The 72,089-nt window shown below is 43.2% G+C and overlaps 1 protein-coding gene across 1 annotated transcript; it reads left to right on the top strand.

The window, feature by feature from the left end:
* Window positions 1-19,949: 19,949 nt before the first annotated feature.
* Window positions 19,950-52,726, top strand: LOC310870378 (BMP/retinoic acid-inducible neural-specific protein 3-like). The gene is made up of 8 exons (XM_083781568.1): window positions 19,950-20,157; window positions 20,418-20,742; window positions 34,427-34,629; window positions 38,139-38,359; window positions 43,060-43,165; window positions 45,430-45,666; window positions 49,232-49,454; window positions 51,382-52,726. The coding sequence occupies exons 2-8, from the start codon at window positions 20,465-20,467 to the stop codon at window positions 52,544-52,546; spliced, it is 2,433 nt and encodes an 810-aa protein (XP_083637694.1). The 5' UTR covers window positions 19,950-20,157; window positions 20,418-20,464; the 3' UTR covers window positions 52,547-52,726.
* The last annotated feature ends 19,363 nt before the right edge of the window (window positions 52,727-72,089 follow it).

Raw genomic sequence — 72,089 nt, forward strand, 5'->3', positions numbered from 1 at the left:
TCACGTGTACACAGGCGGGGCCTACAGTGATGTGAAGAGCGATCGTCTGGATTACGTGTGATCGAGATCTATTCAAACCAAACGTCATACAGACCTAGGAGTAAGGGTGACGGGTTGAAACTGAACAAAGACCTCTTTTTGGAATGGCATGTTTTCAATATCCGTATACCGGGTCAGCCTGTGTGGAACCTGCTGCTGAATGCTCATGAATTTGAGTGACTAGTCTCCCATTGTTCCACTCAGTAGCTGTTCACGTCCACCTACTCCCCAAGGGTATCACTGCTCTCACTGCCTGGGCTGCTACCACCAGAGCACACATTCAAAGAAAGCATGGCAAGCTGGACAATGAACGGATGAGCGAGGACCGATTGGAACAGACTCCTGAACGAGAGAGAGAGAGAGAGAGAGAGAGAGAGAGCAGCAAGCTATACACTCACTGGACGAGAATAAAACTGAACCTCTCTGTTGAACTACAAGACAGGACTACTGCCTCTCAAAAAGAATACTTTATGACAGTGCATAATGTATGTGTGTACAGTAGTGCGTACAGTAGTTGCCTACATAAAAAAAACATACACATTTTGCATTTTCAGAATATCTTTATAAAGCCTGGGAGGAGAAGGGTGACTTATAGATAAACTTTTTTTATATGTATATAAAAAAAGTTTTATCTATAAGTCACCCTTGTGTGTGTGTGTGTGTGTGTGTGTGTGTGTGTGTGTATGTACAGTAGCATATATATATATATATATATATATGTGTGTGTGTGTGTGTGTGTGTAGCAGTGGCTCAGAGCCACTGACTGACTGGCCTCAAAAGTCTAATATCTCCCCTGGTCCACAGGGATATCCCTTTGGTCTAGTGGTTACAATGTTGGACTTTCACGCGGGAGGCCCGAGTTCAAATCCTGGGCGTTACATATATATATATATATATTCTAGTGCTGGTCTATATGAATGTACTGCATTGTGTGTTATAACACAATAAAATATTAATTATTTCATTCATACATACTAGAAGGATGATCAGTATACAATATTAATGTGAGCATTTTAATATTGATTAATGTAGCTTATACAAGAATTGGATGCTAATGCACTGGAGAGATGAAAGGCTGGTACTACAACGCATCGTCACAGAGAAAGTAAATAAACTTAATTCATGCATCTAGACGAGGACTTTGCTCATTGCTCGGGTTGCTTTTTTAAGTGGCAATGCACTGCTGAGCGACGAGTAATTACGTATGCAACAGCTATATACAGTACACTCTGCGATGCCTGAGCTGAATGGAAGGCTTTTAATGCTCACAAAGACTATTATAGGCAATTATGAAACACGGCGAATTGCCTGGCTTGCAATTCCAGCACCTGAATATTTATCATATACCCGGTATATGGTCAGTTTGATGTTGACTACTTTACCCAAATGGCCTTGGTTGATCCAATATGGTCTCAACGCCAAAGACAAACGTCATCGTGTCATGTTCCAAGCTTGTGGATCTGCTATTCTTGGTTCTCACTACTTCTTACATGTTTTAAAAAAAATATATATTTATGGAAATTATTTTATTTTCTATTTTTTATCCCACGATTTTGTAAGCATTGTTTTCGCACAGTGTTATCTAATGTAATCATGGGCGCTACACTCCGGCCAACCTGGGGAGAGCAACGGACTGACCTCATGCTTCCGTCACTGCATGAGGAGTCCAAGCCGCTTCACCTGACCGGGGGGGAGGTTCCCCGGTTGGACGTACATGGTTATTCCAACCAGTTCCTTTCCCCTCCAGGCACAGCTGGCCAGGGGTAGCAGTTTAGAGACCAGTATTACTGCAAGTTTTTTGTGAGGGTACCTACCCTAGGGCACACAGGAAAAACATGCACACTCCACACAGAAAGGCCCTTTCGCCCTGAGGGTAGAATAGACTAAATACAAAAAAAAATACAATAATAAACAAGCCAAAAACCACAGAGAGAGTATAAAAGAAATGAACAAGTTTTGGGCAGGAGTAAAAAGTGTGTGTATGGTCTGCAGGTGAGTGAAGACACCTGGTACAGGAGTCATTAGTGTTTGGAAACATTCTGCTCAACTTGGCCTTAGTATAGTGTGTCCTATATGGACCACTTTGAATTGGATTAGAAACATACGGGCACATAAACAAGACGAGTTTATCCTAGATAGTGCTTCCTTCCACCAATCCTCATGTAACTCCGTCCCAAGTTCCCTTTCCATAGGGAGAAAGTTGTTGTTGTTTGTTTAAACTTTTTTTAAATATATAGATTTTGTTTTATCCAACAATTTTGTAACCCATTTCTAAGATGTAATCCTGGGCGCTATACTCGTCCCAACGGAAATTGAACCCGGGATCTTCTATAGCGCCCTTGATCTGAAGCACTTCACAGTGTTTACGTCAAACATTCACACACCAGCTGCGAAGGAAACCATGCACAACACCAACCTGCTCATCAGGAGCAGTTAGGGGTGCAGTGTCTTAGTCAAGGACACCTTGACACTAACTCAGGGCTGGTTCCATCTGTTCACTCTCTGAGTTACAGACCCTACAGTATACACTTCCAATTAGAACCCTGGTGGTCCCTGGACCTACATTGAGAAACAGTGCCTTAGATCTTGTCCCCCCATGTCCTTTCCTGGCATCATGCATGTCTTTCTCCCAGCTTGAGTATCTGTGTGTTGACCTTGCTTGTGACCTTGGAACCAAACCGCATTTTATGGAGTCCAAGCCCAAGTCTCACCAGTGGTGTTACTCCAAATTCTGTACTTGAGTACAAGTTTGAGATACTTTTACTTTACTAGAGTGTTTCCATTTTGAAAACAGGTAACAAGTAACACTTTTACTTGTTACCACTACAGTGTTGGGAAATATTCTCTTCTGGGGGTCCCTGGCACAGGACATTTTCCAATGGGGGTTCGCGGCCAAATACTGTACATAATCAAAGTTTGAAGACAAATGTAATAGATGGCATTTGTAGAATCAGCCTCAGGTCTTAATGGTTTAACCCATTCTGAACGGGCACCCATTTTGGTGTCAGCATCATGTCATGCTTTAGCTATTTAAAAATAGCAGATCTACAAGCTCATATCGCGCCACCGAGTGGCGCGATACGAGCTTGTAGGTCTGCTATTTTTGAAAAAAATCGAAGAACAACTGACATTTTTAGAATCTGATCTCAGGTCAGAATGGGTTAATCAGACCAGTGTGTGTCCAGTGGAAACCTCGTGTGAATCTGATCTCAGGTCAGAATGGTTTAAGTTTAACTGAAGCGCATTGAACGGATGCACTGGTGATTTACGAGTGCATCCGTTTTGATGCCCAAGGTCTCACAGATGGTTCTGCCCGCATGCTAAAAGTTTGCCGACCCGGTCTCCATGGACGTACTCCACTGGGTGCCCTGAGCAATTCTCACAAAAGTTAACATTATTTACAACTTTTAACGCTAGGAACGCAGGAAAAAAAGTCCAGGTTGAAGAGCACCTAGGGGCATTCTGTTCCACAGGGATTCAAGACAAAAAAATGTTTTAGGCCAAGTCCCAATCTACAAACACGCACGTGCGTGTGACGTGTGACTGTGCGCATGCACACACGCACGCATGCAGGCACACATGCACACACACATGCACGCATGCAAACAACAATTGGCACATTTTTTTAAATGATTATGTTTTGGGAATTATCGTTCGAAAGACACTTCTTCTAGAAAGAAAGAAAGAAAGAACAGGCCTACATACTAGAGACATTCTTTGCCACCATGCCAGTCATGAACCAATACACCCCGTCACAACAACTCACAACAAGCCTCACCAACCACAACACAACACAACACAACACAACACAACACAACACAACACACACAACGTACTCTTTATCAATTATTGACAATTAACATTTGGAATTGATGGCTCAAATAGCATATTCACCCATAGGATTATTGAGTGATTAAAAAAAAGCCACATACACATACTGTTCCCGGTCACAACTCACACCTTCAACGGCACAACAGAAGCACAACATACAAACTGTAGATTCACATCAGCATTCAATTCCAGAGCCACAAACAGTCACAGAACATGTTTCATTGCCACCCGGTCATTCATTGTGTCCCAAAATGACAGTAACAGTACACAAGCTTGAATCACACTAGTAGCATACAACACAAGTAAGACGCGCAAACGCGGGAAGCGAACGCAGCTCGTAAATGGCAACAACAACAATTAGAATAAATCACATACTTTTTTAAGGTTTTATTTTTAAAGTTCTCTTTTGTGTTTTAAGATTTTATTTTGAAGTTAAGTGTTTTTAAAGTTTTTTTTTAAAGTTAAGTTTTTTTGTGTTTTATTAAAGGTATATTCAGTGATTTCACTTAATTCAAATATCACTTATTTTTTTGTTTTGTTGTGATAATCCTCCCTACTATAGAGTGTGCTGACCATATAAGGAGTTCCTCCCTGTCCCCAGTTAACCCCTGGGGGTCAAAAAACCTTAGGTTTCGTTTTTGACTCTCTATCCTGATTGGACGAAAGGCTGGGTCCCACAGCCAAAAACGAAACCTAAGGTTTTTTGAGTGAAATCACTGAATATACCTTTAAGTTTTTAAGTTAAGTTTTTTTGTTTTTTAAGCTTTTTTTTTAAGTTAAGTTTTTGTTTTTTTAAGTTTTTTTTTAAGTTAAGTTTTTTTAAGTTAAGTGTTTTTAAAGGTTTTTTTTAAGTTAAGTTTTTTCTTTCATTTTAAGTTAAGTTTTTTCTTTTTCATTTTAAGTTAAGTTTTTTTTAAGTTAAGTTTTTTTTTAAAGTTAAGTTGTCTGTGTGCGCACGTGTGTGTGTTTTGTGTGATACAGCTGTGCCCTCTGGTGGCGGGCGGGTGGTGTAACAGCGGGACAGACACACACACAGACACACAGACATGATCTGCAGGGTCTCATAGTAAGTGCTCACTGCATTCGCAACAAGCAGCATGCAGCACAAAGAAGCAAAAGATAAGTTCCTATACCTTGAGCCGTCTTCTACTGCGGAACCCATGGATAGAGATAGAGCCTCCGGCTCTCTCTTTAATTCATGATGAGCCCTCCAGCGACATCTCCACCAGTCCTCTCCATCCTCCATACATCTGGCTAGCAGGCCAGTACTTTCCTCCCAGTATTAATGGCACTGCAGACTGACCAGCCTCATTCTCCTGGCTGACATCTTCTCAGGCTAGGGTCCAGCATTTAGAGCATGTCACAGGGGAATGGAGAAGAAGCTGAGCTTGGGGGTCTGGGGTCATCACCCTGGCTTGTGTACCTGTGGAGCAGGGTGAGAGAGACCAACCTATGTAAGTAAGGTAGAAAGAAAGAGTGTGCTGACCAAGAGCAACAAACTGTACACAGCAGACAAACATACACAGCCTGTATATACAGTACGTTGTACTATACCACATCCTTCTGGTTACAAACATACAGGCAGACTAGTAGTATACAGTACAACTACAATACCGAGGCCGGAAGCCATTATACACCATGGTGTCACGGTGAGTCAAAGGGTAGGACCCAAATGCAGGACAAGAGCAGGAATGTTCAAATGAAATGATTTATTAAAGCAGAATGCCGTCAAGCTACAAACAAAACAAATGTCAAATGCCAAAAATGCAAAGGTTCTTCAAAGCAAAAAAGCAGTAAACCGAAAGTTCAAACATGCAAACCTTTCGAAGCAGTAAAGTCCAAAAATGCAGCCTTTCAGAATTGCAAAAGAACAGAGAACCAGGAACTCAGGTACAACACAGGGGACATTGGGACAAGGAAGTATGTTCTGACAGAGGGGGTGTGGAAAGAGTCCAGTCTTATAGGGAGCAGGGTAATTGCCGAAGTGTTCACAGGTGTGGAAGGGCATATGGCACTGTTGGGCTGAAGAGGGAGTGGGAACAGGTGTGTGACGAATGGAGAGTGGGAGTGGCTGACGTGGAAATGCAGACAGGGGAAGAGTCAAACCATGACACATGGTCCCCTGTCTGTCCTCCAGGTATAAATGTCCCCATTCTTCCGTGACTATATTCCTCCTGTCCTCCAGGTTTAAATCTCCCTGTCCTCCGGGATTAGCTCCATGGCCTGAGTTTGAATACAAATTGTCTGAGGAGTATATTTGTCTTAGTTATTTTGTTTATGCAGTCACTAGGGTTAGACCAATAAAGCAGGCTCTCTCGGACGCAAATTACGAAGCCTGCTTTGCTTGTCATTTAACCTTGCAGTGCACACTTAAACCTATCCATCAAGCACATTGAGTGTTTGATTTAAAACAAAATCCACAGTAGCATATTTTTGAGGAAGACGACCAGCTCAGAAATGCATAAAAATAAGCTGCCTATCCAGAAATTTACCAAATAAACAAACAACCATGGTTGTTTTGCTGACACTGTATGTACTTGAACTAATGTACATAGATAAGTGTACTTGATGTTTAGAATCAATGTGGGTACCGTTCCTCACCGCAAAATTATATAAATAGAATTGCACATCCCCTATTGCTGGCAAGAGTTTAAGTAAAGCTAGAGTTTGTATCTTACGTTACCTGTAATGTTTAACCGTTATCTTCTTTTCCATTTAATTACAATCCAATATTATTATCTTTTGTATATTGTATACAAAAGCCTCATCACATCCTCTATAATAAATCCTCAGGTACTCAGGTTCAACAGTTTGTGATAAGTGGGATTCCTGTCCATCTCAGAAGAATAATCTGAACTGATTAACCTCTCATTAAATGAATCACCTGTTGTTGATTCTTCACTCTCTAAGACAAGTTATTTTAACAGTCTTTGCCTGTTACAGTATGTCTGCAGAGTTGGGGTTTTTTAGACTGTGAAGCCTTTTGAAGGTCATGGTGCTCGTACAACTTGACCTTCTCAAAAATCGGTTTAACCTTTCTTTGCCTATACCGCAGTCAAGTATTACATGGAATTATATTAGAAACTGGTGAGTGATGTGGTTGAGTGATTGCTTTGTACAGTACAGTGATGTGAACCTGACAAACGATTAAAAAAAAAGAAATAAAAAGGCCACATTGTCAAATAATATACAATAAGAAAGGAAAATTTGTGAAAATAAAAAGATCTACAAGTAAGCTTCTGCTATTTTCACTATCTATGTAACCGAGTCAAACAAAATGTAGCCTGACCCAGAGCGAGACATTTCTCGTCTAGAGGGGCGGGTCGCGCCTCAGAAATGCGCGCACCCTGATTGGATCTCATCGATCTGTCCGTCACCCCCGGCCCCTCCTCTCCCCCCTAGTGCAGCGCTACGTCACATCATTTAGAGCGACGCCCACCCGGAAGGGTTGACTCCCACTTTTAGACTTGTTCAGCCCACGGCTTTTTCCAGGCTTTCATCTTTCGCGCAGACGAAATGAAAGCCTGGCTATCGAGGCTAAAAAAAATGTAATGCCTCAACTCCTATATTCCAAGAACTTGTCAGGGTGGTGGGGCTGGGGGGGTTCCCAGTTCAAATATGATTATGGGAGCAGTGCTGTAGTCTATATATGTTTTGTCGGACGGTATGCCATGATTATTCCCTGCATGCATGACATGTATAGGCTGGACGCTCGCGCGTGGTGGACGAAATTGTTAGCAGACGCAATACGCCTATTCAGAAATGTCAGCACGGCACAGCATGTTATATAACATAACGGTAGAACACATCACTGTTTCACGGGTCACGGCCTAAAAAGGTTGAGAATCACTGAGCTACAGTAGGCATTTGACATCCAGCACTACTGTATAATGTGTATTATAAACGTTCCCCAGGAATAGACTCCATCACAGTTGTCATTTTCCTTGTTCTTTGTATTTATACAGAGGAATGTTTTATCAAATATGCTGTTATGGTGAAACATTGAAAGATAAGAAAGAAACCAGCAGTGTTGTCCCATATAACAGTGTCCAATCTCCTAGCACAAATAGCAATTATAAATAACAAATTTCATCACTTGAATTTAGGTGAATTAATGCATCTACTTCAAAAGAAGAATACTAATTTGCATAAATTAATAAGCCTCATTTGCATTTGTCCTTGAAAAAGAAAGAAATAATAGGTTATATTACTTTATAGGATTTCTCATTGCTTTCCCAAGTCTTTCCCTTTTTGTCTTTCTTTTTTTTAAACTTTGTAACATAGTACAAAGACAGACTTCATAGACATACAATACAACATACTGTATAAAATAAAATAAACTAAATAAACAAATCATATAAATGAAATGATAAAATAAGATATATACCTTTACGTGAGGACACCTTTAACTTTTTCATATTGTTTTACAGTTCACCTCTTCCCTTTTAGGCTTTCAGTGAAATGTACATTTTATTTATATCTTAACAAAACAACCAGATTAAAACCTTTAATTATACATACATAAAGCAGTACGGTTTATTGAAGTTGTGAAAAACAATCACCGATAATCAACATGCTTTCCACAGCTTCCTTGTATGCCGACAGCAGTATGTATTCCAGAAAGCAGGAATAGCGAGTTCACTCTAGCGAGTTTTCAGCGGTGACCTAAAAGATATACCCCCCGGACCCAAACTTACATTAAGAATCACCATTTTGTAGTGAAAATAGCCACTATACAAGCTATGCAGCTCGTTGTGAGTGTGTAGAGATCTGCTATTTTCACCAACTTATAAGAGAAGCATTATGTGTTTTTGATATATTTTGAAGCTTGCATAGGAGATAGTTTCTCAGGAGGTACAGTGGTCATCCCTGGTTCACTCATCCAGGCTTTGTGACACCTGGTTATGTTCCCCTGAGGCCTGAGCAAGACACTGACCTGAGATCAGATTCATACGAGGTTTCCGCCGGACACACACTGGTCTGATGAACCCATTCTGACCTGAGATCAGATTCTAAAAATGTCAGTCGCTCTTCGATTTTTAAAAAATAGCAGACCTACAAGCTCGTATCGCGCCACTCGGTGGCGCGATATGAGCTTGTAGATCTGCTATTTTTGCCCGGTCAGAATGGTCAGAATGGGTTAATGAGTCCTTGATGGGGTTCCCCAGCAAAATCAGTTTAGATAGATTAGATACTGTAGATACAGCACTTTATTTATCCTTTGCGGAAATTCATGTTATGCCAAGCAGTCATCAGGATACAAAAAACAACACATCACAATACAGACAGATCACACAAATACTTCACAGCTCCTCTCTTGCAGAGATAGGGAAAAAGAAAGAAAAAGCCAAGTACCAAGAGGCATCACATTGCATTACATTATATTCACAGATGTCATAATCTCAAGTTGTACTCCAGCTATTTTGCTGGATACATATAGTTTGACCACTTTAACCCTATATAATAATGTAGATCGGTTATTATTTACCAATGCGTTGAAATGCGACACGTTGCAGATTAGTATATTAATGTGGAGGCCATTGACATGAAATAGTCTGGGAACCTCACTGCCCTATACAGTATATTATGTGCTCCCTCTGAAGAAAGTGAAACTCCACTGCTCCCCTTGCATTTATTTATTCACTCTGAGCAGAAAGACACTGCTCGATCGATGCAGAGAAGTAATTTGAAATTTCCCCTCGAGAGCACTACAAATCCTTATTTAAATTAACTCAGCAGTTACAAGGATCAAACCTTCACACTTTGGTGGTAGCTAGGCCACCTTTCATCTTAGCAACGTGATTTAGTTCTAATGACGGTGCGCAAAGCGACCTTTTTATGATGACATGCTTGGGGTCTCAGTAAATACATAAATGGGAAATAACAGCACAGTTAAGGTCAAATGCACGGATACTCCATCCTATTCATAATTCATTTCACTACAAATACTAATGATTATACACACCAAATTATTCATGCTTCAATTATTACCTGCAGAACCGGTTTTGGGAATATGATTTATTTATGCAATTGTGAGGAGTTCAAACTGTAGGGCAATTGCTTGTATGGGCTCGCAAGAAGTTTGGGCAAATAATTTACCTTAATTGAGCTTCACAGAAAATACAGTAAAAATATAGCCTCATCGTAATGGTCCTCATAAACAATAAGTTGAGCTTTTGTATTGAACAATTGTTAGAACAATGAACAATGAACAATGAACAAAAGAATGTAAATACTCTATCCTCTACTTCATTATCACAGCAGAGGACAATTAGGTAGACTTTTATCCAGTGGTAAAAAGTATGCATACTGTATGTTTTACTTAAGTAAAAGTATCAATACTGCAATGTAGAAATACTTACGAGTAAAAGTACGGAATTCAAAATGTACTTAATGAGTAAAAGTAGGCCTACAATATTTGCCTCTGAAACTTAGTAGAAGTAAAAGTATAAAACATTGGAAATACTCCAGTAAAGTAAATTATACTTAACACTTAACCGCCGCCATTCATTAATAGTGTATTGCCAAGGTTTTATTGCGCGTAACACTTACTTTGAAGAGCCAAATATCCGTAATTGCATGTTACAGACAGTGACAAACTGCTGTGACCGGTTGTTGTTCTCTCGGTCGGTGGTAGAAAAACCCGAACGCAAGTATCACAGCGCCTGCTACAGGCCGTTGAAAACGCTTGTCTGGGCAAGAGAAACTGCCCCTCAATGTCGTTTCTGAGATGCAGGGCTTTGAATACAGGGCTCAGAATGGAAGTGGATGTGCGTGCATTTTCAAAATGGCCGCGGCCACTGTCCTACTTGGTGTTGTTGTGTTAGCGATCGGTGGCTAACGATACGAATCGGATCAAAACATGGATTAAAGAATGCAAACCCTGGAACACGAGAAAGCCGCGTTTGGCAGGCTAGTGTACTAATTTAACCCTCCGTGTTCGCCGGTTTTGGCGTAGTTGAAATTCAACTAAGCTCTGCAGCTGATGGCTGCTCAGATGGTCGCGATGGGGGACGAGCTAAGGGGCTAAGTCATATTAAAGTTACAATCTGTAACATTCTAACAATCCCCTGCACGAGAGACTAAATATCTACAGTACCACTCAGTCAAAATGGTGCTCATGAGCTTCATGTCACCCAAGCATTCTGTGTCCCCCTCTACATTCCTCAACGGAAGTAGGGAGACCACCTCCAACCACTGCAGAGGTAGGGGTCCTTGCAGGGGTTCCAAGGGGTCCCCAGCTAAATGACTGATAGTCCAAATTAACCCTTACTCTGGTTTGTAAGAGTGTGCTAATGGTTTAAACTTTAATGGTTTAAAACGTTAAACCACTCTCACTACACATTTGTACACAAATCAGACGTGGTAGAAGACCTCAAGAGGCAGCACTGTTCATAGCTATACAGTGGAGTCAATACTGTTGTATGGGCCGGGGCTGAGACATGGACCCTCACAGTACAACAGGAAACGGTCCTGGATGGAATCTACACAAGAATGCTACGAATGGCACTATATGTGTCACATGGACGGAAGGAACACATCAGAAATGTGGTCCTCTATCACAAAGTCAGAGAGAGAAGGATGAGGCTGGCAGGGCACTGCACCAGGCACCCGAAACTATAGTGGCAAGCAAACGGACACTATGGGAGCCAAAAAAAGGGAAAGAATGTAGAAGTATATTCACTGCAGCACGACAGCTTAGCTAACAACACTGTATATATGGAGTCCCGAGTTGGTGTTGGCTAGAGTGCACTCTTGCATCGCATTGTACACTCTCAGAGTTATGGGGGTCCCCGTGGCCCTATTTTTGTATGCAAACTAGGGGTCATTGAAATTAAAGGTTTTAGAACCACTGCTGTACCATATAGATTCGTTGAAATAACATTTGTATCTATTACAGTAAGTATTTCGTATTGCATCTTTATATACCTTTATATACATTTATCTGAACGGATATGTCAGATTTACAGTAAACAGATTTACAATAAACACTGCGGCAAAGATGGCGGCAAAGCAAGAAGAAGCTCTGTGGCACCTGCTCAAAGAGGAGGAGAAGAATAAGCAAGTATAGACTAGAGGTTATTTTTTTGGCCCCAGACTTGTTTTCATGTCCAGCTATGTGACAGTCTCTCAGCATTCTAGGTCAACACTCCGCTCCGCCGTGGCTCAAGAATGAAAGGCCATACACAGGGAGGGATGTAGCAGAAAATAGCAGATGCGGCGCAGCAACCTGAGCCATGACAAAGCCTTTTGGATGTATACACACCCTGACCTGAATAACCAAAAAAACTGATTTGCACAAGTCAGCGGCACAATAATAATAAACTTGAATGAAAACCCCCCGTTAAATGACTGCACACTGTGTGAATTTTTTCATTACCAATGCACTGTATTGTATTGATCAGTTTAAAAATGAATAGGCCTAGATAATTGCAATGTTCCCCCTCAGTGGGCTGTTAATGCATTATTTACATCATCTAAGCATCACAACTGGTTTCAGATGGCTTAATGCTTGTGTCAAACATCATCCTGCTTCTACCCTCTATCAATTTTCTCTCTGTCTCTCTACAGTGTACAGGTGAACTATATAAAGCCGTAAAACCCATTACAATAACATTGGTGTACGCTGTACACTTTTTGTCCTGCACACTGTACAGGACAAAACGAGTCACAGAGTTTTTTCTATCCATCCATCCATCTTCAACCGCTTTTCTGTAGTCGGGTCGCGGGGGCAACAGCTCCACCAGAGAGCTCCAGACTTCTCTCTCCAGAGCAACATTAGTGACGGGGGATCCTGAGACGTTCCAAGGCCAGTGAGTCGATGTGTTTCCTACAACTGCGCCTTGGTCTGCCCCCGGGGGTCTCCTCCCAGTGGGACATGCCTCGAGGAACTCCCATGGAGACACCCGAGAGGCATCCTAACCAGATGCCCGAACCAGGCAAAGGAGCAGCGGTTCTACTCCGAGTCTCTCTCGTGTGACTGAACTTCTCACCCTATCTCTAAGGGAGATGCCAGTCACCAGTCGAAGAAAACTCATTTCGGCGGTGGAAAAATGCACGTTTTCATAGTAAAGGGGCGTAACAGACCAACAGGAAATGCACATTTTCATAGTAAATGTGACCTGTGGTCGCAATAAACTAGACAGACAGACAAATAGGCAAGCATACACAGTAGAGCACAATGCAGGATGCACATCAATAACATTGATGAAAAGGCAATGGAATAATGAGAGATTTCTTTTTACTGTATTCCGTACAGTATTGGCTGAACCGGCCACGCAGTGGGAGGCTATTGCTGCACAGCCTTGGAGCCACAACAGTAAAAACACCATCGACTCTCGATTTCCATTTAGAACCATGAAGCACGACCAGGAGTCCTTGATCTGAAGACATGACAATTTATAGTTTTGTGAAGGGGTCAACATTTCAACCGTATTGTGGTGCCAGGCCATCATACCTTATGAATACTTAGGACGCTGTGTCCTGAGGACAAAAGCAAATGTGATCAAGGAAAAGAGACCTTTGTTAACCCATTCTGACCTGAGATCAGATTCATACGAGGTTTCCGCTGGACACACACTGGTCTGATGAACCCATTCTGACCTGAGATCAGATTCTAAAAATGTCAGTCGCTCTTCGATTTTTCAAAAATGGCAGACCTACAAGCTCGTATCGCGCCACTCGGTGGCGCGATATGAGCTTGTAGATCTGCTATTTTTAAATAGCTAAAGCACGACACGATGCTAACACCAAAATGGGTGCCCGGTCAGAATGGGATAATGATGGTGGGATGAAACAAAGGCATGGATTGATATCATGGGTATTAAATTATTAGCATAATGATGCTTGACTGTATATCTTTATTGCCTTGACGTGATTGGTAATGTTTTACAACATCCTCCCACTCAGACTGAAAGAGGCATTCTGTTTCATTTCCAAACATACTTCCTGCAAAGCACTAGCTGCCAATTATTCGCTACTGGAGAGGTTTTGGCACAATCTTTGTCTGCGCTCCAGGTTTAATGGAATTACCACAGCCAAGACCCAGCGGTTACTTTCCATTTTAACCTCCATTTTCATATTCTCCCACCTGCCAAGTTGTGCTGCTTTCCCGATCGCAGATACTCTCGTAGAACAATGGCTGTGCAAACATGAGCGTTGGCAATGATCTGTTTCGTGCTTGATTCATCAACTGCAATTCACTCTGCAAACAATGAGCAAAGTGAATTAGTAATTACCAAGTTGAACACATTTGTATTCATGGAGAGACACACAATATTGTTATCAGTTGAAACAGAAGAGCAGTGCACAACTCTGGGAGGTATAGCTGAGCACAATGGAGATACATTTTTTCATGCAGAATCTTAAAAACTTGAGCCCTGATGTACTTTGTCGTAGGAAAAATGGCATTGTGATTTTAATTCATTAATTTACCGTATCTACATTTTCTTTGTTTTTTAAGTTTATTTTATTTTATTTTATTTTGAAGGGGTTTTTTGCCTCTAATTGACATGCCCAAAATAGGGACTCCAGGTTCAAAATGATTAAGACTCAAACACCACATGTTTATTAACGCATTCTGACCTGAGATCAGATTCATACAAGGTTTTCCACTGGACACACACTGGTCTGATGAACCCATTCTGACCTGAGATCAGATTCTAAAAATGTCAGTCGCTCTTTGATTTTTCAAAAATAGCAGACCTACAAGCTCGTATCGCGCCACTCGGTGGCGCGATATGAGCTTGTAGATCTGCTATTTTTCAATAGCTAAAGCATAACATGATGCCAACACCAAAATGGGTGCCCGATCAGAATGGGTTAATCTGTGCCAACATCTTCACATGAAAAAAATATGCCAATGTCAGTTCAGTTGCAGTTCAGCGTTCTCGCAACACGAACATGGCGAGGACTCTCACGTCACCCTCGAGGACGGTGCCCAGAGATTCTATTTTCTCCACGCATCACTGCCGCCCAAAGTAGGAAATCCATGGGATAATATTACTGTACAAATAAACAAACTCAGATCAGTGCCAACGCTCAGCAGGCGGGCAGGAAGAGGGGGAAGAATACTGGCGAGTATATGAGCCAAAATGAGCGAGCTAGGGAGGAGACAGAGGAAGGTAGCCTACAGTAGCAGGGAAATGAGGGAACTTGGAACTTTTCAATTACTATGTGGCACACACACACACGCACGACCACACGCACGCACTCGCACACATACACACTCACACACACACACAAACACACGCACACACGCATGCACGCACGCACACACACACACACACACGTGCGCGCACGCGTGCACACACACACACACACACACACGTGTGCACATATATACACACAACAAAGACCTAGATTCAAGAGACTGCAACAACCCAGAGGGAGAAGGCTTATTTAGCCTCCTTCATTTCTGCTATTCTTTCCTCATACAAATTGCAGACTTCCATATCATTAACGATCACAACATCGGGCCGCCGAGGGGTTGCAAATCCTCTCCGCCTGAAGATTAGACTGAGAAAATAGCGTCCTGCATTTGAGAGGAGTTCAAAGGGAGCTTTTTCCAATCTGATTGGGAGTGTCCAGAGTACAGACATCTGAAAGCGGTGATGACTACAGCAATTAAAGCCTTAAAGAAGTGACCTCCTGGTTATTGAATCGACTGTGCCAATTGGAGTTTGAATAAGGATTTTCTTAAGACTCACAGAACACTTGCCAAATAACATGAAAGCAAAAGGACAATCAATGTACGTATAGGTTATTGATTCCGAATTGGAGCATATAGCCTCTCGCTGGAGTTTAAATGACAACCTAATGACAAGATTACCGTACTGTATGCTGTAGTTCAAAAGTACAGTTTCATTTCATTTTGATCGTTTTAAGCATTTCTGCAGATGCTTCTCGTGTTTAAGGTTTTAAATGGGCTTGCACCTCCTCCACTGCATTTATAGGGAGGAAGGACAGTACTGGCAAGGCATCAAGGCAACTACCAAAGGGGACTGCATGTACAACACAGAATATAGCACGTTTGGGCAAACAGTCTTTTCTGTTAGAGCCTCCATACTGCAACAGTGTTCCAGAGCACACCATTTTCATTGTTGCCATTTTTCCCTACATTATGGCTTACTGTAACTTTTTTGTGTTTAGAACCTATGTCTTGTTGTTGTATTGTTTTGTATTGATGCTTTAATAGACCATTTTAACAGCCTGCCCAGATGAAAGATATAGCTCTTAGCTAACTCTGGCACATTTACATTGATGTGAAAACTGAAAATGTGATTGATGTGAGTTGTCCCTGGTAAGAATAAATGAATGAATAAGCGAGTATGCACGCACACACGCACGCACCCTCACACACACGCACACGCACACGCACACGCACACACACACACACACACACACACACACACACACACACACACACACACACACACACACACACACACACATGCCATGGTAGCATTTCACTTTCTCCCTCCTCAGCGGACACGAGATCTATTGATAGATCCTGTTGTGTTGCACCTGTCACCACTCACCAGGCCTGACCTGACCTCAACACTGTAATCCACAGGGTCATGAGCACTGCGCTTTATTCTGGCGCTCAGGGTTCATGTAAGATTGTCGGCTGCGTGTCCGCTGAGAACGATGCTGCTGCATGGAAGATAGGGGAAAACTCACTATACAAAATATGCCTCCTCCAACCTGCTGCAGTTTACCTCCATGCCTGTCCAGACTCATAAAATATACAATAAACATCCAACAAAAAGTTCAGGGAAATGTGTGTTTTTATACTCCTGGAAGGCCTATGTGTGCCCCTACCCCACTTGTCATTGATAGACCTCAATTGTCCAATTTAAAGAAAATACAATAAAATAAAAGAAAGTAACTAGCAACAGCAGCTGTTGGGCATTGGCATTGAAGATTTGGCACATATTTTCATGGCCACAAAACCAGTTACTCAGCTGTGCCGCTCATCCCACAAAGGCATGTTCCTTACAAATGGGGCACCATTTAAAAGGGAAATAAACAGGCTTTCCAAACGGTAAACATTATTGCCCAGAAGCATGGTTAATACAACAGGGACATGATCTATCAAACACAAATTTCAGGACTTTGTGTTCGACGTTGTATATTATTAATATGTGGTGAAGACTGAAGGTTAAATTAACGTGGAGGGAATTTTATGGTCACATGCATGCTGTGACCATAAAATTCCCTCCAGAAATACCTGACATATTCACGAGAATTGGACTGTATACGTATATTATACACGTATACTTGGAGGAACTCAAACTCCAACGGATCCTGAATACAGGCGCTTGCTTTCCAGCCAATGGTTAAATGCCCCTGCAACTACATATAGTTAGAGTATACAAACTCTCATTTAAAGGACAACTTTAGTTTTTTTCAACCAAGGTTCATGTTTTAGTTTGTTATTAGATAAAGTAAAAGATGAGTGTTAATCTTTTTTCATTTGCTGCTTTCTTTCGTTTTAGGGATTTTAGCTGTTTTTGACAGGGGGGCGGGGGCATTCGAGCATGGGGCTAAATATGATTTTTTTAACACAATTTTACGGTGATTTCTTTTTTTATGGTTTACTATAGTCCTAATAAACGCCAGGAAATTACATCTGGCCACAGAAGATCACAGGATCTACTGAATGTAAAGGAGGCCTACTGGGGGAAGGCTTATACTGTGTGTATAGGCTCAATATGTCAGTTTGTCACATTCAATAGATCCCGTGATCTTTTGTGGCCAGATGTAATTTCCTGGCGTTTATTAGGACTATAGTAAACCATAAAAAAATAAATCACCATAAAATTGTGTTAAAAAAATACATATTTAGCCCCATGCTCGAATGCCCCCGCCCCCCTGTCAAAAACTGCTAAAATCCCTAAAACGAAAGAAAGCAGCAAATGAAAGAAAATGAACACTCACCTTTTAGTTTCTCTAATAACAACCTAAAACATGAACCTTGGTTGAAAAAAACTAAAGTTGTCCTTTAAGGGGGCACGGTGGCACAGTTGGTAGTGCTGTCGCCTCACAGCTAGAAGGTCCTGGGTTCGATTCCCGCTGGGGACGCTGTGGGCACTGGCGGCGTGTTCCCTCCTCCGCGTCATCAGTGCCCATACCCGAGGCGGGGGTTGGCGAAAGGGCCTTTCTGTGTGGAGTTTGCATGTTCTCCCCGTGTCCCCTAGGGTAGATACCCTCACAAAAACATGCCGTAATCCTGGTCTCTAAAACTACCTCCCCCTGGCCAGCCGGGGCACCTGATGGAGGGGAATGGAACTGGTCGGAATAACGTGTCCCTTCCTACGTCTACGGCTACGTCCGGCCGGGGAAATTCCCCTCTGTCAGGTGAAAAGAAGCAGCTTGGACTCCTCATGCATAGAAGGAGGCATGAGGTCAGTCCGCTGCCCCCCCAGGTTGGCAGAGGAAGTGTAGCGCCCAGGATTACATTAGATAATTGGCACTGGGTGAAAAGAAAACTGGGTTACAAAAATCGTGGGATAAAAATTAAAATAAAAAAACTCTCATTTATACCTATTACCTATAGACCGATTCACAGAGGGTTTCCTGGGTGCGGCCATTACTGAGGTGTACCATTGAGTGCAGCAGCACTGATTAGCTACACCTGGCCTACGGAGCACCTGCTCCATGGATTACCCCTCAGTAATGGCCGCGCCCAGGGCACCCCTCTGTGAATCGGTCTATACATCCATGCATGCCATTAATGATGGAAGCAGAAAGCGGTATAGCTGTTGTTCAGTTGTGGGGACAGTTGAACAAGCCCATTACCATCTTGGGAGGATGGTAATGATGAGCGGATGTTTTTCTTTTAACACCTCTGGACACAGCTGTCACCAACAGGGGCATAACAATAAGAATACACTTTTGTCCATGGCCCTCTCACACATCTTCACTGTTAAAAATCACAATTTATTATCTGTCGTAGGACTGCGTCACGCCATGTTAAGCCTATAAATCAGGTTTAAGAAAGACCGTTATGGATCACATCACTGATGAAACTTCATGCCATGCTGGGTTTGACTGTTTCTGAAGTCATTGTATAATGTAATGTGACTAGAGTTGGATTGTATTTGTAGTGAAGTATTAAGGTGAATCATACAACGATAGACTATAGTTTTTAGGAAGTATTGCAGTTTTTTTCTCCTTGTTTTGCATAATTTGCCTTTGAGTTTGGGAAAGTTTTAATAATGAATCATGTATCACTTGAATCTAGAGCATGTGAAAACTAATGCAAGGTGAATCCGTTTCAAAGGAACACACTTTTGTTTTGGCATTTGATGAATCCAGTCAGAACAACTTATGACAGGCAAGGCTGATATGGGGCATGGAAAAGAACAAGAATGAAGCTTGGCATTTAGCAGTGAAAGGAGGAATGTTGGCACATAATTAGACTATTATTAGTCTACTTATTAACACATGTAATGTGATATCTGCTTAGAGCAGCATGGGACCATCTGCTGATGATGGCAAATAAAGAGGACAGACAGACAGACAGACTGCTTTTGTGGATAGATTGGTGAATTATCTTCTTCCTCTTTATCGCCATCTCCTTCACTGTGATTTTCATCATCATCATCTTTCATCATAAAGTTGCTGTCCTCGAAATTTGAATGAATCCTGCCTCTTGATTCTTGCCCTCTTTTGCTCTCTGCCTGCCTGTGCACGCACGCACGCACGCACGCACTCACTCACTCTCCTGAAAACCGGAGAAAGTCCCCCCTCCAACCATTCGCTCACCGACTCTCGCAGAAAGAGGATCAGCCCGCAACGGCAGACACCGCAATAAAGCGGTAACGTGCAACACAAGAGAAGACATTTGACAAAAAGAAAACACAGCTCACTCAGATACTGACTGACTAGGTTGGATGTTTTTCGTTTTGCTTCGTTTTTTCTAGCTGATTCTTTTTTTGGAATCCGCAGATTCTGACCGACACGCGGACATATACAATTTATCTATTATCCTTCGTGGTGGCTTCAACTTATTGTCGCTGTCGCACCTGCCGTTCGCCGCCTCGCACAGACAGACGCTTAAGTTGGCAGCGACAGATCAACTTATGGGAGAGTAAATCCATTCTTTCGATTGAGCCTGGAGGAGCCTGCTAAATCAAAGGCACTGATGTGTTATGCGACTTTTCCCGGAACCATGAAGAGCCAAGCTTTTGTCATTGAGCAACTCGCACGACCACGGGGGAGTTAACTTCTTTTTTTAAATACGTACACAGTACACTCTTTGGGTTCGTGTTAAAACATTTGGTAAGTGGCCTGAGTGCCTATATAACATTTTAATTCAGATATCGGTTGTGAAATGCATTAAGGTAAATCAGAATAAAATCAGGATGAAATATAATGAGTGAAATATATAATTTCACTTACGATATATTTCATCGAGAATTTATCCTGATTATAAGGATAATTTTTTGTCCCGCAGCAGTCTGAAGGACGCTGCATACATGTGCACGTCCTTAATGCAATGTCTCACACATCCCTCCTCACCATGCTGTTGTCCTCTATAGGACACGGGTCACGTTTGGGAGGAGGATGAGGTGTCGCTGGGTGAAGGATGAGCAGCCAGGGAGTCGGTCTTAGAAGGCTGTGTCTGGCGCTGTTATGGGAGGGGGTGGTCCTCCTGGTCCTCAGCCTCTGGCTGGCTGCTGCTGCTGGTGGTGTGGCGGTCGGATCGGACGGCTCGGCGGCACCGAGCGGCGGCGGCGGCGCCCCGCCGGGGTCCTCCCTGAGCTGGCTGCTGTCCGATAAGGGGCCCTTCCACCATTCCCTGGAGTTCACCGAGTCCGTGGAGAGGTACCAGCAGGGCTTCAGCACCAGGTACAAGATCTACAGGTGAGACATGAACACACCCCGAGGGACTGTTTTCCCGTGGTAGGCCTATCGTGTGCGTGTGTGTGTGTGTGTGTGTGTGTGTGTGTGTGTGTGTGTGTGTGTGTGTGTGTGTGTGTGTGTGCGCCGCGCACATGCGTAAAGGGCTGGATTCTTCATCCGATCTATTTTGGCAGAGCCCAAAGCTCAGGAGCAAAATAAATGTTTCCAATTTGTGTTAAAGCAATAGGCTTTATATAATATCACTACTATACACATACTATACTATCAGCGATTGGCTGCTGTGCACTGTCTATCCTAAAACTAAATAAATGTGGTCCTGTTTTAATGGCAGAAGACTATAGGGCCTCAGAGGTCAAACAGTAGGCCTAAAGTTGATTTGGAGATATGATATCCTACCAAGCACTTTCATGCCATTTACAAGCCCCCCCCCCCCCCCCCCTGATGCAACCAGGTGTGGGCTTGCCTATATTTTCGGTGTGCGAGAGTATGCCATAGCCTACTCCACAGGCCCGGCGCCACAGGGGGGCAAAGGGGGTGTTTACCCCCCCTAAATCAACCTCTTTGCCCCCTTAGATCAAATAGTTACAGACAAAACAATGGTACATTTCCAGGCATTCAATTAAATTCCATTGCTTGAAAGCCCTCTATAGATATGCAAATGTGGCGTATTGTCTTCATGTCCAATACCTGCCCCCGATTGCTCCCTCTGTCATTTCATCCTGGCGCCGGGCCTGCTACTCCATGTGACATGTCATGTGACACATGTCCTGTCCTGTCCTGACATGACATGACATGACATGACATTACATCATTCTTCTCAATTGGATCAATATCCATCCTTCACGGGACTGGGATTGCTGGCTGACGACGTCTATGCTTGAACACTTATCAGCGATTCTCAATACCTTTGGTTTGGGACCCACTGGTGGACCATGAGGATATTGCAAGTGGGCCTCCACATAACTGGCAAAACATTAACATTTGAATGATAATATAACATTAACCCATTCTGACCTGAGATCAGATTCATACGAGGTTTCCGCCGGACACACACTGGTCTGATGAACCCATTCTGACCTGAGATCAGATTCTAAAAATGTCAGTCGCTCTTCGATTTTTCAAAAATAGCAGACCTACAAGCTCGTATCGCGCCACTCGGTGGCGCGATATGAGCTTGTAGATCTGCTATTTTTAAATAGCTAAAGCATAACATGATGCCAACACCAAAATGGGTGCCCGGTCAGAATGGGTTAATAAAATAAAAGAGAAACTCATGGTATTAATTTCTTTAGAAGCTTTCATTGTGATAATTAGATAATTAGAAACTTAACCCATTTTGGGCGAGAACCCCTTTTGGTATACTTTAGCTATTGAAAAATAGAAGATGCGCCACCGAGTGGCGGGCTACGAGCTTGCTATTGCTATTTTTTAAAAATCGAATAACGCCTGACATAGAAACAGCTTTTTCAGAAAACTGTCATTTTCAAACAGACATTTTTAGAATCTGATCTCAGATCAAAATGGCTTAACCCATTCTGACCGGGCACCCATTTTGGTGTCAGCATCATGTTATGCTTTAGCTATTTAAAAATAGCAGATCTACAAGCTCATATCGCGCCACCGAGTGGCGCGATACGAGCTTGTAGGTCTGCTATTTTTTGAAAAATCGAAGAACGACTGACATTTTTATAGAATCTGATCTCAGGTCAGAATGGGTTTAATCAGACCAGTGTGTGTCCGGCGGAAACCTCGTATGAATCTGATCTCAGGTCAGAATGGGTTAAAGTACAGGAGGTATTGAATGTTTTTCTTATTTTGCATACGTTTGCATATACAGTAGTTCCATTGATCCAAGCCAGAAAATAGACATGCTCTGAAAATGTACATGGCTCATGTGACTGACCACCCTTGGGTCATTTCAAGTGGGCCCTGATCCAGGAGAAAAGGTTGTGAACCAATGCTCAATTGTATACAATTACTAGGGGTGTAAAAACTAAAAATACATTTTAACCCATTCTGACCGGGCACCCATTTTGGTGTCGGCATCATGTTATGCTTTAGCTATTGAAAAATAGCAGATCTACAAGCTCATATCGCGCCACCGAGTGGCGCGATACGAGCTTGTAGGTCTGCTATTTTTTGAAAAATCGAAGAACGACTGACATTTTTAGAATCTGATCTCAGGTCAGAATGGGTTGATCAGACCAGTGTGTGTCCAGTGGAAACCTCGTATGAATCTGATCTCAGGTCAGAATGGGTTAACAGTGATACGATACACGTAACAAAGGTTGACGATACCGTACATGGACGATATTGGTTCATTATGGCGTTACGATATGATTACCGGTATTTAACCCATTCTGACCTGAGATCAGATTCATACGAGGTTTCCGCCGGACACACACTGGTCCTGATGAACCCATTCTGACCTGAGATCAGATTCTAAAAATGTCAGTCGTTCTTCGATTTTTCAAAAAATAGCAGACCTACAAGCTCGTATCGCGCCACTCGGTGGCGCGATATGAGCTTGTAGATCTGCTATTTTTAAATAGCTAAAGCACAACATGATGCTGACACCAAAATGGGTGCCCGGTCAGAATGGGTTCAAATCGGTACAGCAATTATTTAGCAAATACATGAAATATGTGTGATACATGTGGATAGTCCAAGGGACAAAAATATTATTTATATAAATAAGTAAACACAGTGAATCTCTGGCAAATACATGGACATTGTATTTGAACACATAATGGACAAACCTGAACATGAACACAGAGAATACACACATTTATCGATAGACCAAGTGTAGCGAAATTGAATGGAAAAATTATTTATGTCCTCATTTTCCTTTTTCTTTTGCTAAATACAACACACAAGTACTTAGCATCGAGGCAATCGATTGCAATTCAAAAGAATTCAATACTGACTATTTGCATTGCAAAACGACCACAATATAGGATAAAATGTCGATACGATATGATGCTATTTACTACATCGATATCATTTGATTGTATCATTACACCCCTATACTATAATTATCCCATTCTGAACGGGCACCCATTTTGGTGTCAGCATCATGTTATGCTTTAGCTATTGAAAAATAGCAGATCTACAAGCTCATATCGCGCCACCGAGTGGCGCGATACGAGCTTGTAGGTCTGCTATTTTTGAAAAATCGAAGAACGACTGACATTTTTAGAATCTGATCTCAGGTCAGAATGGGTTAATCAGACCAGTGTGTGTCCAGTGGAAACCTCGTATGAATCTGATCTCAGGTCAGAATGGGTTATACTGTACATCTCAGATGGTGTTCCAAGGGCTTCAGAGCCAGTCCCCTCTTTCATGACTCAATGAGGCGAACTTGGCTTACTAAGTTCTCATGTCTCGTTCCAGTGACAGAACGTGCAGAATGCCTGGAAGTGTTTGGGCGCTGGCAGAAGGACTATATGTTGAAGCCTCTCAGAACCTACAGTATGTGTCCTGGAGCCTTTCCCATGAGCCCTCATATCATTTGAGTCCAGCTTCACACTGGCTACGTTTACATGAGCAGTTAAATCCCCTTTTCATTCCGAATAGAATTTCAATCCTATTAAACGTTGTTATGTAAACACCTACAAAAACTTACATCCGAATGAAAACGCTCGATGCGATCTAAAAACCATTCCGATGTCACTGGCCGGATTACTCCGATGTTCAATGCGATTGAAAGAAAATTGGACTCATGTATACACTAATTCGGATGTAAGTTCATTCTGGTCTTTCTGAGCATGCTCCAAGGCGCTCATATCCAAGGCGCGCCGAGGAGTTTGCACATAGAGCGCGTTATTTCGTTCCTTTTTTCAGATCCGAAATCCACAAAAAAACGTGGAGCAGCAGCAGATGACGATAACCCTGATCTGTGTGTATGTGTGTGTGTGTGTGTGTGTGTGTGTTCAACGGTCTCTCTCTCTCTTTGTGTGCTCTTCTATCACTTCTCCATATAAACACTCATTCGGAATGACCATTTCCCATGTAAACTCGCGGCAAAAAACATTACATCGGATGTATTTTATTCTGAAGTATTTATTCGGAATGATCACCCTTCATGTAAACGTAGCCAGTGTCAGGTGTGGCAGTGAAGGCTGGAGACATCATGATCTTTCAATACACATTCACACACGTCCTTGTGAGTGGACACCATGACAATGTTCAATATGTTAAGTCGATTGTTTTAAGTATAGAACATGTGCAATCTTTGTGTTAAGTTTCTCATCTCCTCTTTTGAGGAACCAGATATGGTTCCTCAAATAAGCATTTTTGATGGCTCTTTCAAAATAACAGATCTACGTGCTTGTGAGCTTGTAGATCTGATATTTCCGTCGAGCTTGTAGATGTGCTATTTTGGACAAAGAGAGTGTAGATGGAAAAAGGGAGTGGACCAAATAAACGGAATATAAACCCCCTGGGAGAAATATAGGGTGTGGTTAAGTGCTCTTTGTGGAATTATTCCACATCTACAGTTTCGGTCTTTAATGTTCTGTATCTGGGTAGGAATGTTTTGCTTCAGTAAGCCTATAAGTGAAGGCAGCATTTGTCTGCACAGCTGTTAACACGTCAGCTCCATGGAGACATGAGTTGACGTCATTGTTATTTCCTTTTTCATAGTGCTCATGGGAAGGAGAAAGAAAGTGCAAAGGGACTGCTCTCGACAGTTTTTTTTCCCTTTCATGTTGTGTTGCACACCAGGGGTCTTCAATGTTGTTCAGGCCAAGGGCCCCAAAGAGCCCCAAAAATCATATTGCAGATTACGTTTCTATATAGGCTATCACAAAGATTTGGGGTCCTGGATCCCCTGGTTGAAGACCCACGGTGTAGACAGTTGAATGACTGGCCAAATCTACAACAACATTAAAGGAGAATTCCATACTAAAAGGCTTTCTTACCTTTCTTTGTAGTTGTTACGTCCCCACCAAAGAGGTCCAGGTGTTAGTTTGTGCAAAAGCTCCTTATTGGCTATTTCCCAAACCATAAGCCCTACATGAATTGCATTGAATTGAATGGGATGTATGGGGTGTTGTGCTAATTCGCTTATTTCCATCGAAATAAGTAGTAAAGTGTGCCGCTTGGGTTATTATTTACATTATGAAGAGAGGATATATACAAAACAATTATAATTTTGAGCGATGGAAATAAGCGAATTAGCACAACACCCCATACATCCCATTCAATTCAATGCGATTCATTTAGGGCTTATGGTAGGGGAAATAGCCAATAAGGAGCTTTTGCACAAAATAACACCTGGACCTCTTTGGTGGGGACGTAACAACTACAAAGAAAGGTAAGAAAGCCTTTTAGTATATGGAATTCTCCTTTAACATTAAAGATGGAGTGCCATTATTTTTTTTACACCCTACAACATGATCATCAGGTAAAATTATTATATAAGGAGGAAGAATATTTTCAATAATGTGTACAGTATTTGTTAAAATGTTGTTTTTATGTGGACATACCCACCAGTTCATTAAGTGGTGCCTGGTTTGCCTGGTGGGTGGTGAATGGTGATCCACCTGAACTGAAGCTGCACCCACAGTTGTTGTATGATAAAGGGGGAGGGGATAGGGGAGGTGATAATAGTGTGATCACTACAGTATATCACAGTTTTTTTAATTTATTGGCACGTTTGACTGTCAAGGTTTCAGCCTCCAGGAAGAATTGCCACACTGAGGAAGTAAAATCATGAACACATGAAAAACTGGAAAAATGTAAAAATCACGGCACTCCATCTTTAAAGAAAAAGGTGGGGGCCGAGACCCTGCGGGACCCCGGTCAACAAAGTATAAAATATAGGGTTTAAGTAAGTTGTTTACAGCAAAATGTGATATCTACCATTTGAAGAGAAAGATCCCTATAAGTCATTGTTGCCATGAAAGCAAAAGCTGAGGTGCAATTGAAAGTTCTGATTGTTTGATATTGATTCAATTTATTTGCACAAAATAAAACAAAACAAACAATACAGATAATCACCAGGCATCTGTCATTTTCACTTGATTTTTGTTTGTTTACATTTGATACCCCTCTTGTTGCTGGTTTGAGTAGAAACGCGAATAGTATTTTAATTCACGTTTAGTAAGAGGCAGAGGCAGAGAGACCTTTCAGGAATACAATGCTAGCTGTATTTCACTCAGCCCCTTCAATGCGGCGTTGAGTGTGTCTTTTCATATCCATTATTACTAACCCATTCTTAACGGGCACCCATTTTGGTGTCAGCATCATGTTATGCTTTAGCTATTTAAAAATAGCAGATCTACAAGCTCATATCGCGCCACCGAGTGGCGCGATACGAGCTTGTAGGTCTGCTATTTTTGAAAAATCGAAGAGCGACTGACATTTTTAGAATCTGATCTCAGGTCAGAATGGGTTCGTCAGACCAGTGTGTGTCCGGCGGAAACCTCGTATCAATCTGATCTCAGGTCAGAATGGGCTAAGAGCGTGGGGGCTTACGGTACATTATCACAGAGTACATCTAAGATGTCCACAGAGGCGTCGATCAGCTCCAGTCTCGAGCATCCTGCGTGGCCTACAGGGCTTCAGCAGCGAGTAATTAAACTGTCAGCGTGCTCCTTGCCTTTGCTCCCACCGCACTTGTTTCCCGACGGAGGCATTTTCATTCATCTCATGTTGATTTACAAGTGCCTTCAGGTTAAATAACTATGCATGGCAGAAGTGTTATCAAACCACGGCGAGAGGCTCCCCCCCCCACACACACACACACACACACACAAACACACCACACACACTCACACACACATACACATACACATGTGATCATGCTGGTTGAAATGGCTGCGGGCTAAATCGCGGGCCCCCATCGCGCCCCATCAAGCCCGCCCGGCACCGCCGGCGAGGACCGAGAGAGGAAGAGCTCGCTCGCTCTTCGCTCTGGCCCACTCGCTCGTTATGATGATTGGACATAATGACACATTCTGCACTGTCCTGATGCCCCAATTATTTCCCTGACGATCGTTTTCTTGTAGCAGTAGATTTGATTGCCTCCCATGAGGGCAGAAGAGGGGTGGAGAGAGACAGGGGCACCCGCAGAGCCAGGGAGAAATGACAGAGAGAGAGAGAGAGAGAGAGAGAGAGAGAGAGAGAAATAGGGAAAGGGCTAGATGGAGAGATGGAGGAGTCAGACAGACACACAACACATTTTGTTCCAGTATTGGTATTCTATAGTGTTCTACTGTAGCTCCTGCCTGGGCCAGGAGGAGTATAGTCTAATTTGACAGAACGTGATTAAGGACCACATGGGGGTGTGTTTGATCAACTGGCTGATGACAAAGTGTCAAAGGTTAAGGAAGTTAAATGAGACCTTTGGGGCGCCGGGGCGGTTTTGGGGGTTTGCTGAAGTTTCTTATTGCTGTTTTAATACGTAATATATTTATCGTTGTTGTCGGGCAGAAGCCTCTTATCTCCGTATTTTAATTTGCGCGGCAAAAATAGCTTATCTATTAAAAAAAAAAGATTCAAACATGTCACAATAATGGTAGTATGGTCACAATATCAATATTACAGTTATTTGGTCCAGAATACTGTAATATTAGATTTTGACTTTCTCATGCAGTTCCATGCCCCTGGCTATAGTGGCTATATGGGTTGTGTTTTAGGCATATCAAGTGGTATCAAACCGGGTCTTTTTTAGTTAGGGGACCTCTCTTAGTGTGGCCTTTAACCACAGCTAATGGTGTGGAACCGTTCAACAACAACATCCATTATACATGAAGAACCTTACCCGCGGGTACCTTCCTAGAACAAATAACAGTAAAACGTGCTTTCTGCAGTGGTTTTTAGCGGATAAAGTAAACAGCCCCGGTAAGATTTAGTTGTTTATGAAGCACACACTCCCGCTTACTCATTTACCCCCCACCCATGGAATGCAGGACCACCCATTTAACTTCACTTCTTTCCTCTAAGGCAGTATAGTTTTCTCAAACCTTTTCATGTCAACAACCCCCCCAAATGAATATCCATTTTTGGACCACCCATCTGAAAACATGCTGTGCCGCATGCAGGTGCCCATACAAGATTTGTGTTGCAAAAAAACGTTTTAGAAATATTCTACATTCGTCTCATTTTGTCACGATTTGTTGTGAGCTTGTAGATCGTCTATTTTTCATTTAGAGGGGCAGATACTCAAGTGAAAAAAGGGCACTTTGTGCAGCGCGTGGAACCGGCCGGTTGCCTTAATAGTGTTAGATTGACACAAAAAACTAAAAGGGCACATTGCCAAAAGAGCAAGGGGTGCTCTAGCACCCACTAGTGTCTATCTGTGCCCGGACCCCACTTTGAGAACACTGCTCTGGCAGGCATTGGTTCTCAATGTGGGGTCTGGGGTCCCCCAGGTGCACTTGAGTGGTTTCCCGGGGGGGTCCCCAGCCAATGATCGATCGACATGCAGAAACAAAAGTGGACACTTATGGATCCATAACTGCGTGTGTACTGCGAATGGAACCAAAACGAGCATTTTTGTACTCTCCCTCAGAGTTAACCCATTCTGACCTGAGATCAGATTCACACGAGGTTTCCACTGGACACACGCTGGTCTGACGAACCCATTCTGACCTGAGATCAGATTCTAAAAATGTCAGTCGTTCTTCGATTTTTCAAAAAATAGCAGACCTACAAGCTCGTATCGCGCCACTCGGTGGCGCGATATGAGCTTGTAGATCTGCTATTTTTCAATAGCTAAAGCATAACATGATGCCGACACCAAAATGGGAGCCCGGTCAGAATGGGTTAAATAACATTTTAGCCATGCAGATTAGTGTATATAGGCGAGGTAACCATCATATCAAAGGGGGGGTCCGTGCTCGACAGCATATAAAAACTGTGGGTCCATGAAATTAAAAAGGTCGAGCATCACTTCTCCGAGCGGTTCTGCTGGCGTGTCACTTGATAAGAAGGTGACGCCAAAAGCCATTGGATTATAATCTCTTATAGCTATAGAGAGACATTCTGGGAGCGTCTTTGGAACATGTGGGGCATAATAAGAACGCTTGTGTCGGGCTGGTTGTTGTGCTATTCTGTTGTGTTGAAAGTCAGTGAGGAAATGCCAGAGTGGATATAACAGTCATTTCAAATAACACAGGCCTCAGATTTATACTTGGTCGGGTGCCGGTGTTTGAAAATATCTGATCCACAAGCTCACAGCTTGTGGAGATCAGTGATCAAGCATCCTCCCTCCAGTGTCCTTGTGGGGATTCAACTGGTGCCTCGATCGCAGCCTCGTCTGGTTGTGTGGTAATGGCAATGGTTTGCGCGCTCACACACACACACACACACACGTGTCCGTGACGTGTGTGTTTGTGTGTGTGTGTGTGTGTGTGTGTGCTTGTATTACTACTATACTTGCAAAATGTCCCCGCAGCTTTAGTAGAATGTTAGAAAATGGACATTGTATGGACTATTTTCCTGGTTCAAACTATTTGCGGAGTTGGGTTTACTATAGTGAAATGATTCAGGTTGGATTTAGGATGATTTATTCTATACTTAGTTGCATGCCGGTGTTCCACACGGGAAAATAGCAGGTCAAGTTAACGCCCAGCGCTCAGGACGGAGATTAATAAAAGGACGGAGATTTATCGATATCAAAACTGATCGCATCACTCCACAGGCTGGGAGCAGCCTGTTGCGCAACATTCAATGTTATTTCCCCGGTTCGACGTCATCGAAATCTTTTGCCGATGAGACCGAAAATCTTAAAACGTGAATAACTCTTGATCTAAATCATTCCGTCCAATTCTAAGCACAGATTATGTGTTATAGTCGCGTTAGAATTAATCATACCTCCCGTTGATCGCCCGTTGATCGCCTCAGGAGTGTTTTGGCTACATCTATAGCTACTTCAGCTACATCCGGGATAGCACCTGGTGCATCGCTAAATGTGCTCCGCTGTTAACCCATTCTGACCTGAGATCAGATTCATACGAGGTTTCCCACTGGACACACACTGGTCTGATTAACCCATTCTGACCTGAGATCAGATTCTAAAAATGTCAGTCGTTCTTCGATTTTTCAAAAAATAGCAGACCTACAAGCTCGTATCGCGCCACTCGGTGGCGCGATATGAGCTTGTAGATCTGCTATTTTTCAATAGCTAAAGCATAACATGACACCATAACACCAAAATGGGTGCCCGTTCAGAATGGGTTAAAATCCGCTGGCCGCTGTGATTTAATGGATTAAATAACCCCAGGCGAGCTTGTGAGGTAGTAGATCTTACATTTCTCGGCTATTTTCGATGCCGTCCTAAAATGTTGATGTCTTCACAAGAATACAAGAGTACTACAAACGTGTGTGTGTGTGTGTGTGTGTGTGTGTGTGTGTGTGTGTGTGTGTGTGTGTAATGTATGCAGTATAAAATCCTCAGTGTTAAATGAAGGTTCAATTACAGTAACAATGAGGGCTTTAGCATTGTTGTGTGTTTATGACAGTCAACTAATCCAACACCGTCAACGTGGCTTAGGAAACAACAATGCTGGATGTTACTCTTAAATCGGTGTTTTCCACCGTGTCAGCTATTTTCCAGCTTTACTCTATGGGATTTAGTATAAGTGTGTGTGTGTGTGTGTGTGTGTGTGTGTGTGTGTGTGTGTGTGTGTGTGTGTGTGTGTGTCGTGCGTGCGTGTGTGCATGTGTGTGTGCGCGCGCGCGAGCGTGTGTGTGTGTCAGAAACAGAATGAGATTCAACGTTATTGTCACAGGTTTACTGTGAAGTGGCTGAAATTCTTCTTCTTTGTGTGCACACTCCATCATTTTGCTGTTTTCATGAGATGAGAGAGGATAGAGGTAGAATAAGGCACGGAGAGAAAAGGAAGGTGTGTGTGTGCGTGCGTGTTTTTGCAAATTCTATTTTCACACACATGGAGAAGCAGACGTGTCCATTTTGGTTTCTATCTACATATACTTTAGCTGGGGACCATCCTCAACGACCCCATACCCCACATTGAGAACCAGTGCCTTAAGACTTAGAGCAGTTGTTCTCAAGGTGGGGATCGGGGGACCCCCAAGGGTCCTTGAAGGGGGTTTGAGGGGGTCCCCAGTCAGTGTTGGAAAGGTTACTCAAAAAAAACGTAATATTTTACCCATTACTAGTTAATTAAAAAGGTTATATTATACTTTACATAAGACTCCCTGCCACTAGTAATAAGTGTTACTTATTACTTTACTTTCCTTTTTTTTTCTCCTTTCCTTTTTCTTCTGCATATTTTGTCCCCAAAAGGTTTATTCCGGATGGTTTAAGCCCCGCCCTTCCGCATCCAATAATTTGCGCGCGTCGACTCAAAGTGCACATTGTTTCCGTATCCGCTCTGCAGTCTAGATCTAAACTATAAGCTACCTGCAAAGCAACTCCATCCCAACCCAGTCTATACCAAGACTACCAATCATACCATAATTAACCAAATGTCTGAATGTGTGTGTGTGTCTGTCACTGTCACTGCCGTAGCTCCTCACTGCCTGCACCAATCACTCCCACTTTTCACACAGGCATTGACCATAATACTTATTATAAGTATTTCACAACGGGTAAGGGCTAGTATAAATAAAGTACCAGTACCACCAAGGCTCTTGGAAAAAAATATTAACTATAATTACTGTAATGTAATATTATTACTCAAAATGTGAAAGTGAGTAGTTATATCACACTGGAAAAAGGTAATAATATTCAGGGCTGCACACAACTTTTTTGGTCTAGTACTCAGAGGAGCACCTGGAGGAGTTTCTTGGTGCTCCTAAAATGCGGCGACCCGTCTCGCCGGATGGATAAAAGAGGGATGAATAACTTATAGCAAAACAATATTTATTTGATGAGTGGGGAGTCAATGGAGGGTATTGCAACTCTAGATTTAGCCCTAGAATGGCTCTTGTTGTAGATTCATCCCATTATTAAAAATATATAAATTTGCTAAAATTAAGTTAACAACTTAATACTTCCTAAGGATAATATGAGCATCAAAGCAATATTTAGATTTTTTATTATTTTGTATTTAAATAACCTACCTAATCTACTAGCTCACAACGTGTTGCGACACGTTGTGAGCTTGCAGATCAGCTATTTTTTTAACATGCGACACATCGTACGGCGAAGCATACATCAGGCTTCCCTAGTTCCCTTTTGTTTTTAGCTGAGGCGACGTACGTAGTCAGACAGTCAGACACACATGGCTCCTCGGTGCAAAAATAAACAGTGTACACTACCTGACTTTACGATAATAATAAGGCACAGTATGTCGAGACACGGTGTTCATGTTGGGCAGCAGCAGTGCCAGTCCGCAATGCTTTAAACTCTTCCCACTCCACTATGTCGGAACTAAAACCTTAGTACCCGTAAAAAGTCGGTGGCCGGTGCCTAGGCTGTGAGAGACGCTAATATGGTTTCTGCCTCGGATTCGGTTTCTGAGACGGCATCGCACACGAGCAACCATGCTGCTCCAACAGCCGGAAAACAAACACAAGCACAGCGGCAAATGGGAAGAGTGCAAAGCATCCAAAGCATGCCCTTCTACACCGGGGACTACAGTAGTTTGCTATCTGAAACGGAGAAGACGAAACTATTTGTGTCAGGTTTTCCTGTCAACCGCCCTCCGTCTCCTCCCAGGCTCCCAGCAGAAAGCAGCATGGAATCCTCCCTTAGAGTATATCCTCCCCCTTTTGAGTAAGGACGCGCTGTGATTGGCCAGTAGCCACTTTGAGTGGCAGTCGGTGGAAAATGCTCTCGCCACAGAATGTACTAGTATTCTGGCCATAATAATCATTCTAGGCGGCCCCGGCTGTTGGTACGCAGAAGCGCTTCCCGGCGCTTGATTGACAGCGCATTTTGAATTTTGACGACGCATGCGCGGTGGCGCACCACTTATGTGCAGCCCTGATAATATTACTAGTTATTATAATATTATTTTGTTTCTTTCCAACACTGTCCCCAGTGAATATAAGATCAGTTGAAGCATCGGCTATAGAGAATAGTCTGATATCACTGCTGCAAGAAGCCACTATCAACCTGAGTCACAGAGTTATTCTTTCTATTGCCATAAAAAAAAAACCCACTGGGCCTATCTACGTCACTATGGGTGCGTATGTGACGCACGGTCGCACGCGCATGCACTCACGACTCGCTGAACTCATTCATGCTTTCAGCCCCGGCATGTTCACGAAAGATACGTTGAATTGAATGGAATTCTATGACGTGATAGATAGGCCCAAAATCGGCGGAGCCACTACATTTCCAACCCAGAAGAAGGGGTGAAAACGACCTCATGCCCTGTGTGAGCAACTCCATGCAAGTGGATGGGAGGGGAATTCTGGTGCCGTCTCTATTATTTATCCCATTCTGACCAGGCACCCATTTTGGTGTTGGCATCATGTTATGCTTTAGCTATTGAAAAATAGCAGATCTACAAGCTCATATCGCGCCACCGAGTGGCGCGATACGAGCTTATAGGTCTGCTATTTTTGAAAAATCGAAGAAACTTTTAGAATCTGATCTCAGGTCAGAATGGGTTAATAATGAAACTGTCAGGATGTAATAGACATTTTTAGAATCTGATCTCAGGTCAGAATGGGTTAAATGGTTGTGAGCTGGTAGATCTGCTGTTTTCACAAATCTTGGAATCTTGGAGGTTCTTTTGATGTTCTCTTCATTATCTTCCAGGGAGTTTGGCCGATGGAAGGTGAGCAGCCTGGCGGTGGAGAAGCGGGAGGCCGCGGGGGGCAGCGGCGGTCTCTCTCTGCCTCTAGACCCAGACTTCATGCACACCATCCGCCTGCTGGGGCGCAGGCCCAGCCTCCAGACAATCACAGACAGCATCATCAAGAAGTACGGAACCCACGTGCTTCTCTCCGCCACGCTGGGAGGTACGTATGGTGCCTATAAACCCTGACACAGGGCTTCTTCAAACCTTTTTATCCCATTCTGACCTGAGATCAGATTCTAAAAATGTCTATTACATCCTGACAGTTTCATTATGAACCCATTCTGACCTGAGATCAGATTCTAAAAGTGTCTTCGATTTTTCAAAAATAGCAGACCTACAAGCTCGTATCGCGCCACTCGGTGGCGCGATATGAGCTTGTAGATCTGCTATTTTTCAATAGCTAAAGCATAACATGATGCCGACACCAAAATGGGTGCCCGGTCAGAATGGGTTATACCAGGATTTATAGTTTTATACCATGATTTATACCATATTATGAGGGAATCTTTTCTGCTCTTTTAAGCGTTTTAAAAACAATTTACTATGTTCAATATGAGGGGGTGGCTCATGTTGAGTAAATCGTTTTTTGAACGGTTCTGCCTCAGCATAGGGCTTGTGTGTGTTGTGTTTCTACTTCGTGTTCTCCGACTCTGTGTTGGAGGCAGAGCTGTGGCGACCCCAATGGCACCTTCCCGCATAAGCACACTTTGGGTTGCAAGTTGCGACCCATAGTTTGAGAATCGCAGCCCTAACGTTGAACTTCACAAACATTATGCCTATAACCTTAACCTTAAGGAAACACTATCCCGTCATTTGGAGTATCAGGGCACCTCCTAGTGTTCACATTAAAACCTCAAGTTCAGTTATTTTATGAACATTTTCTCCAACTTCTCCATATCGCCAAACCTATAATCTTAATCTATGCCCGTCCACCTGCATGTGACACACATGGAGACACCTGGCTTGTTGTCTGTCTAAAATAAAAAATAAAAGGCATGTTGCATTTAGGGATGCACCGATCCGGCTTTTTGGCATTCGATACCGATTTCGATACATGGGGGTCCAGTATCTGCCGATACAGAGTACCGATCCGATACCCCCCACAAAGAAACGTAATAACCTATTAAGCTGTATGCCTCACTGTGTGGAGTCTGGAATCATTATTTTGTGTAAGGCAACATCAAGGCTTGACTTAAACATTACTTTCCCAACTTTGTAAAACAAAATGTAACAAACACAGATATAAATGCACTGAATTATTTATTAAATAACTGTGCAACAATTAGACCAGGTTAATGTGTGCGCAGGCTAGCCTGGCTGCATTCCACATGTTATACTGTCAATACTACACTGCTGTGTCACAGAGGAGGTAGAGTTGTTTTCATACTGTAATTACACATAATTATCGGATCGGATAATGGATCGGCCACCGATCCGATACCCGATCTAGAATTTTAGCCTGGATCGGCGCCGATCTCCGATACGAGTATCGGATCGGTGCATCCCTATTGTCGTAAGAAGAATCGTGTAAGCCGGAAGTGGTTGGTTAAGAATTGTCCCTGACTCAGATGCTTCCCTCTATAGGAGTGTCTGAAGAAAAAAAACACACCTTCAAAGGAACTCTAATTTCTAAAAGGTATTCTAAAGGTATTCTATCAACCGGATTAATTTATTCTCTCTCTCTCCTTCTTGCTCAACACAGATTTAATAGTTTAATTGCATTTTTTCATTTTCTTTTATCAGAGGAACCTGCGAAACCTTTATACTCGGATGACTTTATTTAAATTTCCTCTTTTGACAGAGAAGAAAAGATCAGATCACTGACATTTAGAAAGAGCGCAAGAAGTTATTTGTAGCGGTAACAAAGCCTTGGTATTTGTGATTCGACCTACATCAAAGCAATAGAATTCCCTTAACCCATTCTGAACGGGCACCCATTTTGGTGTCAGCATCACGTCATGCTTTAGCTATTTAAAAATAGCAGATCTACAAGCTCATATCGCGCCACCGAGTGGCGCGATACGAGCTTGTAGGTCTGCTATTTTTTGAAAAATCGAAGAACGACTGACATTTTTATAATCTGATCTCAGGTCAGAATGGGTTCATCAGACCAGTGTGTGTCCGGTGGAAAACCTTGTATGAATCTGATCTCAGATCAGAATGGGTTAAGGGACGCTCCCCGGAGACATGCGCCATGTCGCTGTCGGGTGGAAAGCTGGTATGTCCAAAACCACTACTTTCCAGGAAATGGAAACAAACAAGAACCCGTGTTCCGATGGGTCCAATGTACTGTCGTTGTATGTATACTGTGTTCTCAATCTGTTGTTAACCCATTCTGACCTGAGATCAGATTCTAAAAATGTCTATTACATCCTGACAGTTTCATTATTAACCCATTCTGACCTGAGATCAGATTCTAAAAGTGTCTTCGATTTTTCAAAAATAGCAGACCTACAAGCTCGTATCGCGCCACTCGGTGGCGCGATATGAGCTTGTAGATCTGCTATTTTTCAATAGCTAAAGCATAACATGATGCTGACACCAAAATGGGTGCCCGGTCAGAATGGGTTAACCTGTGTTCTGATGGGTCAAATGTACAGTAGTTGTATTCTCAATCTGTGTTCTCAATCTGTTTTCATTGGTTATAATTACATTTCATTTCTCGTATAATCGACTAAATCAATTAGTCTTGATTAACCACTTGTACAACGGTGTTGTGCGGAAATAGCCGATCTGCAAGCTATTATTTCTAAACATCCAATTATAAAAATCATCACACAATGTGATTGTTTGGCTGCTGCTGATTGCTTTTCATGCTGTGATTGTGGTAATTGTTTGCAAGCCCATTATAAAAGGAACGCATGAAATGTAATGTATTTAAGTTTGAAAATCAGCGCGGCTTTCTACTCGGGTTCTCCATTACGGCCGAGCAATACATCAAAAACTAATCCAAATATCTGCAATATTGGTCTGGAAAAAAAGAAAGAAAAGTAAACGCAATTAGATGTTCTTCCCAAATCGTTCAGCCCCTATTATGAATTAATTATGTTATAAACAAAGGGGTCTGATCAATGAACTGAAATGAAAAGCCTGATACACATTTGTTTTGCCTAATCAAACACTGAATGAATAACCCTCCACCCTACAGGATGCTGCTAGGTCACAGATACTGTTAGCTCTTAGGGCCGGACGATATTAACCTCAATATTACCATTATTTCAAACTTTTGCGTTATTTATGCCTGTGATCATTGAATGAAAATGCAGCTTGTAGATTGGGTAGATTTCACACGAGCCACAATACAATGAAGTGTAACAAAGCTTAAGGGGTTAATCAGATGCATCGATTTAGTTGATAAATGTCGATTTATAGATAGGCCTATAAGAAATAAAAAAGTTTCGTATATAGAAAACCTGCTTCTCAATTAATCTCAAGATTAAGTCGGTCAATCAATGCATCAACGAATCAATCAATCAATCAATCAACTTCATCACCACAACACAATTACGGGTAAGTGAAACTCTTATTTATGCAGGCGAGGCTTTCACATTTGTAGTTCGGGTAAAAAAAAAGAATGTGGAGGTTACAGGTGCAAAAATGTCGGTGCCAATATATTTGTGAGTTTTGTAGTTAATGGCCCAGCCGTGCTTCCTCTTATCTGTCACCCAGGGGAGGAGTCTCTCACCATATTTGTGGACAAGCGGAAGCTGATCCGAGGCCAGGAGCCCTCCTTCTCAGGGGCCGATCCCGGTGGCACCAACAGCAACTTGAACGGCACGGGGCCAGTTACCCTGGAGGCCCTCCATCAGCTGGCTGCCTCCTACTTCACAGACCGAGAGAGCACGCTGCGCAGGCTCCACCACCTCCAGATAGCATCCACCGCCATACGGGTATGTGGACTTCAATTATGAAGCCATCTGATGGCTGCTTCTGATTCAGCTATAGTGGTGGAAAGTAATACTAAGTACATTTACTTTACTGTTTAACCCATTCTGACCTGAGATCAGATTCATACGAGGTTTCCGCCGGACAAACACTGGGTCTGATGAACCCATTCTGACCTGAGATCAGATTAAAAAAATGTCAGTTCTTCGATTTTTTTCAAAAATAGCAGACCTACAAGCTCGTATCGCGCCACTCGGTGGCGCGATATGAGCTTGTAGATCTGCTATTTTTCAATAGCTAAAGCATAACATGATGCCAACACCAAAATGGGTGCCCGGTCAGAATGGGTTAAGTACAATTACTGCAATTAAGTACGTTAATTATTGCAAGTATTGCTACAATTAAGTACGTACTGCTTAAGTAAAAATGTTGAGGTATTTGTATAGTCAATATGTATATATTGTCTGTACTTTTACTTCTACTTCACTACATTTCAGAGGCAAATATTGTACATTTACTCCACTACAATTATTTGACAACTTGAGTTAATAGTTACTCATAATGCAACGCATAGTGAGCTTGTTGTAAGTCATTTCCTCACAGCGGTGTGTTCCGTTAACATGCATTCCGTCCATTTGGATGGGAGATCTCCGCTATCTCCTTCCGTTTGTGTTTTGCCGCACGGAAGTTGCCTCGAGTACGTTACTTGAAAGAATTAAACTTTTATGGATTTAAAAAGAGGCTTCCTTTACTGCATACTAGGAAATACACAGACAATATTTAATTCAGTTGCTTGACTGCGATGATAATAATAACATATTTTATTCATAGAGCGCTTTTCAGGTACTTTTTAATTACGCTTTACAGGTAATTAAAAAAATGATCATTAAGATGAATCTGTTAAATGGATGCGCTTTCCTGCCGTATAAAGTAGAGGGGAATAATATTGCCTATCTCACACAGCTGTGTGGAAATGATGCGTAATCTGTCTTGAAGGGAAAAGCTGCTAATGGTGCTCATGTATAATTGTTGCTTGTTCCTCTCAGTGCTGCCTTGTCTTCCTCCTCCTCTCTTTATTCTTTATTTGAAGAAGGACCATTGCTTTAAGTTTAGCTGGCTTTGTTGAGGGATTCTTTATTGCGCCACCTATCTGTGCAATGTGTTTGGTTTGGGAGGGGAAATGTATGGAAGAATAGTTGTTTTGTTTTGTTACATTTCTCCCCAGTTTCTCTGAAACAGCAAATCGTCTTTGATGGAGTTTTTTAATTTAGCTTTTCTTTCCCCAATTTAATGTCTTACCATAAAAACAAAAGATTTGTATGTACAAGCAAGGGGTATAGTTTCACCTCCTGAGCACTACGGATGTGAGAGGGGATTTTTCAGCCTTTGAATCAGACATTATTCAAATGTTCCATAGTCCATACTGCACTGCACATACGGCTCTGCATATCTATTGTAGTCTACCTTTAACCCATTCTGACCTGAGATCAGATTCTAAAAATGTCTTCTACATCCCGACAGTTTTCTGAAAAAGCCATGTTTCTACGTCAGTCGTTCTTCGATTTTTCAAAAATAGCAGACCTACAAGCTCGTATCGCGCCACTCGGTGGCGCGATATGAGCTTGTAGATCTGCTATTTTTCAATAGCTAAAGCATAACATGATGCTGACACCAAAATGGGTGCCCGTTCAGAATGGGTTAAGTGAGTGATGCCTCTTACTGTATTTGCTCATTCGTCAAGAGCATTAGAAGCAAACTGAAATTGTTCCGAAGAAACTGCATTTCTGCAAGTGCAGACATTTCCTGTGTACTGTAAGCAAATATAATACATCCGCAAGACGGAGAAAGCGAAAGAACTGAACACATACGTCTTTGAATCGCCCACCTGCGTAAACCACCAAGTCGACTATGTTGTCAACATAATATTTGATGGCTGTTGATGTGTGTATCGCAAAAAAATAATCAATTTAGAGGACATACGTATAGCTCTCTGCCGCGGCGGTGAGTAGCCATTGATGAAGACAAGTGGACGGCTACGGTAACTGAGAATGTGTTCTGATGGCTCTGCGTCAGCCTGATGGATCGTAGAGCTGGTCCTTCCATTAATTTGCAGGCAAGCTGACTGTCATTTGGGAACCATGTTGTAGTGTTGAGTTCAGAGAGAGAGAGAGAGAGAGAGAGAGAGAGAGAGAGAGATATGACAGTGAAACGGGGGAGAAGGGGGTGGGGGGGGGGTAATACATTGTGAGGGCTGTTGATCACCAGCCGTTATATACAGTATCCATTCATTAAAAGACATATGGCAATGGGGCTTCAATGAGAAATGGAAGGCAAAGTTGTTCAGCATAAATTTATGCTGGCCTAAGGTATGAGTTGCTGCCAAAGCACATTATGGTTTGCAAACTCCACAAGGTTTTATATGGCTGTTGGATGTGTAAGGGGTTGGAGATTAATCAGCTGTGTGGGGTTGTTGATTTCTACCCCCAGAATCACCACTGAATTATTCAGTCCAAAGGAGGTGTTGATATGTTTCTGTGGTGGTACTCTGCAAGCCGTACAATTTGTAAGATGAATACCACGTTCGTTTCAAATGTATTGCGAGCTGGGGTCAATGGGTGTAAAAACAATACATGCATGACGTATTTGTACAGTATGGACGGTCGTACACGGTTTAGGTTATAGCTTAGAATCTGTACTATGGTGTTGGGTGCAGAAAAGAGCACCTTGGCTTCACTGTGTGGGCTTGTAGATCTGCTATTTTCAAGGCACGACAACACAGGACAATATCAATGAAACATGCAATAGACGGAAATTCTGTCAAAAACGATTTGTGTCTATAAGATGGAAAACATAGGAAAAAATAAATAAAATAATCATCATCATCGTCTTTTTACTAAAGGGGTTCCCAGATTGGCAACATTACAACACATCCAAGAATGTATATTCAGGGGGAACGTTCCTTACCCAACAAAAGCAAATGCCCTCATGGATGTATTCTTTATTTTAGTGTCGTTAATCGTTTCCATATAAATGTTATGAATAAAACCTTTAAGCATTATAGGCTACTCCTCCCATGATAAAAGATAACTCTCCTGCCAACTCTCTTGGCTGAGTGTTCCGGGACTTCATAAAAGTTCTTATCCCATTCTGACCGGGCACCCATTTTGGTGTCAGCATCATGTTATGCTTTAGCTATTTAAAAATAGCAGATCTACAAGCTCATATCGCGCCACCGAGTGGCGCGATACGAGCTTGTAGGTCTGCTATTTTTGAAAAATCGAAGAGCGACTGACATTTTTAGAATCTGATCTCAGGTCAGAATGGGTTCATCAGACCAGTGTGTGTCCGGCGGAAACCTCGTATGAATCTGATCTCAGGTCAGAATGGGTTCATCAGACCAGTGTGTGTCCGGCGGAAACCTCGTATGAATCTGATCTCAGGTCAGAATGGGTTATTCACTCTCTTGACAACTGGTTTTGTACACTGGGAAACTGAACTGTTTCTGCCCGAGACCTCAATGTCAATACGGATACGAATACTGTCCCCAAACAGTTGGTCGGGACCACATTTTGGGCCGCAGGCAAATTGTTATCAAATTCTTCTTTCATTTCTTAAAAAAATCATTAGTTGTTCATTAGTTTCATTGTTTGAGACTATACTGTATGTAGAGTCTACATGCATGAGACTGTAGACTAGAGTCTACTCCACATAGTCTCAAGCATAGATTATGTTTAATAATGTTGTATATAAAATAGATATAATGTATTAAAGAATAATGAGAGGCCCTCCAATTGTGCAGTATTTTAACCCATTCTGAACGGGGACCCATTTTGGTGTCAGCATCATGTTATGCTTTAGCTATTTAAAAATAGCAGATCTACAAGCTCATATCGCGCCACCGAGTGGCGCGATACGAGCTTGTAGGTCTGCTATTTTTGAAAAATCGAAGAGCGACTGACATTTTTAGAATCTGATCTCAGGTCAGAATGGGTTCATCAGGACCAGTGTGTCCCCGGCGGAAACCTCGTATGAATCTGATCTCAGGTCAGAATGGGTTAATATTACTTACTTAGTGTCTTATTACTTCAACATTCTTTCAAAAAGCAGCTGTGTACTGTAGGCTACAGTACATATGATGATTGACATGAATAGAATCGATATAGGCCTATACTGTGCGAGTATATACATGAAACTGAATGATTTATCACATTTACTCATAGGTAGCTCAACTGTGTATACAGCAAAGATTGAACTCTGACTGCATATTTTTTGCACACAAAAAAATATTTGTGAATATGTACGCAAAGATAGCAGGCCCCTGTCACACATGAGTTATTTATAAATATTGACGTTAGCGAATACATCTTACCAAAAGAAAACACAGGGGGGAGGGGGGGGGACCCTTGAAACGTTGGATATTAACCCATTCTGAACGGGCACCCATTTTGGTGTTGGCATCATGTTATGCTTTAGCTATTGAAAAATAGCAGATCTACAAGCTCATATCGCGCCACCGAGTGGCGCGATACGAGCTTGTAGGTCTGCTATTTTTGAAAAATTTAAGAGCGACTGACATTTTTTTAATCTGATCTCAGGTCAGAATGGGTTAATCAGAACCAGTGTGTGTCCGGCGGAAACCTCGTATGAATCTGATCTCAGATCAGAATGGGTTAACATAATCTTTGATGTCATTATTTGTTCACAGGTGACCGAGACCAGAACTGGGCCTCTTGGATGCAGCAACTACGACAACCTGGACTCCGTGAGCTCTGTGCTGGTGCACAGCCCAGAGAACAAGGTTCACCTACAAGGTACCAAAGTTAAATCACACCTGTGTGAAGTGAGCGGTGCAACTGTACCATGTGGGGCCCCCGGGGGGGGGTGCGGCCCGGTTCCGGCGAGCCTCCCCGCATCCAAAACGGTCGAGAAGTGACAGAGTTACCGTGTTGCATGCTTTCCGTGCTCTGACATACAGACACAGAAACAGACATGCATACAGACGGCCATACACACATATAGCTGCGTGTTGGAGCGGGAGGCACCGCTCAAAAAGTTACCAAAAAAAAGTGCTTGGACATTGGGCTCCATTTCAGACAATTCTTCAGTTTGCTACTGGGTTCAAGTGTTCCTATCACCCAAAGATTAGGCTACCTCCCCTGTAGTGTCTCTGAGGGGCCCCCCTACGGCCCCAGACCACCTTTTGAAGACCTCCCCTGTAGTTTCTCTGAGGGGCCCCCTACGGCCCCAGACCACCTTTTGAAGACCTCCCCTGTAGTTTCTCTGAGGGGCCCCCTACGGCCCCAGACCACCTTTAGAAGACCTCCCCTGTAGTTTCTCTGAGGGGCCCCCTACGGCCCCAGACCACCTTTAGAAGACCTCCCCTGTAGTTTCTCTGAGGGGCCCCCTACGGCCCCAGACCACCTTTTGAAGACCTCCCCTGTAGTTTCTCTGAGGGGCCCCCTACGGCCCCAGACCACCTTTTGAAGACCTCCCCTGTAGTTTCTCTGAGGGGCCCCCTACGGCCCCAGACCACCTTTTGAAGACCTCCCCTGTAGTATCTCAGAGGGGCCCCCTACGGCCCCAGACCACCTTTTGAAGACCAACGGTGTTGCAGACTGCAGGAGTTCCTCTGATCTCCTGCGATGCACATACTGTACTGTACTTATTACTGTACTTACAACGGCCATGTTGTCAGACCATACCTACAGTACAGCCACTCGCTTTGCTGATCTAGAAGTCGGCATGAGAACAAATAAGGCTGTTATATGTATATATATATATATATATATATATATATATATATGGGGTTGTCTTTCTTTTTTCCCCCTCCTGTTTTTGTGTTTGCTCCAAATATTCTAGCAAGCTTCATGCTTTGTTATAGCCATGATTGCAGAACAAGCAGAATACAGAAACGTCCCGAGGCAGAAAGTATTATCTACCACTTTGTGGGGATTGTATTTGATGTGATTTTGTTCACAAGATGAAGGCAGCCACGGCAGCAGCAGCAGACAGAACCGAGTGTAGTGGTTGAACTCTTCTGCTCTGCTATAAAAGTTGGAAATTGCCTATAGTGTGCAATGTGCATTTATTTAGGATTGTGCAAGCATATCATAAAACATAATGCCTGTAAACACTAAACCCTATAGTTCTAGGTTTTCAAGATTCAAGAGATTTGTTAGATCTTGTATAATACACAAGTGCAAAAAAGGTTACACGTTTTGAAAGAGAAGAACAGCAAAGTATGTATATCACAGCACAGTTTGAGGTGCATGAAAGTGCTGTGTGCATGGTTCCTAGTCGGCATATTCATATACATGTACAGTACAGTGTGCACGCCACAGTAATGAGTATAAGTATCTATTTTTGTGTCCGTGCACATGCGTGCGTGAGTGTGTATATATGCATTTTGTGTGCATGTATATATATTTGTGTGTGTGGTCTTAATATCGTCACTGTCGGGCAGAAATCTCATATCTTCATATTTCAATGTTTTATTTTTTCCGTGGTAAATGAATGCCCTACTTTGTCATAGCAGATCATCATGTGCAAAATGTGTCACTGTGCTACACGTTTTGAGCTTGTAGATCTGCTACGTTTTCGTTTTGAGTTTGAATCCTGAGAAATAACGGATTTGGACGTAATGAGGTTTACACCCGACGGCAACGCTATACAAAGTGTCAGCTGCCTGTGTGTGTGTATGTCTGTGTGTCTGTGTGCGCATGCGTGCGTGTGGAGTGTGTGTTTAACCCATTCTGACCTGAGATCAGATTCATACGAGGTTTCCGCCGGACACACGCTGGTCTGACGAACCCATTCTGACCTGAGATCAGATTCTAAAAAATGTCAGTCGTTCTTCGATTTTTTTCAAAAATAGCAGACCTACAAGCTCGTATCGCGCCACTCGGTGGCGCGATATGAGCTTGTAGATCTGCTATTTTTCAATAGCTAAAGCACGACATGATGCCGACACCAAAATGGGTGCCCGGTCAGAATGGATTAAATACTATAGATCTATATATTATTCGTAACGAGTGAGTCAAGTCTTGCGTGTATGTGTCATTATTGTCCCCCACAGGCCTCCAGGTCGTCCTGCCTGGCTACCTGCGGAGCCACTTCGTCCAGGCTGCCCTCAACTACATCGGCTGTAATTCCGAGGGCCAGTTTGTGTGCCGGGCGGGTGACTGCTGGTGCCAGTGCGGCGCCGGCTTCCCCCAGTGCAACTGTCCTCGCACGGACCTGCACGCCCTGGAGAGCGGCCTGCTGCGCGTCCGAGAGGCCTTGTCACAAACCAACCGGGAGTTTCAGGAATCTGGTGAGTGGTTGTTCTTGAACCACGCACGCACGCACGCACGCACGCACACACACAAACAGACCGAAAAGGTTTTGGTGGAGATATTCCGTACAATAGGACACAAGTCCATGCTGTATTGACGTGGTACCATAGGAGAGACAAAAGGCAAACCGTTGATCAAAATAACAGTTCTTGTACATCTAATTGTGTAGGCTTCTTGTAAATTAAGTAATGCAGATGTTAACCCATTCTGACCTGAGATCAGATTCATACGAGGTTTCCGCCGGACACACACTGGTCTGATGAACCCATTCTGACCTGAGATCAGATTCTAAAAATGTCAGTCGTTCTTCGATTTTTTTCAAAAATAGCAGACCTACAAGCTCGTATCGCGCCACTCGGTGGCGCGATATGAGCTTGTAGATCTGCTATTTTTAAATAGCTAAAGCATAACATGATGCTGACACCAAAATGGGTGCCCGTTCAGAATGGGTTAAACAATAATTTAACTCATGAGAGTGTAACATGAAACCAAATGGACCAGACTTACAGATCTAATAAGGGTCCATTTGGTTACCAACTCTCCCATCATTTATCTGGGGGACCAACTGGAACCTCCTCAAGGACCACCACTGGTGGTCCCAGGACCACTGATTGAGAACCACTGGTTTAATTCACAGATGCATGCTTTTCATATCATAGATATAGAGCTTTTGCTAAAAGCTTCCGTTTAATCCACATGGGTTCTTGTTTACTCGGTTAGACTAGCGCTCCGAACGGCATAATCTTCTATTTGAATGATCTGGCTGTGGGCTCCTGGAATGACTCCATCAAACGGCAAGAGATGGTGACTCAGTACCCGCTGCCTTTAAATTGCTCTGCTTTTCTTTAACCCATTCTGGGCGGGCACCCATTTTGGTGTCAGCATCATGTTATGCTTTAGCTATTGAAAAATAGCAGATCTACAAGCTCATATCGCGCCACCGAGTGGCGCGATACGAGCTTGTAGGTCTGCTATTTTTGAAAAATCGAAGAGTGACTGACATTTTTAGAATCTGATCTCGGGTCAGAATGGGTTGATCAGACCAGTGTGTGTCCGGCGGAAACCTCGTATGAATCTGATCTCAGGTCAGAATGGGTTAACCATGCACACGGAACTGTGATTGTATATGCTGTTAGTGTTTATATCTTCTGGATATATGTTTCCCTCCTGCACAAGAAGCCTTCTGCATTTTCCTTGTGGAACACGTACCAGCTTGCAACATGTATGGTATATACAACTTAAGGCTACAGTATGATCATTTTCACCTCTAACAACGAGGGTTATTTTGACTCTCCTCCTAATTGAACATATTACTATATGTTTTTGTTCTTGATATCATTACTGTATTCTTTTGTCACAAATGCTATCCGTGTCAGGAAATTTAGTTGGCCCGCAGGAACCCAACTCCAAACAAGGAACTCGGGAGACTTAACACTAGACAAAAAGACTTTACTTGATAAACGTAGAACTAGATAAACTAGGCTGACCATAATTCTGAATTCCCCAAAAGAGCGTGTGCATGTCTCATGCGTGTGCGTGTCTCATGCGTGCGCATACATGTGTCGTGCGGGTGCGGAAACAAAATTGCGGGTCACGGTTTGAATTGAAAATTCAGATCTATAACAACAAATGCTCCTACATTTTCATCAAATACAAATACTCTATATTAGTTATGTATTTATTTAAAGCAGTGGCTCTCAAAGGTGTGATCCAGGGACCCTCAGTGTTCATTGAGGGGGTTCCAAATGGACCAATACAAATAAATTAATATATGATATTGATAACCCTTCCACAGTAGTAGCTTTTTCATATTTTCGGATTATTTTGCATATTTTCCTACATAATGCCTCATTTACATATTTAAAAATGTAAAAATTTGTAATACAATAAATCATTGTCTCCGTGTAAGTACTCAATTGGGGAAGTTTCATGGTGATAACAATCTAATAGGTGTGGTTTTGCCCACTCAATTCATAATTAACGTTCCAATTTTGGAGCTCTGGCTCTGGAACCGGTTCCCAATGGGAAACAAGTACAACCGGTGGAAAAGGGGCCTGAGAGTGTACAAATAGAACCAAATGGACAGGTCTGTAACTCTGAGAGTGTAACAAATGGAACCAAATGGACCCTTACAGGTCTGTAACTCTGAGAGTGTAACAAATGGAACCAAATGGACCCTTACAGGTCTGTAACTCTGAGAGTGTAACAAATGGAACCAAATGGAACCTTATAGGCCTGTAACTCTGAGAGTGTAACAAATGGAACCAAATGGACCCTTACAGGTCTGTAACTCTGAGAGTGTAACAAATGGAACCAAATGGACCCTTACAGGTCTGTAATTCTGAGAGTGTAACAAATGGAACCAAATGGACCCTTACAGGTCTGTAACTCTGAGTGTAACAAATGGAACCAAATGGAACCTTACAGGCCTGTAACTCTGAGTGTAACAAATGGAACCAAATGGACCCTTACAGGTCTGTAACTCTGAGAGTGTAACAAATGGAACCAAATGGACCCTTACAGGTCTGTAACTCTGAGAGTGTAACAAATGGAACCAAATGGACCCTTACAGGTCTGTAACTCTGAGAGTGTAACAAATGGAACCAAATGGACCCTTACAGGTCTGTAACTCTGAGTGTAACAAATGGAACCAAATGGAACCTTACAGGCCTGTAACTCTGAGAGTGTAACAAATGGAACCAAATGGACCCTTACAGGTCTGAAACTCTGAGAGTTTGCAATAGCCGATCTAGAAACTCACAGTGCATCACATTACAATGCGTTGTGTCTGTTTTCACTATTTAAAAATGTCGATGATAAAAAAGGATGGACATACAAGGTTTCCGCCTGACAGCAACAATAGTTATTTAATCACAAGCCACAGGCCGAAGATTTACAACAAAACATCGCAAAATTGTTAAAAATCTTGCAGATCCACAAGATCACCATGCGTCACACCGCAATGCGTTGTGGGCTTATAAGATCGGCTGTTTTCAACAGTCAAACCTTTTTTAATATATATTTTTATTTTACTGACCTTTTTGATAGTATACAGTAGTCTGAAAGGAAATGGGGACACAGAAAAGGTCGTCGGGCTCATTACAGCATTATGCCTATGGTGCCCGGCCCGCTACGCCAACCGTCCAGGCCAGGGCATTTGTTTTTGAAAGAAAAGTTTCTGCCAGACGGCAACAAAAAATCATCCCTTGTTAAAGCTGACAAAATGTTTGTCCTAGAAGACGCCGATAAGAAACAATGTATTCCGATAAGAAATGCTGTTCTGATAAGGAAACACAAACAATAACACATCTTTAGAAACGCTTTCTTCACTGGCTTGTTTATTCTGTTTGCTCAGTTTAACCTTCTCAGGGAAAAGAAAAGAAAACAACATTGAAATATAGTCACATATTTGTGCATGCCATGTCTTCTACCCCACACAGCTCCCTGGCCAACAACATGGCATGTCTTTCTACCCCAACACAGCTCCCTGGCCAACAACAGCCAAGTTTCACTTAATATCCATGTGCTTTCTCTCTTTCCCAGTGGAGTTCCAAAGCTTCGTGGGGAAGCTGCCAACCCATTACGCCGTAAACACATCTGTCGTCGAGCACTTATGGCGAACGGACAGCTACCTGCTCCAGCGCTACCGACAGCTAGAGACCGCCAGCAGCCAGCTATTCGCCAAGGCACGCCGCACGGCTAACAAGCTCTTCAGCCTGAGCAAGAGATGCCGAACGCAGCCCAAAATAGTCCTGCAGAGAGAGAGGTGATATAAGCGAGGGGAGGTGGGAGGAAGGGGGGGGGGGGGGGTTTGGGTAGTGCACTGCTTATGGAGGGCAGAGGTAGCAGTTAACCCAGGGTGATCCGCGGAAAAACGTTATAATTATGAGGATGATTTATGCGGCAGGCACTTGTATAAGAAAGGCAGCGGAGCGGGAAGGAAGGCACTTTTTGCGAAAATTGGAGAACAGCTAGTCTTTGTGCTGACAGGAGGGAGGTGGGGTGGGGTTATTTTTGCATTCCACAGGGGGAAATACAAAACAGAAACCGTTGTTGGACCCAACGCGACACACTGGCATTTTCACTGCGATGGCAGCACCCGCGCGCGGGCGCCTAGCGCATTACAATTAATGTCGCATCTAAAATAGCTTATCTGACGAGTCAACTTTTAGAGTTTCGCAAGGTTTCGCAAGGTAGTTTATTTCCCACATGAATCCACGTCCAGGTTTGTGACCTGCAGCGCTTACACAATTCTCTGATGTGCTGCCAGTTTCTCAGGGGACGCACAGGAGTCCTTGAGGGGGGGCTCCAGGAGGTCCCCAGCTAATTGATTGATAGTTACGAACCAAAATGGACCCTTAAGGGTCTGTAACTCCAGTGTACAAATTGACCCTTAAGGGTCTGTAACTCCAGTGTACAAAATGGACCCTTATGGGTCTGTGACTCAGAGAGTGTACAAATGCAGTCACTGCTCTGCTGAACACATGAATAAACAGCATTCTTTCTTTACTGTTTACGGCAGCTGTTTCAGTGCTACTCCTACCTGGATTCTCAGTTAACTTCCCTATAGCCTTATCGGAGGTCAGTTTGATCATAACTTCCTTCTGATTCATCCCTCTCCCCTGAACACTCTACTTTGATAGCTTATTTCTCGATGGAAATTAAGGGTCTGTAACTCCAGTGTACAAATGGACCCTTATGGGTCTGTGACTCAGAGTGTACAAATGCAATCACTGCTCTGCTGAACACATGAATAAACAGCATTCTTTCTTTACTGTTTACGGCAGCTGTTTCAAGTGCTACTCCTACCTGGATTCTCAGTTAACTTCCCTATAGCCTATCGGAGGTCAGTTTGATCATAACTTCCTTCTGATTCATCCCTCTCCCCTGAACACTCTACTTTGATAGCTTATTTCTCGATGGAAATTAAGGTAAATGACACGATCCATCAGCCCCGCAGTCAAAGGCTGCCCCCGTCTGCAATCCAATTACACGTCCTTATCACACCTCCTTCGCCCATAAAAGGCATCTTGATGGCGCTTTAGAATTATTAGATAAGTCCACCTTTACCCCCTTCCGTATTCCCGTGGAACAATATTGAAAAGTTATTTTTTTGGGAGGGGGTGTTCTCGAGGCAATTGCGTCTTTATTGGGTAGTTACTGTGCCATAATATATGGAGGAGAAGGAATAGAGAAGATCGTGATGCAAGACATGGAATAAATGGGGTAGGGTGAGAGAAATATAGTGTGTGTTTGTGTGTGTGTGTGTGTGTGTGTGTGTGTGTGTGTGTGTGTGTGTGTGCGTGCGTGCGTGCGTGCGTGAATGTCCCTGCGTGAGTGTGCATGTGTTTGGCTCTCATACACCCATTGTAAACCCATCTGCCCACTCAACGGGATTTGGTGAGATTAAAAAAGTTTATTTTCATCTGATTTGGCGCCGCTAACAACAGCTGAGCTTCTGAGCTCCAATTGGCAACAGTGGAGGAGCAATTTAGTCTCCACTTGAAAGGATGCGTCGTTAGCAATCTGATTTGGCAGAGCATTAATTCATTCGACTGTACATTCATGAAAACATAATGAGGACCAAAAATTCAACCAACAGTAAATTATGTGTCTCTTCTCTCCCAAAATGGCAGGAAGTCAGAAACCAGAGGGGAAGGAGCTAAACTGATTTGCCATTTGTTTGCCCACAGGCGTCAGCGCTTCTGGCTGAACTTCATCCTGTCCATCCTGTACTGCAGTGAAAACAACCAGATCGGGGCGTACAGCCAGGAGACGCGGAGCTGCTCCTGTCCGTACCACTACCCGCCGTGCCAGGGCGTCATTCCTTGCTCCGTCGGCGAGGGCCCTCGCTGTGCCTCCTGCTCCGCGGAGAACCGCACCCGTTGCTCCGGCTGCAACCCCGGCTTCGCCCTGGCGCAGGGGACCTGCCGCCCCGCCGTGCCCGACCCCACGGACCCCTACCTGGGCCTGGAGAGCGACCGGGACCTGCAGGACCTCGAGCTGCGCTTCCTGCTCCAGCGGCGCGACCCCCGCATCGCCCTGCACGCCGTGTTCGTCAGCAACGACGTGCGCCTCAACGCCTGGTTCGACCCGGCGTGGCGGAAGCGCATGCTGCTGGCGCTCAAGAGCAACAGGGTCAAGTCCAACCGCGTGCACATGCTCCTGGGCGTGGCGCTGCAGGTGTGCCTCACCAAAAACAGCAGCATGGAGCCGGCGCTCTCGGTGTTCGTCAATCCGTTCGGCGGAAGCCACTCAGAGAGCTGGATAATGCCCATAGGCCAGCACGGCTACCCCGACTGGGAAAGGACCAAGCTGGACATCCCCTTGCACTGCTATAACTGGACGCTGACTCTGGGCAACAGGTGGAAGAGCTTTTTCGAGACTGTCCATTTCTACCTGAGGGGCCGCACGAGGGACCCCGGGGCGGCGGCGGCGGCGGCGGCGACGGTGGTGGGGCCAAACAGGAACGCCACCGCGTTGTACCCGGAGCCCCAGGAAGCCCCGGGAAGCCCCAGCAACAACAACATGGGCTACATGAAGGTCAACAGCATGCAGTTGTTTGGATATAGCATGCACTTTGACCCGGAAGCGATCCAGGACCTGATCCTGCAGCTGGACTACCCGTACACTCAGGGATCACAGGACTCGGCCCTGCTGCAGCTGGTGGAGCTGCGCTACAGGGTCAACCGCCTCTCGCCGCCAGGGGCTCAGCCCGTGGACCTGTTCGCCTGTCTGCTCCGGCACAGGCTCAAACTGTCCAGCGCAGACGTGGCCAGGATACTCGCTGCCCTCCAGGCATTCAGCGCCAGACAGCCAAACTCTGTGGAATACGAGGCGACCAAACTCTGTAGTTAATGGGCGGGCGGCGGGCGCGGCTCCTTGTTTCATGTTTTGTACCGTTTACCTTGCTACTTGACCATGTCTGCCTCATATAAGCCTATATCTTTTGCCAGCTGGAACTATTTGTGTCAATTGTGTATATCGTTCCGCTTTGTTGTACATAACATGCAAATAAATTTGATGTTTTTATCTCTCGGATTTGCAGATTCATACTGCTTTTTACGGTATATTATTTTGCCATTACAAATATCACATATTATGGAGTCATTGCTCTAAATTGTGGATCACTATTTTGGATTAGATATATCGCAACTTCTTCTTTGCAGTTGTTGCTATACTCACTAACCACTTAAACCCTAGCTACACTATACTTAGTTGACTGGACTTTCACTGTAAGCCATTTTTCACCCGGTGCCAATTGCCTAAACCGTAATCCTGGGCGCTACTTTCCCCCTGCCAACCTGGGGAGAGAACCGGTCCGAACTGAGCTCATGCTTCCTTCAATGCATGAGGAGGGGGATAGGGGGAGTTTCCCTGGTAGAACGTAACACATGGAAGGAATACATTATTTTATTACACGGGGACAACATGCAGACTCCACACAGAGTACACTAGGCAGAGTGAGACTTTACTAACACGCTGCAAACAGTACGCCAATACGGCAGTGCAGTCCTATAACCCCCCTTCTTTTTTCCCTCTACACCAAAGCTCTTCGCCAAAAAATAGCCTGATCTGCAAAGCTTCTATGAGGTTTTACTGTATAGATGGGCTATTTTGACCGGATGTTCACCCCCCAAGAAATAGAGACGTTATAGGCTCATGTGGTTAACCCATTCTGACCGGGCACCCATTTTGGTGTCGGCATCATGTCGTGCTTTAGCTATTGAAAAATAGCAGATCTACAAGCTCATATCGCGCCACCGAGTGGCGCGATACGAGCTTGTAGGTCTGCTATTTTTGGAAAAATCGAAGAGCGACTGACATTTTTTAGAATCTGATCTCAGGTCAGAATGGGTTCATCAGACCAGTGTGTGTCCGGTGGAAACCTCGTTATGAATCTGATCTCAGGTCAGAATGGGTTTTAACATTCTTCTAACTTACTACACCGCAGAGATAAGGAGTTGCGTTGTATTTGCCGTAGCAGCATCCGGAGGTGCTGAACACAAGGTCTCCATTCTCCACGCTGAGGGAGAGGGACTTAAGGTGCTGATTGCCAAGTGAGTTCGTATGAGAGAAGATTGGGGGGGAGCAGCCTTCCTCCGTTGCACTCACGCTACTGCCTGGCCTGCCATTCACTCTTACTGTGATGGATGAGTCCGGGAGGCGGAGCGACATGTCCAGCATCACACAGCAGGACACTAGGTACCAGTCAGTCACAAGGAGAGTTCTCTCCTCCAACACCACAGGGGTTTTCACTAACATAGCATTGCCACTGTATAAGTATACTCTTTTACAAGTACAAGTCCTGCATTCTGAATTTTACTTTGACATATATATATATATATATATCAAAATATACTTACAATAGTAAAATCTTGTAAAAATAGCTGATCTTTAACCCATTCTGACCTGAGATCAGATTCATACGAGGTTTCCGCCGGACACACACTGGTCTGATGAACCCATTCTGACCTGAGATCAGATTCTAAAAATGTCAGTCGTTCTTCGATTTAAAAAAAAATAGCAGACCTACAAGCTCGTATCGCGCCACTCGGTGGCGCGATATGAGCTTGTAGATCTGCTATTTTTAAATAGCTAAAGCATAACATGATGCCGACACCAAAATGGGTGCCCGGTCAGAATGGGATAAGTATACTCTTTTACAAGTACAAGTCCTGCATTCTGAATTTTACTTTGACATATATATATATATATATATATCAAAATATACTTACAATAGTAAGATCTTGTAAAAAATAGCTGATCTTTAAACTCACAGCTTGTATGTGAGCTTGTAGCATCAGTCATATTGTCTCTGTCGGGGGGGAAACCTTATATTATGTCCAAAACTGATACTTTTCAGGATTCTAATAAAAAAAATAGCAAAATATCTACAAGCTTGTAGATCTGCTACTTTTGATGTGTGATACTGTAGTATATGTTGATCATACAGGACGTAGGATGTTAAAATGTACGGGTGAAAGTACGCTACTTGAGTATATATATGTATGTATTTTAAAGTTACTTTCCCCCACTGCCCCCACACATCAGGTGCAGTGCAGGGGGCTCAGAATCCGCCTCATGGCCGCGGAGGGAAGCAAGAAGCGTAAATTCCTCCAGAGAGCCGCCGTCCACTTGATTTGATTTAACCGAGCATCTAATGGAGCTTGTTATTGCGTAGTCTGAAGCCTCACCAAGATTCACCAGACATTTCTCTCCTGGGGTTTTAAGTGAGATCTGCTTTGACACAGTCCTCCTCCTGCTATCAGGGCTCCAAATGAATGCTAAAAGATGCAGGGTTGACTTGTTGATGCGTCTTAACAGCGAGGCTAGAGAACCGTCACCACCCTCGCAATGCAAAGTTGCCAGCTAGAAATCAGCCCGATGCCGGTTGAAAACAGGCTGTGGAGTGAGTCTAGATACGCAGCTGAAGAAATAAGCAAAATGGTTAGGAAAATGAATGCAGATACAGTACGTAGCTGTAGCATTTCAACAGTTGTAATGTTAGTAGAAGCAGTAGCAGTAGGCCTACAGTACATTTGGCAAATATCCACCACCACCAAATTGCACTGTGTGTATTATTTCTTTACGGTTTTAAGGCATTTCAGCTATACTGCTATACTGCTTTACTGACATGTAGCCATGAGAGTTGAGAAAATTACTCAATTGCATCATGTGGCAAAAGTTGCTGATGTGGTAGCTCACAGCGCATTGTCAGCTTATAGATTGGCTATTTTCAGAGTGACAATCCCGCTAAAGAGGGTGTGGAGAATGTGGACATCTTTAGACAGGTTATAAGTGGGATTAGAATCCATGGGGTAATAACTGAACCTACTGTATACGACAGTGTTTCTCAATTTCTGGTCCGACGACCACTAAGGGTCCAAATGGACACTTACTTGGTGTCTGTAACTAACTGGCTTATTCACCAACCTGCCCTATAAGATTATGGCAAATGTTGACACTTTCTGACAAACCTGCCCAAATGTGAGAGTGAATGTGGTTATAGCATATGATTATCTTTAACTAAATTGATAATTTGTGATATTATCAAACATGAATATATCAGATTCAGCCAGTATAAATTTACCAAAAGCCAATGCGTGATGTTTTTCATTCAGTCTGACCAGGCTTAAATTAAAAAGCAGAGGCACGGATCAAAACCTAACCCTGACTGTTAGGAAATGCTAGTGAGTGAGGACTATATACGCTTGTAACAGGGCTATAGTAAAGGTTACATCTCATGGGTTAAACAGTGAGCGTCTGTTGTATAACTTAAAGGACCACTTCACCACTTTTCAACCTATCTTTATATAATTGGTTCTCACTAATGATCATGATAAAATAGCACAATTATTTTCTACTCAGTCTGTGTCTCATAGGAGGGCTGTGGGCAGTTCAGAATCCCGTCCACCAGTGACATCATCGACGGGGAATCCAAGCTAATAGAAACTGCAGGCTTCATATTCCTGAAAAGTTGCGATAATACAAATCTAAATATATTGTTATCTTGTTTTTTTTTGGGGGGGGGGGGTTATCTGCCTAACAATGATGTCACTGGTGAGTTTCTGAACTGCCCACAGCCCTCCTATGAGACACAGACCCAGTAGAAAAATAAATGGTGGTATTTTATCATGAACATATGGTGGTATTTTATCATGAACATAGTGAGGACCAATTATATGAAGATAGGTTGAAAAGTGGTGAAGTGGTCCTTTAAGTTCATAACATACCAGTAATTATCATCTGGGGCCTGATTGGAAGCATTCCATGGGGAAATTCAAGCACAAAGTTGGTTTGTTTTGCCAGGGCCAATTTGCACTTTGGATTGGAAGTTGTTTTAAAATTGGGCATACAGCCCATCTCCTCGAGTTCATTCTGAGAAAGTGTTTTATTTTGTGGTTCGTTACATGTTTTATTCAGTAGGCGTACTAGACCTAAATTGAATTTCCTTGGGTAAGTTAATTGACCGGGCACTATCAGAGTGGTGGTTATACTTTGATTGACTGGAATAGGTGTCGCTCTCTGCATGTCAATGGAAAACAATTAACGAAACAAGACTCTGTAAACTATATTTGCACTGTCACCCATGTGTAACGGTTCATTGGCAACTCTGCTTAGGTGCTGACATGTAATCAACAAAATGCAATGGCCTGAAATGAAGTTGGTAAAGAGCTGACATCATTGGAATAGGACATAACATCCAGTACAATCATCGCTGACTGGACACCTTGTACAGTAGGTCCAAAATGGTATCTTAACCCATCCTGACCTGAGATCAGATTCATACGAGGTCTCCACTGGACACATACTGGTCTGATTAATGGGATCTTAATAAACCAGTGGAGCTGAGTTTTTCCTTACCAGTGTTGAGGACGCCACCCTTATCCCTAAACGTATTTGCCATTTTTGACTATTTTGAAAAACATTTTAAAATAGTTCAACTAGCCGATCTACATCTTCTGATATCAGCAATTTGTGATAATGATAAAATACAGGTTTTGACTCGATCGATTATCTTTTGTCGTGCATAGAGCTATACTGTATCTCCACTTTTTTATAATATGAGATACTTAATTTATTCATGGGGTTTGGTATTTTTCTTTCAAAGAATAGCATCTCCAACCATGTTAAAAAAATAAAAATGCTTTGATAAGTTGGTGTATATATAATGTGCTTTTCCCTTTGGGGGCTTTTTCACAAATCCCTTTTGACAGTTGCAATGCAATTGGAAATATTAATGACAAAAAATGTCGACACAGACAAAATGCTTTTTACAAGGAGCAGTGGCCAGCCAACAGCAGATACGTAGCAGCAACAGTTGCAAATGGAAGCCTTTGATGTTCCCAAGCTGTTTCTATGATTGTGGGAGCGGTCAAGAAGGCAGAGCAGTCAATGAATGGAACCGGGTAAAGGAACCGGGCTACTGAGAACGGGATTAGGTTTAGTTGGCAGCCCGTTGCTTTCAACTTCAATTACAGCCGAGTTCAGAGATGTGTTTATTTGAAAGCTAATAGCAGTGGGATACGCTGTAGTACTTGCATTTCCTGGGAGGCTACGTGCTTGTTTTGGCTTAATTTCCAGTTACTTATTTCAGTTTTTTTTAGTCAAGGCAGGTTGCTATATGTGCTCAATTCAAGCCTTATATTCAATATCCTTGTTTGCTGGATTGTGTTGACTAGTTTTGTTTTTATTTTTGAGCCACTCCACAACACTTGATTTCGAATTTGTGAAATTTGGACAAAATCTGTAGTTGGAGCAAAATGTGGAGGAAAATCTATCCTGACACCAATGGGCGTGGCCTATATAATAATAATAATAATAATAATAAAACTTTATTTGTATAGCACCTTTCATGACATCAAATGCAGCTCAAAGTGCTTTACAGAACAATGGAGAATAAAATAAAAGCAAAGCATAAAAGAAAAGCAAGGCAACGACATTAAAAAACAAGCAGTAATGCAATACAGTGAGGACATGAATAACACAAAATATAAGATCACTTAAAGGCAATGTTGTAGAAGTGGGTCTTGAGCTGAGCTTTAAAAATGTCTACAGAGGCTGCCTGACGAAGGTACAGAGGGAGCTTGTTCCATGCCGATGGCCCGTAGAAGCAAAAAGCTGCTTCCCCGTATTTTTTAGTTGCCATTTTTTTAGGCAAAGCGAGCAGGCCAGCAGTGGAAGACCTTAGCGAGCGGTTTGGGACATATTTAGGCAAGCAGTCATGTAGGTAGGAAGGTGCGAGACCATTGAGGGCTTTATAGACAAGTAAAAGAATTTTAAAATCAATCCTAAAAACAACCGGAAGCCAGTGCAGTGATGCCAAAACTGGAGTAATATGTTCTCTCATCTTAGTTCTAGTTAAAACTCTGGCTGCTGCATTTTGGACAAGTTGTAATCTGTCAGTTGTTTTCTTAGGCAGTCCTGAAAAAAGTGCATTGCAGTAATCAAGCCGAGAGAAAACAAAGGCGTGGATTAGCGTTTTTGCATCGTCCAAGGACACATAGGCTCTGATTCGTGCAATATTTCTAAGGTGAAAAAAGGCAATCTTGGTAACATGATTAATGTGTGAATTAAAATTCAATTCGGAATCAATAATAACCCCCAGGTTCTTTACTGTACTGTTACTGTCTACAGTCAGGTTGCCAAGTCTGCTTAATATTGATTCTTTCTGCTCACTAGAGCCGATTATGAGAACTTCTGTCTTGTCCTCATTTAGCTTGAGAAAGTTCTCACTCATCCAACATTTGATGCTAGACAGACAGGTAAGCAGCGGGTCTAAAGCACAGGGATCATCTGGAGCCACAGATAGATATAATTGGGTATCATCAGCATAGAAATGAAAATTGACTCCGTGATTGGCAATGAGTTCGCCCAGTGGCAGTATGTACAAGGAGAAAAGCAGAGGGCCAAGAATCGAGCCCTGTGGAATACCAGAACTGATGTCGTGTTTGTCTGAGTCAAACTCGGCTAGATTGACAAAGTAACTTCTGTTTGATAGGTAGGAGGAAAACCAGGACAGGGCCGTACCAGACAGGCCTATCCAGTGCTCCAGACGCTGTATTAAAATTGAGTGATCAATCGTGTCAAATGCAGCCGTTAAATCTAGAAGTAAGAGAACGGATACATGTTTCTTGTCAGCAGACACCCTCAGATCATTCATTACTTTTACAAGTGCTGTTTCTGTGCTGTGGCCTTTCCTAAAGCCAGATTGGAATTTGTTGTGTACATTATTGTTCTGTAGAAACACATCCAATTGATGAAAGATACATTTTTCTAAAACCTTGCCCAGAAAGGGTAGATTTGAAATGGGTCGATAGTTACCCAAAACAGAGGGATCAAGATTGTGTTTCTTGAGAAGGGGCTTAACTACAGCAGTCTTCAGTGAGTCTGGGAAGACGCCTGATTGTAGAGAGCTGTTTACAATTTTTAGGATATCTCCAATCACACTGTCTAAGACTTCTTTGAGAAAGTTGGTGGGAATTGTATCTAATGAACAGGAGGATGATGTCATCTGTGATATAGTTTTGCGGAGTTCGTCTTCCTCAATTTCGCAGAACGATGATAGGCTCCCCCTGGAGAGATCTACCCTGGGACCATTTGCTGCTGTTTGACGGTTTGCGCTAGCAGCAGCACCATTCATAATATCGGCTCTAATGTTTGAAATTTTGTTGTCAAAAAAGCATGCAAACTCATTACACTTAGCTTTAGAGGCCGGGAATGACTGCTTGTAGGACTGGGGGGGGTTTAAAAGTCGATCAATGGTAGAGAATAGGACTCTAGCATTTTTCTTGTTCTCGTTAATAATGCCAGAGAAATATGCTTGCCTTGCTAAACGCAAGGCTTTGTTATAGGCGACTGTTGACTTTTTAAGAATCTCTAGGTGGATGGTGAGTTTGTTTTTTCTCCAAGCTCGCTCAGCTCTTCGACATTCTTGCTTCAGTGAGCGTGAAAGCTCATTTATCCAGGGTGTTACTCTGGTATTATGTTTCTTTTTTGTTTTCAAGGGAGCCACTATATCAAGAGCTGACTCTAGTTTAAGATTAAAAATTTGAACCATATCATTCACTGGGGGGGTATCGGGCAATGGGGGACCCAGGTGACGAGAGAACTCGTTGGCAGCAGAAGAGCTAAAAAAACGCTTTTTTATGGTATATTCAGTGATGTTTTTCTCTAGATCAGAGACAGTCATATTAAAACACAGCAGAAAGTGGTCTGACAGCTCGGGCCTTTCAATAGTCCTTTCCACAGTGATGTTCAGCCCTCTAGAAATCACCAGGTCCAGAGTGTGCCCATGTTTATGTGTAGGCCCAACAACATGTTGGATAAAATCAAAGGAGTGCAATAACTCTAGGAAACCCATAGCCATAGCATCTGTAGCATCATCCAGGTGAAGATTAAGATCACCTGAGATAAGAGTTCTGTCATAGTTAGTGGAGCAGATAGATAGAAGTTCTGATATTTCTGTTAGAAATATTGCTTTACTGCATTTTGGCGGGCGATAAATGCTAATCATTGGCATGGAGGCACCATGTAGTATAGTGGCCTGGTATTCAAAGGATGTAAAGCTGCCAAGGGTCAGAGCCTTGAATTTTAACGTGTCTGAAAAGATTATTGCCAGTCCACCTCCTTTCTTAGCCTCGCGAACAGAGTGAATGAAACTGTAGTTTGCGGGACAGGCTGGCGCTAGGAGAACAGCTCCATCTGAGCCCAGCCATGTCTCTGTTAGAAAGATTATATCTAGCTTCTCTTTACAGATTATATCTTTTACAGAGGAGGACTTATTTGTTAGTGACCTGATGTTAAACAAGGCAAGATTAAGCTTGTTATCACATTTTTGGGGGCTGTGATGCCTGAGAGGTACATTAACCAAACAGCATTCTCTCTTCAGACCACTCCTTGTGTTGGACAATCTATTTGAAATAACAGTAGGAATGTTGTGCACCTCAACCTGTACAGTGATTGAAACACCAGGCTTTCTAGAAGCATGGGGTCCATACATGATTGTTGCTGCGCATAATGGACCCTGTTGGGGTATGGGGAGATACTCATGAGCCATGGAATCCATGGAAAAGCACATTTAGATTTTACGAGCTACGGTTCAATAGTTATAGGCCCAAACGTAAAGTGGGCTGTTATAGCGCCACCATGAGGCCGATTGTATGTCCCCTCCAAGTTTTATATAGCGCTTACAGTTAATGCATGAATAAATGTATATCAATACAGTGCAGTGAAGTGGCAATGCTAGGCGATCATGCATCCGGCCGGGACGCTCTCATCCGTGCCTCTGCAGAATCTGTAGAATCTTGGGCCCAATGCCAACCTTCTTCAAACACCCCTGAAGTGAAGGAGGCGATTGCTGTGCCCTTTTCTGTACGTGGCCAGCATTCTATGATGTGAACCCCAAGGAGCTTGAAGCTTCTGCTTCTCTCTACGAGCAGTGTTGATTTAGTTGACTAAAACTATGACGAACAATTTCATCAACAAATAAAAACAGACGGAAATGTTACACCGGGGCTCCACCGGGCGCGTTGCGTCTCCATCACGTGCGTCAAAAAACTAACCGGGGACAGTGGAGCCACCCTTCATTGATTAACCCATTCTGAACGGGCACCCATTTTGGTGTCGGCATCATGTTATGCTTTAGCTATTTAAAAATAGCAGATCTACAAGCTCATATCGCGCCACCGAGTGGCGCGATACGAGCTTGTAGGTCTGCTATTTTTGAAAAATCGAAGAACGACTGACATTTTTTAGAATCTGATCTCAGGTCAGAATGGGTTCATCAGGACCAGTGTGTGTCCGGCGGAAACCTCGTATGAATCTGATCTCAGGTCAGCATGGGTTAAAAAGGGAACATTCCCTGACGGTGACGGAGACGCGACGCTGACACACCCGGCGGAGCGGCGGTGAGAGCATATAAAATGAAACGTAAGGGTCCATTTGGTTTCATTTTATACACTCTCGAGAATTAAAGATCCATAAAAAAGGACCATTTGGTTTCCATAACTCCATCATTTATAGCTCAGGACCACCTGGAATCCCCTCAAGGACCACTGGTGGTCCTCGGACCACTGGTTGAAAGCCACTGTTGTAAAACATCTTAAAGGTATATTCAGTGATTTCACTTAATTCAAATATCACTTATTTTTTTGTTTTGTTGTGATAATCCTCCCTACTATAGAGTGTGCTGACCATATAAGGAGTTCCTCCCTGTCCCCAGTTAACCCCTGGGGGTCAAAAAACCTTAGGTTTCGCTTTTGACTGTCTATCCTGATTGGACGAAAGGCTGGGTCCCACAGCCAAAAACGAAACCTAAGGTTTTTTGAGTGAAATCACTGAATATACCTTTAAAAATAATTGTGTATCTCTGGCACAAAATATTTTCCGGTATGGGTAGAGCTCCTTTGGTCTTGTGGATGTTGAGAGAGAGGCTGCTCTCTCAGAAGAACCACTGTGTCAGCTTCTTGACCTCTCCGCCGGCTCATCAGTGATCAGGCCTGTCACTCACTGTTGTGTCTTCGGTGTGGAAATGTGTGTCCTGCCGTGTTCTGTTAAATACTTCCACTGAGGAACTTACGTGATAAGATTAGTGATTTCTGGAAGAGTGCTTTTGCATAATCATTATTATTCAAATGGAGAGGAGTGATATTTGTCTTCTGGTTGATTCTGGGTCAGATCATTTTGCACACCGCGAAACAATACAAACAACACCAAGCAATTAAGCGAGCCCCCCCAAAATAAATAAAGCGTTTTAAACAGAGGCAGCGCCAGAGCAGAAGGACAAACTGTGTGCAAGCAGCCATGTGCACGCATGCATGTCACACGCAGACGTGCGTGCACGCACACATGCATGCACGCACACGTGCATGCGCACGCGTGCAAGCACACACACACACACACACACACACACACACACACACACACACACGGAAGGCGAAGGCTGAATGATTAGCAGGGGCTTTGGGTTGGCAGGCTAGTGGGCCTCGAAGGAAACATGAGTTAGACTAATGTGTGTGTCTGTTTTACAAGCATGCTGGCGGGGCGGGGTGGGGGGGGGGGGAGGGGGAGGGGGAGCGGGGACTCAGAGAAGGGGGAAGAGTTTATGGAGAGAGAAGCTTCCCGCGGGATGCATCGCGAATAATGGCTGACAGTCCGTCAGAACGACCCAGGACAGCTTGCTTTAAAAGCCAAGAGGGAGGCCGTCTGCGCAAGCTCGTTAGTGTTTGTGTGTGGTAATTGCAGAGTGCGAGTTCACTGTTTTACGACAAACAGTTGGACAAGGGCAATACGAGAGGCTAGTGCCATTGATGATCGTGTGTCATATAGATAGCCAGTTGTGATTTTCAGCAACAAAAGGTATCCTTTTGTTTGACATAACTGGATGGCCATAGGTGTTATTTAATATTTAAGTATAGGCTCCATTCTTGTGTCTAGGAGACATTAGGGCTCGGAACGGCAATGAGGGCAGTTCTTCTTTCTTTGCCTTTCCGTCCAAATGTAATCTGTAGAGAGCTATTAAAACCCCATTTGATTAGCACGACGATTTAGAAAATTAAGAGAGCGGATCTGTTCTGCTGAGGAACACTGTATAGATTGGGATGATGATAAGGTATATCGCCACTTCACAATGAAATGCCATTCCAGGGATCCTCCGTGCACTTGCATTGTCAATGAGCTACGGTGGGATCCTACTCGTTTGTTCCTCGATCTCAAAATGACATCCATGGGTACCTATGGATACCTATGTTAGACACACCCACAGACACACCCCCAGATTCTCAGCCACACCCACAGGTTTATTGTAGCAATCAGCTAGCACATGGTTCTCAATTATTTATTTTTATTTCAAGGCACGCCATAACTCAGAGAGTGTACAAAATGGAACCAAATAAGGCTCCATTTGGTTCCATGTGGAACATTCTCAGGGTGACAGACCTGTAAAAGGCCGGGGCTCCACTGAGTGCGTTGCGTCGTGTTGCATTTGGAAGGTGTCAGAAAGCGAACCCGGGGCGAATGGGTGATGCCGTCCAGATGCAACTGTCGGCAGTGGAGCACCCTTCATTGATTAACCCATTCTGACCTGAGATCAGATTCATAACGAGGTTTCCGCCGGACACACATTGGTCTGATCAACCCATTCTGACCTGAGATCAGATTCTAAAAATGTCAGTCGCTCTTCGATTTTTCAAAAATAGCAGACCTACAAGCTCGTATCGCGCCACTCGGTGGCGCGATATGAGCTTGTAGATCTGCTATTTTTAAATAGCTAAAGCACGACATGATGCCAACACCAAAATGGGTGCCCGTTCAGAATGGGTTAAAAAGGGAACATTCCCTGCGTTGACGCTGACGCCCAATGGCTGCAGTGGTCCACTTTAAACGCTCTCAAGGAACCCTGAGGGGTCCCCATGTGGTCCCGGCTTTGAGAACAACTGGATTGGCAGCCATGTTTGTCTCAAGATATTCAAAGAACAAAGCGTATACGACGCAGGCTGCAGCCATGATCACAACTAATGGAAAAAATAATTACATGATCACTCAAGGAACCACATGGCGACAGGGGGGGGGGGGGGGGGCTCTAACCAGTGTTCTAGCCCCGAGCCCACTTTTATTCCACGGGCTTACATTAAAATGTGAGGCATTCGTTTACAAAGGAGGGGGGGAAAAAAATGAACAGACTGCTAAGCCACCTTTAGGGTAAACCAGGCTCCTGCGTGATCGACCTGATCCACTTATTCATTTTGAATAGAACGCTGCACTCGGCAACCAAAGATAATGTTGCATATCACTTTGCCTTTGCAAAAGAAAAAAAAAAAAAAAACGTCATAATAACAGGCGCTTCTGGGCTGTACATAAAAGCGGCGTTGAGCGCCGTCAATTCCCAACCACCGTAGCCAAGACAGCAACAAAGGGACCAAATTCAGCTCCTTATCCCAGTGTCTCATTATTGGAGCTAAAAATGACGCAGCAAGGACCACGCGGCAGTGTTTTGCGGAGATGAAAGCGCCGGAGCTGCAAAAGGATTCACGGATAATGCATGGCATAAACAGACCCTTGCCTTTGGGTTTGCACCGCCAGGGGAGTTTGGGTTTAGCCTTATACCCCCCCTTCCACTGTGGAGGCTGATGAGACCCATAATGTGCCGCACTGTTTGAACAATGCGACGTGTTTTATACATCTATGGGTCCACGCGCTAGGAGTCTCTCATCCTCATTACTCCATACCCTGTGGAATGCCCCCCTCCCCCCTGGACACGCACACACACACACTCACACACACGCACACACACGCTCTCTCTCTCTCTCTCCCACTTTAGGCGGTTCCACAGCTGAACACAATGTATGGAAACCCTTTAATCTCAGACTTGAAAGCGGAGGATGTTGGGATGAATGGAATCGTGCCTCGATGTGCCATTAGAATGATAAATAATCATCGCCGTTGCTTCCATTTACCTGCAGCGTCTCCATGGCCATCATTATTACAACAGTTATGTTTCAAAGTAAATTACAGTAAAAAGAAAAAAAAGTATGGCGGCTGCAATGCAAATGTGTAGCAAGTTGTTTCGGAGCCGTGCATCATCTGCCATGGCACAGCGCGTCATCTGCCACTGCACGCGTGGCATTATCAACTCTGCCATCGCGGCTGCTATCCTCTGCAATTATCTGAAGCGAAACTGCCAGATAATTGCATAAAAACACATCTGACACATTGTGTCCTACTTGCATTTTGTGTCCTATACCAGCAAGGTATAGCAAAGCCTTGTCGTTATTAAGACCAAGACAGCAAATTATTGTCGTTGTTAATGTTAATGGAAAACCATGTGGCCATCCATCCCCAAAGGTGACTCCAACTGAAGCCTTCATACATTTTCTGCCTTATTAATATTTAAGATCATAAACAAACAATTAGTTCTATTCATTTATTCAGCCGTTTATGGTGACACCTCAGAGCCCGGGCAATATAGCCTCGGGGAGTTTTGCCTCCGCCATCACATTAATCAAACTGCGACTGACTCGCACACAAACTGGGCATCTAGAGACCGTTTTGTGAATACCAGAGAATAAGTTCTTCTGAAAAAAAAAAAAAAGAGAAAAAAAGAAGGGGAAAAAAGTATACTTGGAATCAGCTCTTTTTGGTCTTTAGAGACTGTGGGATTGGAAAAGCTGCCATAACTGTGGAAGCAGTAATCTCACAGCCTGAGATTCTGGAGCCCCAATTATTGAGAGGAAATGGGCTCATCTCTGGACAGCTCTGAACCTGCACTCGGATGTAAGCAATTATGTCTCCAAATCACAAGCCATTTGTCTCCTTAAAGACCCGTCACCACCTGGCATGCACAAGTATAACCAAGATGCAATTCACAGTAAATCAGATTAGGTTGTCCAACTGGTTCAAGTAATGATTACCTGTTCTAATTCCAATCTAACGCTCAATTTATGTTGGCACAATAGTGGTCCAGTGGGTGATAAAGATGCTATAGAAAACGGCATTCACCTCAGGTGACAATAGGCTGTCCCAAATTCTGGCCTATTTGTATAGCATTTTTCCTTTACATAAGAAAGGATTTCAAAGTACTGTACAAGACTGCACAAAAGAACGGAACAGATTGAGAATGAACAAAACCAAGTAAAACATCAGCAAAAACCTGAGACTCTTTTGCTCGATGTCATTCCCCCCTCTGTCTCACACCTTTACTTTACCTCTCTCTCTCTCGCTCTCTCTCTCTGGGTTAAGACGCAGAGATGGGCAAAATACATTGCAAATGTATTTTGATACAAAATACAAATACTGGGTCAAAAAATGTATCTAAATACAAAATACAAAATACATCTTCCATCCCAGCGAAATACAAATTACAAAATACAGAAAAAGTATTTCAAATACGTATTTCAAATACATGTATTTCAAATATGCCCATCTCTGATGGGCAAAATACATTGAAAATGTATTTTGATACAAAATACAAATACTGGGTCTAAAAATGTATCTAAATACAAAATACATCTCATTTCTTCCATCCCAGCGAAATACAAATTACAAAAAGGTATTTCAAATATGTATTTCAAATACATGTATTTCAAATACTGCCCAACTCTGTTAAGACGTGAGGTGGGCGAGTAATAAGCAGTGCTCTCGAATACACACATTTTCACTTGATTATTACACATTTCATTAGAAGGATCATTACTGCCTCCCCTATAGAGGATGTGGTTTTATTGTGGAATATTTTAGCAAAATCCTCACGTTGTGAGAGAAAGTCAGTATGGTTGAAGCAGCTTTTAAAATGGGTCACAAGTAATCCACAAACAGAGGTCAAAATTGAATTCACCAAATTCCACTATACTTGTGGGGACATTTGACTTTTACAAGTAGCCTACTGTTTAATAGTAACACAGACGTGCTGCAGACTACACACACACACACGCATGCACATCACTTTTGGATCTGCCGCCTGGATCACGTTTTTTTGCCCTGTTGTCAGGAGTCAGGACCAACAGATGTGAGGCCAGTGAAATTTGCTTCCCGTCATGCAAGACTGTCAAACATTGCGCCGTGAGAAGTGCTTACTGTTACCCCACAGAGCACAATCCAACCCCCTGACGCCCTTGCTCCACAACAAGACATCATAAATCACTTATACTCAGCGCTCACTCTTCATTTGTTACCCTAGCAATCCACAGGGCCGCTGTACAGAATGCATGGTTTGGGGGAATACATAATGACCACCAGGCCTAACACCCTAATTCGGTTTCCTGCGTGTGGGCACGTGACTATTGTTATCCCATTCTGACCTGAGATCAGATTCATACGAGGTTTTCCACTGGACACACACTGGTCTGATGAACCCATTCTGACCCGAGATCAGATTCTAAAAATGTCAGTCGTTCTTCGATATGAGCTTGTAGATCTGCTATTTTTCAATAGATAAAGCATAACATGATGCTAACACCAAAATGGGTGCCCGGTCAGAATGGGTTAAATATTATTTTCAGTCTTGTGCACAAAAACAACACAATATCCTCATGCACATGCGGAACATCTAATCAATAAACAACATAGGGTAATATTAATATAATATATTCACCGTAATATATCACAGAACAGAACATCTAGTCACAGCCATACCCAATGCATCAATCATCATCACTGTGTCCTTCGTGTAATGTAAGCAAAAAAGCGATCCCATGTGTCCACTTACATTTTTCCCCTTCTTCAATATATTATTTAGTCTTCATATTACACTGTGTATCATCTTTAACCCATTCTGACGGGGCACCCATTTTGGTGTCGGCATCATGTTATGCTTTAGCTATTGAAAAATAGCAGATCTACAAGCTCATATCGCGCCACCGAGTGGCGCGATACGAGCTTGTAGGTCTGCTATTTTTTGAAAAATCGAAGAACGACTGACATTTTTAGAATCTGATCTCAGGTCAGAATGGGTTCATCAGACCAGTGTGTGTCCGGCGGAAACCTCGTGTGAATCTGATCTCAGGTCAGAATGGTTTAATCCACTTTTCAGAATCCGGAGGATGTACTCTAAGCTTCCAACACTCTTCCACAACGTCAGGGTGCGTGCAGCCGTGACCTAACCCTACATTTATGACTGAAAAATGACATTTTGTTACACCAGTAATTTGTGTTTGATCCCCAAAAGACATGGTGAAACGGTTAACTCTAAGTCTAAATACATTCTCTATACACGAAATTGCATGTGGGGGGTGTACACTGTAAGATTGGAAACGTTAAAAAATGGAGTTTCCTCCCTTTAAAAAAAAACCCCACGTTTCAAATCTTTGCATCCAATGAAAGGGTAATGTCTATATGCCCCCCAGAGGTACTGCGAGTGTGCATGCTGAAAGTATGCACAGTTTTCAGTGTTGTGGACGGTGACGAAAATAGACAAACATTCAGCACAACTACGTTTTGTAGTATCTTGCTGGAACTACATTAACTATACATTAACTACTTGAATTCAGATTCATGTTGTTAAATTATTTAGAAAAAGTCATTTTTGTGTAGTTACAACTACTGAAACTACAAATTATAAAAACTACAAAAAGGAATGATGCCATGCTTCTCTACTATAATTGACCTATAGCTAAGCCCCTCCCCAAACTGCTATGGTCCAATCACAGCTAAGCATAACATGAGTGAAGACACATCGAGGCAATGCCTTATCAGACAGACAGTTCACATAGTGTGATTTGTTTTAGGTTTATTTACGACCTGTGAACTAGTCAGTCCTTTTTGCTGTGAACTCAATTGAGTGCATGGTTGTTTTTGCTTGGATGTGACTTTTTGTGTACTGTATGACATTTGTTATAATTCTATCACATTCTATCACAATTGAATCATTGTTTACAAAGTAGATTTCAAAGTATCTTTAGATTACCAAACTACAGTACAGTAGATTTCTCCCTGAGGGTATATTTTCTGTAGTTCAACAAATTCTACCGTGAAGTAATTGCTATACTGTAGCTGCTAAAGCTTATACGCTTTCAAAGTAGCTTCTCCTAACGCTGACACATTTCCAGATGATGATGAAAGAGCACTTCACGTCTGGGCGAAAGATGAAAGGGTTGTCTACACTCCTTCTCCAGCCTCATTATTCTTAATTCAGGTGTCTTCTCCAGTCCTCTCCTACACTAACATCCGTCCATCTTCGCAGACGCGTTCCCTTTCTGTGGCGGAATGAAGTCATCTCCATTTGGAGAGGTCCGCTAATAGGATCACAGTGATGCTCAAATGGCTTTGATGGGCAAATTGAGACAAATCCCACAGTTTCCGAGGCATATACGGTCTACAGAGCATCTTGTTTTCTCCCCCCGTCCCACATTAATTAATTTCTCTTGCAAGCAACGCTCGTTATCAACATCCGCGGATGTAATAGACGAGCGGACACTTATGAAGAGGACGCTTGCCTTTTTCCACTATAATTGAACGCAAAGGAGAGAAACAGGGCCACCACCCACCCACGGGCTCGTAATTAGGCTTCGGTAATACATGAATCCAGTTTGTTGCTTATGATTTGCAGCCAAGCTTACCAGTTGAAAGTGTGTTTGGATGCTGCTTGCGTCCCTGTGGGAATGTGGCCCCGACACGGTTGTTGCGAGATTAGTGTCGAAATGGATGTCCTATTTGGGAGAAACCCAATTGCAAAGCGAGTCAAAGGCTGTTTTAAACGACATATACTCTTATCTCTAACGGTGGAGTTGAAAGCTCGGATGTGAAACAGAACTCGAGCTGTGCACGTATAGCATGCAGGAAAACGTGGTCACCAACACGATGTGAATAAACAACTAACTTTTTATTGTGTCAAGTCTGACTGCCACATTGTTGTGACAATCTGAGATTAATGAGATACGTTAGTGACTCTACAGTACCTGATGGACCTGGCCATGTTGCATCATTAGTCATCAGGACTGACTGCCTGACAGGGCTGATAACATGAGCTCCCCTCTATCTGTCAGCGACCATCCTCTTCACGGCCCCCGTGTGTCTCCTGGCACATCTGGGAGCCCCACATGGAAAGGGCCAGTGACGGAAGAAAGACATAGGAGGATAAGAGAGAAGAGCATGTGCAGAGAATCAAGATTAGGACAGTGGAAGAGAAGAGGAGAGGAGAGGAGAGGAGAGGAGAGGAGAGGAGAGGAGAGGAGAGGAGAGGAGAGGAGAGGAGAGGAGAGGAGAGGAGAGGAGAGGAGAGGAGAGGAGAGGAGAGGAGAGGAGAGGAGAGGAGAGGAGAGGAGAGGAGAGGAGAGGAAGAGAAGAGAAGAGAAGAGAAGAGAAGAGAAGAGAAGAGAAGAGAAGAGAAGAGAAGAGAAGAGAAGAGAAGAGAAGAGAAGAGAAGAGAAGAGAAGAGAAGAGAAGAGAAGAGAAGAGAAGAGAAGAGAAGAGAAGAGAAGAGAAGAGAAGAGAAGAGAAGAGAAGAGTGAGACGGGAGACGGGGTGAGAGGACCAGTGCTAAAGCACCAACAGCTGTGCAGGGTCTATTTCACGGATCGTAAAGTGCCAAAGACATGCAGGGTGACAACGGCAGGTCTGACCCAAAGACATTGTCACCATAAAGCCTTGAAAAGATGATGGAGCGACTTGGGCATGACATCACCGTTCCTCCTGAAAGTGATGTATGATGATGATTGTCACGGAAATAACTCCATTAGAGTCCCACAAAAATTAATCACACGAAAGACTAGGGAAACATTCTGTGCCCTTGAACTGCACCGACTGTACGTTTCTCTTTGAGGAGTTTGAGCAATCAAACACATCAATTCACAACCAATTCTGCCTTTAATACGAATCTTTACAAAATACTACAAAAACCAATTATACATTCATACAGTAAATGTATTTTTACCCAGATTCATTCAGCAGATATGCTTGACAGCTATAGCGAATGTATGAGTCAGCTGACAATTGATGACAGATTCACTCGATATTCTCTTCCAAGTGGCTTTTATTTATTTAATTATACACTGAACATTTTTCCAAAAATGTACTTGTGTTTCAGAGAATCATGGTACAGGCTAGTCACGATGTCTAGCCCATTCTGACCCGAGATCAGATTCATACGAGGTTTCCGCCGGACACACACTGGTCTGATGAACCCATTCTGACCTGAGATCAGATTCTAAAAATGTCAGTCGCTCTTCGATTTTTCAAAAATAGCAGACCTACAAGCTCGTATCGCGCCACTCGGTGGCGCGATATGAGCTTGTAGATCTGCTATTTTTAAATAGCTAAAGCATAACATGATGCTGACACCAAAATGGGTGCCCGGTCAGAATGGGCTAGTCACGATTTTTTCAGAACATCAGCCTGCCGACCGACCGGTGTGTCATTGCAAATTAGGGGAGGACATTTGCTTTTATTCCTGTTTTGGCTGCAGCTA

This window comes from Protomyctophum parallelum (assembly GCF_964188405.1).
Source record: "Protomyctophum parallelum genome assembly, chromosome: 14".
In the NCBI taxonomy this organism is placed as follows: Eukaryota; Metazoa; Chordata; class Actinopteri; order Myctophiformes; family Myctophidae; genus Protomyctophum; species Protomyctophum parallelum.

What these genes read in the sequence shown, in the direction of transcription:
- LOC310870378 (XM_083781568.1), top strand. Translation starts at nt 20,465, where the DNA reads ATGAGCAGCCAGGGAGTCGGTCTTAGAAGGCTGTGTCTGGCGCTGTTA. An exon ending in TAGCATCCACCGCCATACGG is followed by an intron (nt 38,360 to 43,059) that starts GTATGTGGACTT and finishes ATTTGTTCACAG; the next exon opens with GTGACCGAGACCAGAACTGG. An exon ending in CCGGGAGTTTCAGGAATCTG is followed by an intron (nt 45,667 to 49,231) that starts GTGAGTGGTTGT and finishes TCTCTTTCCCAG; the next exon opens with TGGAGTTCCAAAGCTTCGTG.